The 72,089-nt window shown below is 40.1% G+C and overlaps 3 protein-coding genes across 9 annotated transcripts; 2 read left to right on the forward strand and 1 right to left on the reverse strand.

Annotated features, from left to right (window-relative positions):
* The first annotated feature begins 6,982 nt into the window (after positions 1-6,982).
* LOC124291144 (serum paraoxonase/arylesterase 2-like) lies at positions 6,983-29,052 on the forward strand. Of its 4 annotated transcripts, none has more exons than XM_046728064.1 (10): positions 6,983-7,299; positions 8,479-8,550; positions 9,626-9,696; positions 11,187-11,242; positions 18,497-18,692; positions 20,172-20,301; positions 20,918-21,118; positions 22,522-22,603; positions 24,256-24,390; positions 27,247-29,052. In XM_046728064.1, exons 2-10 carry the CDS (start codon positions 8,486-8,488, stop codon positions 27,415-27,417), a joined length of 1,107 nt encoding a protein of 368 aa, XP_046584020.1. In that variant the 5' UTR covers positions 6,983-7,299; positions 8,479-8,485; the 3' UTR covers positions 27,418-29,052. The 4 variants fall into 4 exon arrangements, with proteins under 4 accessions (XP_046584020.1, XP_046584019.1, XP_046584021.1 ...); XM_046728063.1 differs by lacking the exon at positions 6,983-7,299 and adding an exon at positions 7,531-7,668; XM_046728065.1 differs by lacking the exon at positions 6,983-7,299 and adding an exon at positions 7,534-7,639.
* A 21,207-nt stretch (positions 29,053-50,259) lies between these two features.
* On the forward strand, positions 50,260-59,447 carry LOC124291140. Its single transcript, XM_046728056.1, has 6 exons — positions 50,260-50,375; positions 53,424-53,562; positions 55,895-55,983; positions 56,390-56,443; positions 57,448-57,524; positions 58,681-59,447. The coding sequence occupies exons 1-5, from the start codon at positions 50,324-50,326 to the stop codon at positions 57,516-57,518; spliced, it is 405 nt and encodes a 134-aa protein (XP_046584012.1). The 5' UTR covers positions 50,260-50,323; the 3' UTR covers positions 57,519-57,524; positions 58,681-59,447.
* LOC124291139 (putative uncharacterized protein DDB_G0286901) lies at positions 53,569-55,888 on the reverse strand. Of its 4 annotated transcripts, none has more exons than XM_046728054.1 (2): positions 55,642-55,888; positions 53,569-54,569 (listed from the first exon to the last, which is right to left on the reverse strand). In XM_046728054.1, the coding sequence occupies exons 1-2, from the start codon at positions 55,793-55,795 to the stop codon at positions 53,626-53,628; spliced, it is 1,098 nt and encodes a 365-aa protein (XP_046584010.1). In that variant the 5' UTR covers positions 55,796-55,888; the 3' UTR covers positions 53,569-53,625. The 4 variants fall into 4 exon arrangements, with proteins under 4 accessions (XP_046584010.1, XP_046584009.1, XP_046584008.1 ...); XM_046728053.1 differs by lacking the exon at positions 55,642-55,888 and adding an exon at positions 55,105-55,217 and having other exon boundaries at positions 53,569-54,794; XM_046728052.1 differs by lacking the exon at positions 55,642-55,888 and adding an exon at positions 54,852-54,914 and having other exon boundaries at positions 53,569-54,797.
* Positions 59,448-72,089: the final 12,642 nt, after the last annotated feature.

Here is a 72,089-nt window from a genome sequence, read left to right on the forward strand (position 1 = left end):
TTTTAATGTATGCAAGTTGCAAGAATGGTTAAAAATGCTTACATGGTCCGGAGTCTTAAGTGCAGAGGATGCACTGTATCAATCTGTTTTGGGGACCCTCGTGTGACAACTTGTCTACCATGTGTGCTTATTCACTGCAAGACTTAAGGAGTTTGCATACCCTACCCCCAACCCCGATTCCCACCCATTTTCCTGGGTCCACTGCTAAGTGAGTGAGTGAGTGAGTTGGGTTTTATGCCACTTTTAGCAATATTCCAGCAATATCACGGCGGGAACGCCAGAAATGGCCTTCACGCAATGTACCCATGTGGTTAATCGAACCCAGGCCTTTGGCATGACAAGTGAACGCTTAACTACTGGGCTACCCCGTCCGCTTCTGAAGGGTTCATATAAGTCAAGCTGCTCCCAAAGTTAAATATTATTCAGGTAAGTGTAGTTAGGATCATGCCAACCTTGAAATCCTCCTATTGCACCTTCTGTTCAAATCATGAAGGGGTTGTGGAACAGCCTAGTGGTTAAACACCAGGATCTGTCCTTGCATGGGTACAATGTGTGAAGCCCATTTCTGTTATAACCCATTGTTATAGTACTGGTGTATTGTGGTGTTAAATTGACTCACGTTCTCAAATCATGTCACATCTCCTGTATATCTGCTTAATGACACTGCCGCTGAACAATTGTTTGAAGTGAATGTGATCAAGTAATAATATTTGTGCCCACTTCTATTAATAATTCTCTGTGATTTGTTTATTTACAGTTTTTTATTTCCATGAGTGAGTTGCTTTGTGCCTGCTTCAGATTACATTTTAAGACTGCTTTAGTTTACATTTTAGCTGCTATTGTAATAACCAGGTGAGTTTGAGAGCCATGGAACTAAGCTCGACTTGTACGATAATTTCTCTTAATCTTTTGTAATAAAAGGATCAAATCTTCTTTGTTATTCATGAATGCTTTTGTGGGTATAACAACCAAACCTTTCTGCTGTTCAATTCTCCCAATGGTTACCCAGGTAAATGGTTTAAACATATTTATTCATTTACTCATGATGGGATTGGCAAACAAGCATAAAAACATGCTTATATCAATGCCGCTCCCTAACAATGATACAAGAGTATTAACAATAATAATAGTGACGTACACATGAGCTGGGTGAAAAACATAATGTGAATCTACAAGGAACAATATTGATGATATAATGTGTTACAATTTGCAAACATTCGTTGAAGGCAAATAAACTAGAAGCTGTTGTGATATCAGTTTAACAGATCAAATCCTGGTAACAGGTAAATTGTAGTCTTTTTCTGATGTTGGTCAATACCTGGTACTTTTAACAGATGGGAAATCATAAATACTGAAAATACAGGTTTATCTCCATGACGCAATTAAACACAAACTCTTTAGTGTTGGCAATGGATATTAGGTGAAGCATCATGGTTGTCTTTTTCTTGTGAAACGATGTGGCTTCATTGTTTGTGTGCCATCATACCTTGAAGGCATGGGATGATGTATATAATATCAACCACTGTTTTTTTGGCTAAGGCTTGATTGTGTATTGGATGTCCTGTTGGAATGTAGCTGACTGCATTGCAAACTCCCAGTATTCATGACCACAGATACTGGAGGGTCGTTTTATTATTTTATTTATGCGTCAAAAACAGTCATACATCATAGGACATCATAGTGCCTTTTCTCTGAAAAGATCCTTTTTCTGCCTAAGACTACCAAGGATCTTGAATGGTTGTAACATACACCTAACCTTCGGTTGCAGGACACTCAAACTGTTGGAGGGTGAACTTTATTTAAAATGATTGGCAATGGACATTAGTATTGTCCTGTAACAGATTTACACTAAGTGCAACACTTTACCGTACCTATCCTGCATGGAGAATACCAGAATATCTTTGAACTAAGTACAACATTTTCCCGTACCTATCCTGCATATGGTGTACTAGAATATCTTTACCATAAGTGCAACACTTTTCCGTACCTGTAATGTATAAAGTAATATAATATCTTTACACTAATTTCAACATTTACCATACCTATCCTGCATATAGTAGCCTATAAAAGTTTTATTTCAAGTGCAACATATTACCGTAACTATCCTGCATATAGTAGCCTATAAAAGTTTTATTTCAAGTATATTAGCCTATACCCGTCACCCTATCCTGCATATAGTAGCCTATAAAAGTTTTATTTCAAGTGCAACATTTTACCGTACCTATCCTGCATATAGTAGCCTATAAAAGTTTTATTTCAAGTGCAACATATTACCGTACCTATCCTGCATATAGTAGCCTATAAAAGTTTTATTTCAAGTGCAACATATTACCGTAACTATCCTGCATATAGTAGCCTATAAAAGTTTTATTTCAAGTGCAACATTTACCGTACCTATCCTGCATATAGTAGCCTATAAAAGTTTTATTTCAAGTGTGCAACATTTACCGTACCTATAAAAATTTCTATCCTGCATATAGTAGCCTATAAAAGTTTTATTTCAAGTGCAACATATTACCGTAACTATCCTGCATATAGTAGCCTATAAAAGTTTTATTTCAAGTGCAACATATTACCGTAACTATCCTGCATATAGTAGCCTATAAAAGTTTTATTTCAAGTGCAACATATTACCGTAACTATCCTGCATATAGTAGCCTATAAAAGTTTTATTTCAAGTGCAACATTTACCGTACCTATCCTGCATATAGTAGCCTATAAAAGTTTTATTTCAAGTGCAACATTTACCGTACCTATCCTGCATATAGTAGCCTATAAAAGTTTTATTTCAAGTGCAACATATTACCGTAACTATCCTGCATATAGTAGCCTATAAAAGTTTTATTTCAAGTGCAACATATTACCGTAACTATCCTGCATATAGTAGCCTATAAAAGTTTTATTTCAAGTGCAACATTTACGTATTTACCATATAACTATGCCATATTACCGTAACTATCCTGCATATAGTAGCCTATAAAAGTTTTATTTCAAGTGCAACATATTACCGTAACTATCCTGCATATAGTAGCCTATAAAAGTTTTATTTCAAGTGCAACATATTACCGTAACTATCCTGCATATAGTAGCCTATAAAAGTTTTATTTCAAGTGCAACATTTACCGTACCTATCCTGCATATAGTAGCCTATAAAAGTTTTATTTCAAGTGCAACATATTACCGTAACTATCCTGCATATAGTAGCCTATAAAAGTTTTATTTCAAGTGCAACATTTACCGTACCTATCCTGCATACAGTAGCCTATAAAAGTTTTATTTCAAGTGCAACATATTACCGTAACTATCCTGCATACAGTATCATATAAACTCTTTACACTTAGTACAACACTTTACCGTACTTATCCTGCATTCCTATGTCTCTATCTGTCAATATATTAATATACCCATTAGAAGCTTCACATTAAGTTAAGTCTTTTCTCGCCATAACATGCATGCAGTATCCAGAAGTAACTTAACACTTGAGTATTACCAGAAAGAGTAAATCTTGTAACGTTTCTAATAGGCGACCAGTGATAGAACAAAGTCTATTTATGACAAAGTTCAGATGTGTACTCTTATGCTTTGTGTTGTGTTCTTATTTCCTTCACAGCATTCTTTGCCTGCTTGTCTTGAGGGGTTCCTGACCGGGTTACATCTTCTTATTATTGACAACACCACATCGAAGTGTAAAATAGATTTTCTGCTTCAACAAAAAAAACACACAAAAACATAAGTGGCAAAACCTGTCTGTGTTTAATTCAACAATATATGTTTCAGAACATGCTTACCCTTGTGTTATACCCAAACAGTTATAAGTAGACAATTTACCCTTCACAAGGTGTGTGCATGTGTATGCGTATGTGACCTAGACGAAACTGAGCTAGATAAAAACAACGTTGTGTTTCTCTCTTCGAACAATAGCTGATGTATATCATTGTGTGTCAACCTGCACGAGAGTATAAACTGATGCGGGTCTGGGAAAGACGTTGTTTATGCTATCATATGACAGGTTTATAATAAGTACAACTCTTTACCGTCCCTACCCTGCATGTCGTACACTAGAATATCTTTACGCTAAGTACAACACTTTACCGTCCCTATCCTGCATATCGTACACTAGAATATATTTACGCTCAAGTACAACACTTTACCGTCCCTATCCTGCATATCGTACACTACAATATCTTTACACTAAGTACAGCACTTTACCGTCCCTATCCTGCATATCGTACACTAGAATATCTTTACAATATGTACAACAAATACCGTACCTGTCTTGCATATATTATTCTATAACATCTTCAAAATAATAACAGCACTTTACCGTGCCTATCCTGCATATAGTATACTAGAATACCTTTACAATAGGAGCAGCACTTTACCGTGCCTATCCTGTTTGTAGTATACTAGAATACCTTTACAATAGGAGCAGCACTTTACCGTGCCTATCCTGTTTGTAGTATACGAGAATACCTTTACAATAGGAGCAACACTTTACCGTGCCTATCCTGTTTGTAGTATACGAGAATATCTTTACAATAGGAGCAACACTTTACCGTCCCTATCCTGTTTGTAGTATACTAGAATACCTTTACAATAGGAGCAGCACTTTACCGTCCCTATCCTGTTTGTAGTATACGAGAATACCTTTACAATAGGAGCAGCACTTTACCGTGCCTATCCTGTTTGTAGTATACGAGAATACCTTTACAAAAGGAGCAGCATTTTACCGTGCCTATCCTGTTTGTAGTATACTAGAATACCTTTACAATAGGAGTAACACTTTACCGTGCCTGTCCTGTTTGTAGTATTCGAGAATACCTTTACAATAGGAGCAGCACTTTACCGTGCCTATCCTGTTTGTAGTATACTAGAATATCTTCACAATAGGAGCAGCACTTTACCGTACCTATCCTGCATATAGTATACTAGAATACCTTTACAATAGGAGCAGCACTTTACCGTGCCTATCCTGTTTGTAGTATACTAGAATATCTTCACAATAGGAGCAGCACTTTACCGTGCCTATCCTGTTTGTAGTATACGAGAATATCTTCACAATAGGAGCAGCACTTTACCGTGCCTATCCTGTTTGTTGTATACGAGAATATCTTCACAATAGGAGCAGCACTTTACCGTGCCTATCCTGTATGTAGTATACGAGAATACCTTTACAATAGGAGCAACACTTTACCGTGCCTATCCTGTATGTAGTATACGAGAATATCTTTACAATAGGAGCAACACTTTACCGTGCCTATCCTGTATGTAGTATACGAGAATACCTTTACAATAGGAGCAACACTTTACCGTGCCTATCCTGTATGTAGTATACGAGAATATCTTTACAATAGGAGCAACACTTTACCGTGCCTATCCTGTATGTAGTATACGAGAATACCTTTACAATAGGAGCAGCACTTTACCGTACCTATCCTGTATGTAGTATACGAGAATATCTTTACAATAGGAGCAACACTTTACCGTGCCTATCCTGCATATAGTATACTAGAATACCTTTACAATAGGAGCAACACTTTACCGTGCCTATCCTGCATATAGTATACTAGAATACCTTTACAATAGGAGCAGCACTTTACCGTGCCTATCCTGTTTGTAGTATTCGAGAATACCTTTACAATAGGAGCAACACTTTACCGTACCTATCCTGCATATAGTATACGAGAATATCTTTACAATAGGAGCAACACTTTACCGTGCCTGTCCTGTTTGTAGTATACTAGAATATCTTTACAATAGGAGCAGCACTTTACCGTACCTATCCTGTTTGTAGTATACGAGAATACCTTTACAGTAGGAGCAGCACTTTACCATACCTATCCTGCATATAGTATACGAGAATATCTTTACAGTAGGAGCAACACTTTACCGTCCCTATCCTGCATATAGTATACTAGAATACCTTTACAATAGGAGCAGCACTTTACCGTACCTATCCTGTATGTAGTATACGAGAATATCTTTACAATAGGAGCAACACTTTACCGTCCCTATCCTGCATATAGTATACGAGAATATCTTTACAATAGGAGCAGCACTTTACCGTGCCTATCCTGTTTGTAGTATTCGAGAATACCTTTACAATAGGAGCAGCACTTTACCGTACCTATCCTGCATATAGTATACGAGAATATCTTTACAATAGGAGCAGCACTTTACCGTGCCTATCCTGTTTGTAGTATTCGAGAATACCTTTACAATAGGAGCAGCACTTTACCGTACCTATCCTGCATATAGTATACGAGAATATCTTTACAATAGGAGCAGCACTTTACCGTGCCTATCCTGTTTGTAGTATACTAGAATATCTTTACAATAGGAGCAGCACTTTACCGTGCCTATCCTGTTTGTAGTATTCGAGAATACCTTTACAATAGGAGCAGCACTTTACCGTACCTATCCTGTTTGTAGTATACTAGAATACCTTTACAATAGGAGCAACACTTTACCGTACCTATCCTGTTTGTAGTATATTGGAATATCTTTTCACTAAGTGCAACACTTTACCGTATCTGTCCTGCATATAGTATTCTGTGACATCTTTATACTAAAGGAAAACCAAGTTCAATGAATAGTCAATTTCTTTATTGCAATGAGTACACATTTACAACTTCTAAATGCCCCTCCAAGAAGTTATCTTTACACTAAGCACAGCACATTACATCTAGAATATCTTTACAATAAGTGTAGCCCAAGATATACATTGAGGAACCAAGTACCAAAACATGTCGAATCTGCACGGCAAATGGCAGCAGATAGTGTAGTCCATATCACACTCCCCGAACGCGTTTTCCCCCTCCTGTAGCCCTCTCTGCAATCTTAAAGCCCTAAATGATGCTTTCTCAGGTTCAAGATCTCCCTCCTCGCGGGCACTCCTTTTCAATTTTAAAGGTTTGTTTCTATCAAAATTATAATATTCAGACACTAAGCGTTAGTCAACAGGTATTGCTGAAGCCAGTTCACATATCCTGGGTCGTATGGGCCTTCCCACGGGACAAGGAATAGGCATGGTGGAGCGTAGATCCCCATAACAACAGACTGACCCCGACCCGAACCGAGCCTCATCGCCGTCGCGTCAACCCCCAGCGCACCGCGACCTGGGGCTTCGTATTGATACCTCAGCTGGGTTAGGTAACAGTTACTGTTCCTTCAACACTGCATAGCTTACAGATTTATCCGCACGAGCTATATTGCGTTCAACTCCATGACTCGTTCAATGATTCGTTGTTCAGCTTTTTAAGAGTGTTCCGGTCGACTGCGTGTAGAGGGATCCTCGAGGTATGTCATGCGTTGGAATGTGTTTTTAAGACTGAGGCGACGTCCATCTTTGATGCTTATCAATATTAACTGAGAGAGAGCTTTTTCACAAACACCCGCATTGGTATACAAGTAGACTTGTACAAGTCTATATATATCCCTGTAACAGACTGGCGTCCGTCCGCCTATCTACACTGGCCTCTCTCGACTTGCCCCTCTAAATGACAGAATTACTATGCATCCACTGGCTTAGCATTCAGTACAGCCTTAGAGCAAGGGTAGTATGCAGGTTGCCGATACATTGACACTAGGCCGGTTTGTTGACTATATGTTGTAGATAACATTCTGCGTACACGGTAAAGTGAGTCAGCTTCAAGTGTCATTTAGAAGGTTAGTGTAATGAAAAGGGGACAGATTCTTTATTACAATATATGCGACGTTTTGGTGTAGATGCTAACCCTGTTTTCAAGCAATTGATGTAGAGTACTGTGGTAAAGTTTTCGTATAAGCCCGATAGGTTGCAAAGTTTTATATCTATGTAGTATTGAGGGCTTTCCAAACCTTTTTAGAAACAATCATGTGTAAGCCGGGCTATTTTTGTAATGGTAGCTACGCCCCTGGTTAAAGCATTATATACAGGAGTAAAGTTATGTGTACAGTGTACAGGTTATAAATTATAATTAATGTGTACTGGGCCCCGTTTCACAAAGCGCTACGACTGTCGTACCTCCTATACTGTTACATAGACTGACGACAGTCGTACCTCCTATACTGTAACATAGACTGACGACAGTCGTAACGCTATGATAGCTTTGTGAAACGGGTCTCATGTTGATAATGGAATTGGTGTTTAGAAAAGATTTATGAAAGTCTACACACAGAACAAGATCCGGAAATGTGAATTGCTCGGGACAACGTCCGGAAACTACTGGAGTTGTGTCCCTTTGACACAAAACAACTATTTTTATTCCAATTCCGGTTCGTCCGATCATAGTTTTAAGTTCGTCAGCACCGTCTCCGTCTCATAGTGCAACCATCTCCAATACAAACGGGTGACTGGGAGAAAACGAAAATACATGATATTGTCCAGGGCGTGTGGGACATGCTACATTTACTTTTATGAACATGTTGGATTTGTTAGACATCTTTAGTGCATGTTCCTGACAAATTACCTGACCCATATTTCTGAATTTATTTCAGCTTCAAGATGTTTGTAAAAATCATCCTCATCAGCTTGCTCGTGTTGCTGCTGCAGCACGTGGTCAAGTTATGGTGAGTATTTGTTGCCGTGGAAACTAACGCGAGGTTTCTGTCATTACCTAAACGGGTTCGAATCCTAGATTCACTGGGTGTATTATCGTGTCACCATCAGATAACTTCATGGTTTTATAAACGTTGGAAATGACACTCTGTGTTTTTTATCCGTTTTAATGTGATAACAAGATGCCACGAATTAATTGTGGGGTGGTTAGGATGTATGATTACCCGTGAAGATCTGGGTTAGAACTGGTCTCCTACAACCCATGCTTGACGTAAGAGGCGACTAGCGGATCGGGTAGTCAGGCTCGCTGACTTGGTTGACACATGTCATCGTATTCTAACTGCGTAGACCGATGCTCATGATGTTGATCACTGGATTGTCTGTTCCAGACTCGATTATTTACAGACTGCCGCCAGATAGCTGGAATATTGCTGGGTGTGGCGTTAAACACCAAACAAACAAAAGACTATGTTGATATGGTGATGTGTTTTGACCCGAAAACGAGAGATTACAAGAGTGTTTCTGTACTTAAATTGTTTTGTAGTAATGTCTTTTATAGTTTGGTTACAAAAATAGATGTAAACAATATCGTTATTACATAAGAAACTCTAAGTCAGCTACCTCTAAGTCAGCCATCATGGCAATGCATTTACTTCAAGTACAGAATATCAAATATCCTACACGATCTACGTGGCCGCTTGGGATTATTTTACGAGGTAGCCTAGTGGTTAAAGCGTTCGCTCGTCACGCCGAAGACCCGGGTTCGTTTCCCCATATGGGTACAATGTGTGAAGCCCATTTCTTGTGTCCCCGCCGTGATATTGCTGGAATATTGTTGCGTAAAACCATACTCACTCACTCCACTGCCCACGGTAACAATTATCGTCATCTGATAAACATTATCTTTTTTCCTATTACTTACGAGGACCGCGTACATCCATTAAACGGACAGAATGAAGATACCTCTCACACTCGGGGATTGCATAGGTAATATCTGACCAAGATTCTATGTTCTTAGCAGATTCGAAATAACATGATACGTTCTTCCATCGTTACCATGGTTACAGTTGATTTAATCTGTTTCAGTTTCCATATGAACTTCGACAAGCACGTGTTCAACCATTATCCTGGCCCGTGCCATCAAGTGGAAGGAATAGGTGAGAGAATATTTGTTACGCCGTACTATAAAAGGGGGCTGGGGTGGCCATGTCGTTCGTCATGCCTAAAGGGCCTGAATTCAATTCATTACATGGTTATAATGAGTGAATACCCGTCAAGATCCGAGTTACATTTGGTCTTCAGCAACCCAGACTTGTCCTAAGAGGCGACTAACGGGATCGGGTGGTCAGGGTCGCTGACTTGGTTGACACATGTCATCGTATCCCAATTGCGTACATCGATGCTCATGCTGTTGATCACTGGTTTGTCTGGCCAAGACTCGATTATTTACAGACCGCCGCCATATATATAGTTGGAATATTGCTGAGTGTGGCGTTAAACAACCAGCCAACCAACCAGTCAACTGTGTGAAGCCCATTACTGATAACTCCCGCCATGATGTTTCTGAACTATTACTTAAACAGCGGCGTAAAACATTACTCTCTTACTCAATGTTTGCTTAATGAGCTAGTATGAGTGATCGCTATGGCCTAGGAAGCAGAATTGCTGGATTCGAACTCAATCTTTCATTGTGCAAATACATCATGCTCCTTTGCAAATCATGTCAACGTATTTTCCAGTTCAGTGCAACAAAATGTCACGAAGGGCTTTCAGGAGAAGACTGTATCTTTTGTATTTCGCATAGCCTCCATGTGTGGCTTCTGAGCGAACTCCTCAAAACTCAGCTACAACTTTAAGTAATCGCTCCTGAAGGCGTGGTTCCTACTTGCAAGTTATTAAATACAGAAATGAGTACTATACACAATCGTTTATTCCGTATGTCACAGACATATCAGATCTGACCAGTGCGTATTTCATATGATGTATTAAACGACTTATCCGCGATGAGGATACACATCAATTTGACCTGGACTACGGATAGAAAATATATCAAATCCTTTACTCTCGACTATGACGAGGATGTAGTGACTGAGATACCCATAAACATCTCTGAAGACCCTTCCTGTTCCTGCGGTTTGATACGAGAGGATACTGCTCATTATTTCTTCATGTGTCCAAATTCCATTCCTTAAGATCAAATTCATACTTCTATACCATGGGATTTAACCTCAATTTATGGAAATTCGTTAGAAACCACAAACCTTAATCAAAAGATTTTGGCATCCGTTCATTATTTTATTCAACAGACAAAACGATTTAAAACTGATTACAAAAATGTATATGGGTATTTGTAGCTCATTCTTCATATCCGACGCACTTCCAACGTATTCACAGGCATCATCTTCTATTTGTTTGTACTTTGTCTTTGCATTGTATTCGTTTGTGATTTTGTGTATTACTTGGGCGGTATTTATGTAAGTCTTAAGACCTGTTTACCAATCCAGTCCTTGTACAAGGAAAGGAATTAAATATGTTCCATCCTAAACTCAGGTATGGTTTCTAACGTGTTTTGGTACCATTTAGCTTCACGAAATGATATTGACTATGGCAAACAGATGAGAGAAAATACTGGTTTCGTGCATTTCAGGTTTTGGCTCCGAGGATATGCATATGCTGCCAGACGGAAGGACATTTATAACATCGGTATGTTTGTGACGGACATATCGCATCTGGTGTATCAAAGATGTTTACGCTCATGGTACTATACAAGCGTATTAGTGCCCTTGTCTAAAAACAAATTATCATCTAGGTAGATGATCCTTACTTCTACGTAGATGATGCTTTACTTCTACGTAGATGATGCCTTACTTCTACGTAGATGATGCTATACTTTTACGTAGATGATCCTATACTTTTACGTAGATGATGCTATACTTTTACGTGGATGATACTTTACTTTTACGTGGATGATGCTTTACTTTTACGTAGATGATGCTTTACTTTTACGTAGATGATGCTATACTTTTACGTAGATGATGCTATACTTTTACGTAGATGATGCTCTACTTCTTCGTAGATGATGCTTTACTTCTACGTAGATAATGCTTTACTTATACGTAGATGACGCTTTTCTTACACGTAGATGATACCTTACTTCTATGTAGAAGAGGAAGAAAAAGAAGAAGAATGGTTTATTTTTGTATAAAGGCCATACGACCCATCGTACAAGGTGGTACAATAGTGATTTTGGTTACCGTTTTCATACAACAACGCTAACAGGAGCAGAATAAACATAAGAACTTGACAAAATTATTTATGATGGTAATGTCTGATGATGTACATATTCTGTGGAGAGAATAGTAATATCCATGGACCGTTTTTGGAATGTAACGTCGACGCGTATCCTCATAGCATTTACAAATATAGACAATATGGATTTCATCCTCAATACTTTTACAGTGTTTACATAACACAATATCATCATTGCAGGAGGCAGTACCTCTTCTAATATATTTGATACCTAGTGCAGTTCATCCTGATCTAAATAATGTGAACAGACGCTTGCACTTATGCAATTATGTTCAATGATAAATATTTTTAACAGGTCAACAGAGATTTATGAGACTTATAGAAAGACAGCGAAGGAACATCTAGGGAAAGATGCCACTCTTGCATAGAACAGTTGTTAATTCTTTCAGTAAACATACATAGAAACATTTTTGTATCACCGACATCTTGTGAAATCCAAGCAGTACCAAAGCCAAAATAAAATAACAAATCACTGACATGCCGAGCCCATGTGGGGCGTTTCCTGAATTCACTTCTAAGTAGGTGATACTTCAACATAGATGGTGCTTTACTTCTACGTGGATGATGCTTTACATTTACGTAGATGATGCTTTACTTTTGCGTAGATGACGCTTTACTTGTACGTAGATGATAGCTTACTTCTACATTGGTGATACTTTACTTTTGCGTGGATGATGCTTTACTTCTACGTGGATGGTGCTTTAATTCTACGCGGATGATGCTTTACTTTTGCGTGGATGATGTTTTACTTGTACGTAGATGATAGCTTACTTCTACATTGGTGATACTTTACTTTTGCGTGGATGACACCTTCTACGTGGATGGTGCTTTACTTTTACGTGGATGATGCTTTTCATTTACGTAGATGATGCTTTACATTTGCGTAGATGACGCTTTACTTTTACTTAGATGATAGCTTACTTCTACGCGGATGATGCTTTACTTTTGCGTGGATGATGCTTTACTTCTAAGCGGATAATGCTTTACTTTTACATGGATGATACCTTACTTCTACGTGGATGATGCTTTACTTTTACGTAGACGATACCTTACTTCTACGTGGATGATGCCTTACTTCTACTTGGATGATACCTTACTTCTACGTGGATGACGCTTTACTTCTACGTGGATGACGCTTTTACTTTACGTGGATGATATCTTACTTCTACGTGGATGATGCTTTACTTGTACGTGGATGATATCTTACTTCTACGTGGATGATGCTTTACTTTTACGTGGATGATACCTTACTTCTACGTGGATGATGCTTTACTTCTACGTGGATGATATCTTACTTCTACGTGGATGATGCTTTACATTTACGTGGATGATATCTTACTTCTACGTGGATGATGCTTTACTTTTACGTGGATGATATCTTACTTCTACGTGGATGATGCTTTACTTGTACGTTGATGATATCTTACTTCTACGTGGATGATGCTTTACATTTACGTGGATGATATCTTACTTCTACGTGGATGATGCTTTACTTTTACGTGGATGATACCTTACTTCTACGTGGATGATACCTTACTTTTACGTGGATGATACCTTACTTCTACGTGGATGATACCTTACTTTTACGTGGATGATACCTTACTTCTACGTGGATGATGCTTTACTTTTACGTGGATGATACCTTACTTCTACGTGGATGATACCTTACTTCTACGTGGATGATACCTTACTTTTACGTGGATGATATCTTACTTCTACGTGGATGATACCTTACTTTTACGTGGATGATATCTTACTTCTACGTGGATGATGCTTTACTTTTACGTGGATGATATCTTACTTCTACGTGGATGATGCTTTACTTCTACGTGGATGATGCTTTACTTCTACGTGGATGATGCTTTACTTTTACGTGGATGATACCTTACTTCTACGTGGATGATGCTTTACTTCTACGTGGATGATGCTTTACTTTTGCGTGGATGATGTTTTACTTTTGCACGGATGATGCTTTACTTCTACGTGGATGATGCTTTACTTTTACATGGATGATACCTTACTTCTACGTGGATGATGCTTTACTTTTACGTAGACGATACCTTACTTCTACGTGGATGATGCCTTACTTCTACTTGGATGATACCTTACTTCTACGTGGATGACGCTTTACTTCTACGTGGATGATGCTTTACTTTTACGTGGATGATATCTTACTTCTACGTGGATGATGCTTTACTTTTACGTGGATGATATCTTACTTCTACGTGGATGATGCTTTACTTTTACGTGGATGATATCTTACTTCTACGTGGATGATGCTTTACTTCTACGTGGATGATATCTTACTTCTACGTGGATGATGCTTTACATTTACGTGGATGATATCTTACTTCTACGTGGATGATGGATGATATCTTACTTCTACGTGGATGATTACGTGGATGATATCTTACTTCTACGTGGATGATATTTACGTGGATTACTTTACTACGTGGATGATGCTTGATACTTCTTACGTGGATGATATCTTACTTCTACGTGGATGATGCTTTACTTTTACGTGGATGATATCTTACTTCTACGTGGATGATGCTTTACTTTTACGTGGATGATGATGCTTTACTTTTACGTGGATGATATCTTACTTCTACGTGGATGATATCTTACTTTACGTGGATGACGCTTTAAGTGGATGATACTTTTACGTGGATGATATCTTACTTCTACGTGGATGACGCTTTACTTTTACGTGGATGATATCTTACTTCTACGTGGATGATGCTTTACTTCTACGTGATGATGCTTTTTACGTGGATGACTTTTTTACGTGGATGGTGCTTTACTTCTACGTATGGTGATACTTTTTTACGTGGATGATACTTCTAAATTACCTAATGATAATAATGGATATATATAGCGCCTAATATCCATCAATAGGTGCTCACTGGCGCTTTGACAAAATCGAAAAGGTTAAAGAACAAATGTACAGACAAAATCCATAGAGTCTAGTGATAGGCAATGAGAAAGAGGTGAGATGTCATCGACGATGATAATTTGCTTCTACGTAGATGATACTTTACTTCTATACTCCTAGGCCAAATGTAGAGATAACATCATTATCAGGTAATATGATATTACTTTGCATTTTCTGCGAGAGATCCTAAAATAGGGACTTTTCTAACATTTGGCCTAGCAGTATCTACATAAATGCTAGTTATATTTACAGAAACGATATCACCTACTTAGAAGAAGGTTGTCATCAATTATCGAATGATCGACTTTGTTAGCCATAATTTCTCGAGTAATCGACAATAGTTCCAGGTCTGTTTTGTGTTACCTGTGGCTTAAATAATAATGGTCTTATATTCACTTTCAACCTCGGTATGTCTATATTTAGGTATTGTGAGAAGGTAAACCAGATCAAAACTATGCATAGGCTATATTGAACTAGTGTCGCAACGTCTCAAGACAATATCATCTACGTAGAAGATACTTACATCTATAAGAATCTTCTACGTAGATGTAAGTATTTTCTACGTAAATCTAAGTATCATCTTCATAGATGTAAATACTGTGTCTACATAGATGTAATTATCTTCTTCATAGATGTAAGTATCATCTACGTAAATGTAAGTATCGTCTTGTGAAGTTGCGACCCTAGTTCAATATAGCCTATGTTAAATATAGTCTATACGTATCTTCTACGTAGATGTAAGCATCTTCTTCGTAGATGTAAATAATGTCTACATAGATGTGGTTACCTTCTACATAAATCAATTCTGTGCAATAGGTTTGACATGGTGCTTTATACATTGGAGTAAATCTTGTACACTAGGTCCGACATGGTACTTTGTATATACGCATATAGGACCAAGTATTACACACTAGGCCGTATAAAAGCCATTGCTGTACATTAGATTCCACACGATACATCGTAGAAAGGAGCCAGTATTGTACACTAGCTATAGGTCTTACATGATACTTCGTATGTCTACCCGTGAAGGTCCGGGTTAGAATTGATCTTCAGTAACTCATGCTTGTAAGAGGCGACTAACGGGATCGGGTGGTCAGGCTCGCTGACCTGGTTGACACATGTCATCGTATCACAATTGCGTAGATCGATGTACAGATGTTGATCACTGAATTGTCTGCTCCAGTTTTGATTATTTACAGACCGCCAGCATATAGCTGGAATATTGCTGAAGTGCGGCGTAAACCTAAACTCACTCACTCACTCACTTCGTATGTAGGAGCCAACATTGAAAACATGGTCCTATAAGGTACTTCGTATATAGAGAATACTAAACAATGTCCCGTGTAATACCATATTTATGAAACTCGTGAATGGTTTAGGTATCTAACTCGCTTTCGCCAGTTAGATACCAAACCATTCACTCGTTTCATAAATATGGTATTACACGGGACATAGTTTAGTATTTTATTTATATATATATATATATATATATATATATATATATATATATATATATATGATTCGATATTGTACACTAGGTCCTACATGGTATTTGTACATATGTAACAGGAAATAAGTATAATCAGTAAATATGTATAATTACTGAAACTTTCAGTAATTATGTATAATGTCTGATTCACTCAGGAATTATGTATATTTACTGAAATTTTAAGCAATTATACATAATTCCTGAAATTTAAGAAACAAAATTATACATATTTACTGAAATCATTTGAATTACTGAATATTGATATTACTCTTAATGTCAGTCTGTACAGCAGGATCAAAGGTAAAGGATTTGAGTAAATATGTACAATTTTGTTTCTTAAATTTCAGGAATTATGTATACTTAAAGGATATAAACTTTTACGTGGATGATGTCTTACTTCTACGTTTTCGATGTTGGCTCCTAATTTCAGTAAATATACATAATTCCTGAGTGAATCAGACATTATGCATAATTACTGAAATTTTCCTGTAACATATATACTGAGTCAAAAAAGAAACTTCACATTCTTTCTTCAGGGCACTATAAAAGAACAAGAGATGGTAAGATGGTTAAATTGTTATTATTTCATTGCTGAGATCTGTGTGGTGTACTCGATACACTGACAGTGCCATAATCAGTTCCATCAGGCTACACCGCCGTTCCAAACATGGGTATACAAAATGTCAAGTCACAAGAATAAAAATGCGAAATTTCTCAGTTCAATATCGTGTATGGCCGCCCCGCGCATTCACCACTGCCAAACACCGTCTCCTCATCGACTGCCTGATGCTTGTGAACACGTGGTTGGGGATTCTGCGCCATTGCTCTTGCAAGGCAGCGCCAAGTTCCTGCAAATTCTGAGGTTGGTTCCTAAGACCACGAAGCCTTCTCCCAAGTGCATCCAAACGTGCTCTATTGGATTAAGGTCAGGGGACCTCGATGGCCAGTCCTTGACGTTGATTCCAGCGTTTTGAAGGAAATTTCGTGTCAACATCACGGTATGCGGCCGAGCATTATCATGCTGGAACTGTAGACCTGGGCCATGAGCCGCCATGAAAGGAACGAGTTCAGGGGTGAGCACCTGGTCGCGGTAAGCAGCAACTGTGAGGTTTCCACGGATGACCCGAAGTCGGAAACGGTTGTTCCCACAGAAAGCACCCCACACCATGCAACTTCCGCCCCCGAATCTGTCGACTTCCTGTACACAACATTGGGCATACCGTTCACGACGTCGTCCGCGAATCTGAGGGTAAACCTGGATTCATCGCTAAAGACGACTCGATTCCAGTCTCTCTGGGTCCATCGGAGGTGACGTTGGACCCACAGCAGACGTTGACGTTGATGAAACGGCGTCAATATTGGCCCACGATATGGACGTCGAGAATGGAGATTGGCAGCCCGCAACCCATTTCGAATGGTCTGTGAGGACAGTCGACCTCTAAACATCTCAGCCCTGGTTCGTGTAGCCGGTAGAAATCTGACACGTAGGTGACGTAGGACGATTTGACGGTCTTCTGCTCATGACGTCACACGTGGACGACCCGACCTTGGGCGATCAGAAGTGGTGCCAGTTTGTTGTAGACGACCTCGCAAGTCATACACAGTACGACGTCTGCATCCCATTGCTCTTGCGACGTCAATAACTGATCTTCCCGCTTGCAACACGCCAACGGCACGTTCACGTTGCACATTTGACAATCGTGGCATTTCAAGTACCGTTAGAACTGTGGTTTAAAAGAGTTTTTTCAATTCTTGAGGCCAATGCAAACACGTGCATATGAAGAAAACTTCGATGCGAAGATCACGTGATCGACTGCACGTGCAAAACCTGATTTGGCACTAACGTCATTTGCACGAGGAATGGATGGGTTTGAGTGGGTTTTGCTAACGTTTTTCTAGAGTCGAAAGATAGGGATCCCATTTCGGATACATAGATGTATCATCAGAGAAAAATTATTCATTATTTTTCAAATTACATTTTGTGAAGTTTCTTTTTTGACTCATTATATATATAGGATCCAATATTACACACTAGGTCGTACAAGGTACTTCGTATACAGGTATCAATATTGTACACTAGGTCTTACACCGTACTTTATACATAGTTGTAATTTCAGACTCTGGCTATTCTATCCTACTAACATGGCCTTTTGTCGAATGTGTGGCGTGTATTGTTTGCATAACATGGAGGTCATCGGTCAAGCACTTTTTACTACTGCTGCAGGGGTTCCGGATGGCAGGTAGCGGTCCATCCTTTGAAAAGTTTTATAAACAAAACAAAGTCAAGGGGAGGATCTACTTGTTCAACATGAAGAACCCGAGGAAGGTGGTGCAGGAGATGACGCTGACGTCCACGGAGAATTTTGACAAGGACAGGCTCCAGCCCCATGGCATCAGTGCTTGGGAGGACAAGGATACAGGTGAGTCTAGGGTGTTGCAAGGATACAGGTGAGTTTAGGGTGTCACAAGGATACAGGTGAGTTTAGGGTGTCACAAGGATACAGGTGAGTTTAGGGTGTCACAAGGATACAGGTGAGTCTTCGGTGTCACAAGGATACAGGTGAGTTTAGGGTGTCGCAAGGATACAGGTGAGTTTAGGGTGTCACAAAGATACAGGTGAGTTTAGGGTGTCACAAGGATACAGGTGAGTTTAGGGTGTCACAAGGATACAGGTGAGTTTAGGGTGTCACAAGGATACAGGTGAGTTTAGGGTGTCACAAGGATACAGGTGAGTTTAGGATGTCACAAGGATACAGGTGAGTTTAGGGTGTCACAAGGATACAGGTGAGTTTAGGGTGTCGCAAGGATGCAAGGAGTTTTGGATGTCGTGTTGATGTACAGGATATAAACTCCAGCTTCATGGCATCAGTGCTTGGGAGGACAAGGATACAGGTGAGTTTAGGGTGTCACAAGGATACAGGTGAGTTTAGGGTGTCGCAAGGATACAGGTGAGTTTAGGGTGTCGCAAGGATACAGGTGAGTTTAGGGTGTCACAAGGATACAGGTGAGTTTAGGGTGTCGCAAGGATACAGGTGAGTTTAGGGTGTCACAAGGATACAGGTGAGTTTAGGGTGTCGCAAGGATACAGGTGAGTTTAGGGTGTCGCAAGGATACAGGTGAGTTTAGGGTGTCACAAGGATACAGGTGAGTTTAGGGTGTCACAAGGATACAGGTGAGTTTAGGGTGTCGCAAGGATACAGGTATTTTTTAATGTGTCACAAGGATACAGGTGAGTTTAGGGTGTCACAAGGATACAGGTGAGTTTAGGGTGTCACAAGGATGCAGGTATTTTTTAATGTGTCACAAGGATACAGGTGAGTTTAGGGTGTCACAAGGATGTAGGTGAGTTTAGGGCATCGTGTTGATGTACAGGATATAAACTCCAGCCTTATGGCACCAGTGCTTGGGAGGACAAGGATGCAGGTGAGTTTAGGGCATCGAGTTGATGTACAGGATATAAACTCCAGAATCATGGCACCAGTGCTTGGGAGGACAAGGATGCAGGTGAGACTAGGATGTCGAGTTGATGTACAGGATATAAACTCCAGCTTAGTGGCATCACTGCTTGGGAGGACAAGGCTGCAGGTGAGACAAGGATGTCGAGTTGATGTACAGGATATAGACTCCAGCTTCATGGCATCATTGTTTGGGAGGACAAGGATACGGGTGAGACTAGGATGTCGAGTTGATGTACAGGATATAGACTCCAGCTTAGTGGCATCAGTGCTTGGGATGACAAGGCTGCAGGTGAGACTAGTCTAGGATGTCGAGTTGATGTACATGATATAAACTCCAGCTTCATGACATGCTTGGGAGGACAAGGATACGGGTGAGTTTAGGGTGCCCGTCCTAGGATTCCATAATATTTCTAACTACAGAATATTATTTGTTCTCTTCAGGTCGAGTGTACCTGTTTGTGGTGAATCATGAGCGGGACGGACGAGAGAAGGTCGAGAAATTCCTCGTATCTTTCGACACAGTTTCCTTACAACATATGAAGTCTTATCATGGAGACACAACCTTTAAGAAGTGAGTTAGTGAGTGAATGAGAGTATAATATTTACCCCCCGTTTAGTAATTTTGCAGCACTATTCTGGGCACAAAAATAGGCGTGTACCATTGCACAAAATTCGGAGTAGAACCCACCTCAACTTGACCAGCGAACATGTTTACCACTCGGCCATCTGACCGTCCAGAGTAGTGCAAAGAATGAAAAAAAAAGAGTTTACATTTTTGCCTTATGGTGTGGATTCCCAATGTTCGACCATACAACAATAGTGATAAATATGAGTGATCACCTTTATTGCTTTCAACACCCGGTGGCAAAAAAGAACACCGTGGTATCCCTTAAACATTATCCAACATAAGTACTGAGTGAGTGAGTATGGTTTTACGCCGCTTTTAGCAATATTCCAGCAATGTCACGGCGGGGAACACCAGAAATGGGCTTCACACATCGTACCCATGTGGGGAATCAAACCCGGGTCTTCAGCGTGACGAGCCAACGCTTTAACCATTAGACTATCCGCCGCCTCAATATAAGTGAGAACAAGTACACTGATTAAATGAGGACAATTTGTAGGACATAACTATTTTGATCATATTACCAATAACTTATGAAATGTGTATGTATGTCCTTTTTCAGCTTAAATGACCTCGTCGCCACCAGTGAAGACAGTTTCTATTACACCAACTTTTTGTATAGCGATAGCACTGTCGGTAAAATCTTAGAAAATTTGTCTATGATGCCTTGGGCCAATGTGGGCTACTTCGATGGTACAGCATATCGCATAGTGACCGACCGACTCAAGATGGCTAACGGTATACAGATGTCTGGAGATGGAAGGTAAGATGATCCTGAGACGAATATTCATAGCTGAAAATGGACAAGATTTGAAAGCAACCTATTTCGCGCACAGAGAGTGAGTGAGTGAGTATAGTTTTTCGCAGCTTTTAGCAATATTCCAGCAATATCTCGGCGGGGGACACGAGAAATGGGCTTAACACATTGTACCCATGTGGGGAATCGAACCCGGGTCTTCGGCATGACTAACGAACGCTTTAGCCACTAGGCTACCCCACCGCCCTTCCGCGCACAGGAAATGTAAAAGCAGGTGGAATCGATTTTAAGAATATTAGACTTATATATGAACGTGCCGTTTGGCTACCTGCACTAGAGTAGGGCCGGTTGGGTCGCCTAGAGGTCACAGCGTTCGCTCGTCACGCTGAAGACCGGGGTTCGATTCCCTCTCCACATGGGTACAATGTGTGAAGCCCATTTCTGGTGTCCCCCAGCCGTGATATTGCTGGAATATTGCGCAAAGCGGCGTAAAAGTAAACTCACTCACTAGTCCGGACTAATGCTAATGTTATAGTGCTTTTCAACTTAGATACCATGCTACAGTTTAACAAGGATACCCCACTCAGAGAAACATGATAACCCCGTGCTGACCACAGCTTGGTTTATCCCATCATGCCGGGTAATAAATATCAGGGTCTTTTGGTGTGAATCTTCCAGGGATCGAACTACCGACCTACCGCTCATCAAATAAACGCTCCACCCATTACACCATGGGGGCGGTTGTCAGATTTATCAGGAAAAAAAACAAGAAATGTTTGTCGAAAAAATCATCAGATATGTTGGATTACCTACAACTAGTCTTGTTCTATATGTATGCAAAACAACAAGCTACAATTGAGAATACGTATATAAATTTATGTAAATAAGAGAAAATCTAAATAATAATAATGTGACTTAACTGTTTCCTCTGGTCCAAGACTGCGCGTTGAAAACGCTTCCCGAAAATCTCTAAATTATATTAAATATACATTGCCTCGCAATAGAATGGCGAAGATATATGTTTGGCAGGGTATGCATAGATCATGACCTTACGTGTACACATCATTTATGATTATGATTTTGTACTGCAATTCTTGGATATATTCAAAGCCAACTGTATCGTTTCTGACATTATGAGTGAGTGAGTGTAGTTTTACGCCGCTTTTAGCAGTGTTCTAGCAATATCCCGGCTTCACACATTGTACCCATGTTGGTAATCGAACCCGTGTCTTCGGCATGAGGAGCAAACGCTTTAACCATTATTATATGAATTAAACTGTAATGTTGTATATGTGCTGCGTCTGCTTTATTCAGTTGTATCGTGGCCAGGTGAGCTACAATCTGCACGTATATAATATGTATTATATACTCTGAATTGTGCTGCAACCTGCGTTCTTGCATCTCTCCAGACTTATCTATGTCACTGCTTCCTTGTCCCGTGATCTGAGGATTTATGACAGAAGCAAGGACAACTCTCTACAACTAAAAGAGGTAAGTGGGAAAAAGGATGTGTCAAGTATTACGACTTTAGCTGACACCATTGAGAGCTCTCAACTTTCCCTCGGGTCATTTTACTGGAATATCTTCAAGCTATTGTCTTCACTAACTTTCCCTTGGGTCTTTTCACTAGAATATCTCCAGGCTATTGTTTCCACTAACTTTCCCTTGGGTCTTTTCACTAGAATATCCCCAAGTTATTGTTTCCACTAACTTTCCCTTGGGTCTTTTCACTAGAATATCTCCAAGCTACAGTCTCCACTAACTGTCCCTTGGGTCTTTTCACTAGAATATCCCCAAGCTATTGTTTCCACTAACTTTCCCTTGGGTCTTTTCACTAGAATATCTCCTATTGCTCCATTGTCCCTCTTTTCACTAGAATATCTCCAAGCTATTGTTTCCACCTTGGGTCTTTTCACTAGAATATCTCCAAGCTATTGTTTCCACTAACTTTCCCTTGGGTCTTTTCACTAGAATATCTCCAAGCTATTGTTTCCACTAACTTTCCCTTGGGTCTTCTCACTAGAATATCTCCAAGCTACAGTCTCCACTAACTGTCCCTTGGGTCTTTTCACTAGAATATCTCCAGGCTATTGTTTCCACTAACTTTCCCTTGGGTCTTTTCACTAGAATATCTCCAAGCTATTGTTTCCACTAACTTTCCCTTGGGTCTTTTCACTAGAATATCTCCAAGCTATTGTCTCCACTAACTGTCCCTTGGGTCTTCTCACTAGAATTCTCAGCTATTGTCTCCACTAAATAGAATATCCAGGCTATTGTTTCCACTAACTTTCCCTTGGGTCTTTTCACTAGAATATCTCCAAGCTACAGTCTCCACTAACTGTCCCTTGGGTCTTTTCACTAGAATATCTCCAGGCTATTGTTTCCACTAACTTTCCCTTGGGTCTTTTCACTAGAATATCTCCCAAGCTATTGTTTCCACTAACTTTCCCTTGGGTCTTTTCACTAGAATATCTCCAGGCTATTGTCTCCACTAACTGTCCCTTGGGTCTCACTCACTAGAATATCTCCAAGCTATTGTTTCCACTAACTAACTTTCCCTTAGGCTATTGGTCTTTTCACTAGAATATCTCCAGGCTATTGTTTCCACTAACTTTCCTTGGGTCTTCTCCTAGAATATTGCTATTGGTCTTTTCACTAGAATATCTCCAGTCCTATTGTTTCCACTAACTTTCCCTTGGGTGTCACTTGGGGCTATTGTTTCACTGTCCCTTGGGTCTCACTAGAATATCTCCAAGCTATTGTCTCCACTAACTGTCCCTTGGGTCTTTTCACTAGAATATCTCCAGGCTATTGTTTCCACTAACTTTCCCTTGGGTCTTTTCACTAGAATATCTCCAGGCTATTGTTTCCACTAACTGTCCCTTGGGTCTTCTCACTAGAATATCTCCAAGCTACAGTCTCCACTAACTGTCCCTTGGGTCTTCTCACTAGAATATCCCCAAGCTATGATCTCATCTAATTTTCCCTTGGACCATTTCACTGTAATATGTCCAAGGTTTGGTTTCTAATCTCTCTGGTTCTATGAAGTATCGTTGGACAAGTTACCTGATTTCTCATTGTTTTTCTCTTCATTTACAGAGTCGCCCTATTGTGTTCACCATTTGTGTTTCCACGTGTTCCAGGTATATCCGCTGTACTCCACTCCAGACAATGTAATGGTGGATCACGACACGGGCCACCTCTACGTCGCGCTGCATCCAATAAACTACCTGGCCTTTGCACACTTCACGGATCCTGTAAACAAATCTCCTTCCCAGGTATGTGAAATGTTGTGGCTGTGTTATCTAGTGTAAAACAGTGGGGCGGTGGGGTAGCATAGTGGTTAAAGCGTTCGCTCGTCACGCTGAAGCCCGGGTTCGATTCTCCACATGGGTACAATATGTGAAGCCCATTTCTGATGCCCCCCGCTGTGATATTGCTGGAATATTGTTAAAACGGCGTAAAACCATACTCAATCAATCAGTCAGTCAGTAAAACAGTGTTGCATTTGTATCACGTTGTTTCTCTTACGATTTCGGGGTGGGCAGTGATGTGATGGAGAGTCAAGACCAACCTGGCCCCGATTTCTCGAAACAAACTTTAGTCTGTGTTTTGACTCAGAGTTTTACTCAAATTTGAGAAAACGCAGGAAAATGCATTTCCCAGAATAAGCTGAATTAAACTCAAACATAGTAGACAGTTTGAGTTTGGTAGACAGATTACCTAAGTTGTTTTGGCCTTTTTATTTTAAAAATGCAGCTGAGCTAGATATTCAGCTGTTTCAAATTGTCAAACTCAGTTTGAAATTGAGTAAAAACTTACGTTTGTTTCGAGAAATCAGGTACTGGATGCTTCTAGAGCAGCCGGAAATATTTTGCCTATTCCAACCCAGCATATTACACAGAATATTCCAGAAGATATTTACACTGAATATTATATATAGAGGGCCTACGCGTTACATGAAGAAAAACAGTTGAGTGAAGATACCTTTTTACACTGAATTTGGCCTATCCTGAAATCCTTACCTCTGTTGCAGCTAGTGAATATTGTCATCGGTCGTTATTGCTAACATCACTGCTTGTACATGTATATTGTATTTGTATTGCCATTGAATTCGTAGTGTCACTGTATTTTGTACAGTCATAACATTTTTAAATGCCCTTGCAGAAATTCTTACTGTTTTGTAGACTTGTTGAAAATTGTTAATTATATCATATTTCCTTCTTCCTTGTTGGTTTTGCACCAAATTCTTTTACGTGCAGAATTCCTGAATTCATTGTACAACTTGGAAATTAGCACGAAATTCAAGAAAGGCTTATATCGTTTTTGTCCAGTTCATTCTCCAGAACGGATCCTACGTGTAGAGTACTCCCTCTTCTTCTTTTGTCCTCGTCACGATATGGCTGAAATATTGCCGATGTGACGTTAAATTTTAACTCACTCACTCTTCTTTTGTCATGGGGTAATTACAGTATTTATAAAGGAAAGATGGTATGGTGATAGGTTAAGACAATAATTTTAGCCTAGGGAAACAGGCTGGGTTTTCTAGAGGTTCGGGGCGTTACAGGAATCATTGTTTCCGGATTATCATCCCAGGTACAGACTGTATGTCTCGCTGTAATAGTCTCAGACCTGTAACAGCTTTGGCTACCCTCCCACATTTAATCCCGCCTCCATGGTGTAGTAGATATAGTGTCTCACGGAAAACGAAAGGTTGATTCCAGGGTCCCGATCCTCAAAGCGTTCGTAACGTTACGACCTGTCGTAACTCGATAGTTTATTATGGGCTTACGAATGTCGTAGCGCTACGAACGTTTTGTGGATTGGGACCCAGGTTGTGCCATATAGAAAGGACGAATTCTGCCGTCTGAATGATACACCCGGAAACGGGACTCGTCGCTGAACCACACCCTCCTCCAACGAAGTTGCTGCCATACCCTGTGTGCTTGACACCACTGACAGTGTTGTGCTGTTAAAACCAGCCCACGAACGGGACGGGATGTCTTGCCCGAAGTCCTGCTTGTCGTAATCGGTTCCTAACTGTTTGGGTCGATACCTTAAGCATAAGCGGTATGTTGGATGTTGTAGAGGATGTGGTTCTGTCTTGTAGAAGACGTAACCAGATGAACCGGTCCCTCGTGAGATCTCGTGGTCTTCCTGATGTGGGTCGGTCACGTGTTGGTCCTTGATATTGATACCAGTTCCACAGTCTTGCTGTGGTGCTGGGCGCCACGTTGAACTCACTGGCCACTGCAGAACATGATTCACCAGCTTCCAATCTCCCAACAGTGCTGTTCCTCTCGGCTTCGCTGAGTCGTGGCATTTTTTAGAGTTCTTGTTTGCTTCAGCAACAATTGCCAATCAATTGAAAACCCCGCACTTTTATTTCTAATGCAAGCATGTTTCAAGTGCAGTTCATGGATGTGTTGGGGTGACATGGTTAGCATGTGACTGTGTTTTGGTCAATTTTGCATGTTGTTCTCTCTGAACAACTCGGAAGGAAAATTTCATTTCATAAGAAATGGCATCTTGTACCGATAAAACTACATCTCCCCAAACTTAACAAAAAAATCGAATTACATAGACGGATCCAGGGGGAAGGGTTCGAACCCCCTGAATCCCCCCTCCCCCAATGCAAAACATTAACTTCAATGTGGTCATTAGTCATTTTAAAATGGTGTGTGTGTGTGTGTGTGTGTGTGTGTGTTTCGTTTTACCCCCCTGAACATCCCCACCCCCACACACCACCATCACCCCACCCCTTGGATCCGCCAATGGAATATCATGTAAAGTACTTTTCAGCATACGTTTTGATCCATTTTACTTTCTGTTTTGAGGCAGTATATATACTCATGCCAATAATGGTTGTCACTCCCTCCCACCCCCACCCCTTCACACCTACCCCACCCCTCTCCAATTAAACAAATTGAAGGGGGTGACAACCATTATTGGCATGAGTATATATTCATGATTGAGGAAACTGAAATAAGGTTCAAATCGGCGTAAAATCTAATTCACTTAATAAATATAACGCATACTGAATATGATGAATATAACTTCACGGTAATCCATCCACTTGATGGTTGCATCTCTGTAACTGTGATGTGTATTGCAGTATTTCCTCGTTCTTTCAGGTCCTGCAGATAAAACTGAAGGATGGATCTGTATCTTCTGTGACAGAATTGTTCATTGATGACGGAAACCTGATATCTGCGTCAACTGTTGCAACTGTTTTCAACAAGAAGATGCTTGTTGGCTCTTTCCTTGACACGCTTGTATATTGTGATGTTGATGTACCCCTTTAAGTTTGGAATTGCTTGTTTGACAATATTTCTATTTTCGAAAAAAAAGCAATCATATTTAGAAAGCTACAGGTAGGGTAGACTAACGCTTCGTCCCAGAATGCATATAATTTTGATAGTAACAAAGAAACACATTTAAATTGAAAAGGAGCCCCGGTGAGTTGGGAGATTCCTGAACCTGAGGAAAACTACACTTGCTTCATTTAGAGTTTGAGCATTGCAGGGAAGGCTAGGCAGTAGGGAAAATAATGTGGGCCAGGGACAGACTACCATTAAGACATCACATGATTTTCAGCGATTAATGAATATTTTGTCATATTCATTCCTTTTCACCATGTTTTGTCCTTTTCGACAAGGTAAACCATTTCGACAAAAAATATAACCACATACAATGTAAATGCCACTGTACGAGAAATGTTAGCCTTGCTCCAAGGCTGTACTGAAGACTAAGCCCATGGGTCTATAGTAATTCTATCCTTTAAAGAGGAAGTCTAGATAAGGGAACAGCACGTCTAAGGACGCCAGTCAGTTCGAGGTCTATATATATATTTCGAAATTATGATTTACACTATCTATACTGAGGGCAAAAATAAGGGATCACATGAAAGTACAAGTGTTCCTTTATTTCTTTCCAGGTTTCTTCACAAGCTTTGTATCGGATAGCTTGTGAAGAAACCTGGCAAAAAATAAAGGAACACTTGTGCTTTCATGTAATCCCTTATATTTTCCCCTCAGTATATTATTACCTTAGCGACGTGTGCAAGTCTAGAGACATGTAAACATAACCTTAGCTCACACACGTATGCATGTACTGTGTTGATGCTGGGAAATATAAACATATATATTCTGTATTATACTCAGTCACAGCAACATGTGCAGGACAAGAAATGTGATGCTGGCATCCGTTGATCAGTTTCAGTATGTTTACTAACCAATGGCAGTTTTTAGAGCGACGAGGAGGTCATGTTTGTTGAAGTGAGACGTGAGTGGTTTCATTGCTGTTATTAGCTAAAGCTACCCGACGACTTGCTTTCAAACAGACAATGGGCGCCAGAATAGATGCGGAGGTATGGCCTTGACTGAAGGAGCACTAAGTTCATCCATGTGGGTCTCAGGTTCCCTTAACTGTGGTTTTCTATTACTCATGCAGTTAAGTTTTCTCCTTTACTTTCCCATACATATCTAGCGCGACTGAGAGAATGTTTGGGCTATAGAATATGTGTTATACAGCTTTCAGTAGGTTCAATGACTAACATGCGCTGCACATTTCCAAATTTGATGCATCGGTAAAATTTTGAGTTGTCCTGTATGTCTCCATCTTTGTTCAGAACGTTTACTTGTCTTTGCATGTGTTTGTGTCTATGGCATCGGTAGACTCGTCTATTTCGAACCTGAAGGGTCCAATGACTGATTGTGGAAACTATGTGAACATCTCACTAATCCAGATTATTTCATGGTCTCGCTGAACACTGGTGAATACTGCTTGTTGATGGTTCGATGAACCCTGTGGCTATCTGTTGATGTTTCTTCTCAAACAAGAATGACAACACCGTTATGGAGAGTAATGACTTTACAGTCGTTTCATAAAGACTGGGGAAAGGCTGTCTGTGCGCGGCAACACCTATGATACACACCAAAGAATCTATTGTTTTTTAAATAGATTCTAGCTTATATCTTATATCATCATCATCATCATCATCATCAAAAAAATTATTACGTATGAAGGCCACAGGCCCATATACATATTAATATACATATTCTTAACAGGTATGAAACAATTCTTTAACAATATAGCATTTGCCTGTCTACCTGTGTAGATTATCTTACACCCCCTGTGAAAAATATCAGTAACATATATCTGTATAGCTGTAGAACTTTTATAATTCTAATACCTATTTCTAATTTGCTAACTTTTCTCTTATTTTGTATGCATAATAGATAAAACGAGCTAGATTGTTTGTCTTCAGTTTTGTTTTGTTTAAGGATATTGCTAAACGACATCATGTTCACTTGCAAATACTGAATGCCACATTATGTTTTTAATATCTTCGTTCTGGATATTGCTTTAAACGGAAGTATGAGAGAGAGACGGGGAAAAAAGGTTTTCCAAATATATCACGTTGTCTCGGAGTGAAGGGTTACAGGTCTAAGACATTTACAGTTCGGTGACAAACATGAGCTGTAGGTGACTTCGTAGACCAGACTGGTTCGTAGACGTGGAAATCCAGTGGATTCGTAGACGTTAGTACACTGGGGAAACAAAGCATTACAACTTCGTTGCACACAATCCAAGTGATTATCAAACTTAATATGTTTACGAAATACTATTATTCAATTATTTATACACGTCTACGAAATCACCGTCTACGAATCAGTCTGGGCTACGAATCCACCGCGTCTACGAACTGGTTCAGCCTACAAGACAAGAAAAATGATTCGAACTCGCGACCATAGGTTTCAGGCGATGAATTGTATAGACAGCTCCCAGCACCCACGCTGTGTGTGAACTCCGTCAGAATGGGTTGGACGCTGACATCAAAATCACAACAGGTCTAGCATTCGAACAGACGGTCAAGGAAACAAGGTGGAAAGAACTGAACCTAATGTGCCACCCGTCTCGATGTTCAAGAAATACCCAGTAAAACAATTTTCATTCTCCAAGGTTAAAATCTTCAAAATGATCCGTAGCAACTACGTTAGTAACAGCAAGATATATAGTTCTATTTTGTCGTACATGTATATCCATGCCCTACATTGCTGCGCTCTCAGCTCCCTTAGAAGTATCAACGCGTATATGTCGACAGGGATCTAATTCAGAATGAAGACGAAGAGTAGTTTGCCTCCACACTTCTTTAGTTAGTTATACAATCAACTATACTACCAGACTTGCAGCATGGGTGCAAATATATACTAAACCACAAAAGAGATATCGCACCGATAGCGGTTTCTTAAAGCACATTCGGGAATCATATTTACAGTTCACACAAACAAAATCACCAAAAATGGTACCACTAAGATACCCCAAAGTGTATTGTGTGTGGCCTCCATGGGCATGGATGAAAGCGGTGAATCGTCTGTACATGGAATGAATTAGCCGGTTGATGAAGGCCATAGGCACTTGGGTCCATACTCTGCGAAATGCCTGATCGAGTCCAGCAACAGTGGTCGGCCTTGGTTGGAGGTCATTCAGTCGTCTTTGAAGTTCGTCCCAAAGGTGTTCTATTGGACTCAAATCCGGACTGAGTGCAGGTTATTGTAGGGTTTGGATGCCATGTTGTCTTAGGAAGTCCAATGTTGCTCTGGCACGAGCGTTGTCTTGCTGGAAGATGTAATTTCTGTAACGTCCAAAATGTGGTACAACGTGGAGTCTTGTGATTTGGTCAATATAGCGAGCAGCTGTCACGTCATTTCCTCATCCTGGACCGAGATTCTGGAACACCACGGTGCTAACTATCTCGTTCAGACCGATTGCACCCCACTCCATGATGGTTGGACCACCCCACGAGTCTCTTTCAACAATTCACTCATTGGAAAACAGTTCCCCACGCCTTCCCCATATTCTTACTCTGCCATCGACTGTCGAAACACAGTATCGGCTTTCATGAGAAAATAGCACAGTTCTCTATTGTCGATAACGCAAATTTCGATGCTGAGTTGCCCATTGCAGTCGGTTTGGGCGGTGAGGACAGGATTACGATATGATCTGTGATAGCAGAGGTTTCATCCGCGCAAACGTCGACGCACTGTATCGGCACTGCGTGGACGGTCTTGGATGCTGTTAGTGACCTGATGCCACTCCTGCAGTCGATAGATTGCCAGGAACATTAAAATGATTGGCTACCCACCGTGCAGTCTGGACAACTTGCAATCGTCCCAATATGGTTGTCACGATATGCGCGTGCATTTTCATTTTCACAAATGCCATACGGAACGTTTTGCGTCTGCCTTTTTCGGTGTATATGGTCGATATGCTTTTTCATCAGAAAACACATTGATGTTGGTAATAACTGTCAATTTTTGATTGAAACACATGTTAACAAAAGGATACAATCATTTTAAAAACACAAAATCTTGCATTTGGTTTTGAAAGGTAACGTTTCTTTTGTGGTTCTATATATTTATAATTTTGTGAAATAGATAACCTGACATTGGACTGACAAGGCAAGGGTATAAGCCATTAAGGTTATAAATGTCATAATATAAATAACAATAATACCTGGAACTGAGAGCGTGATGCGAGCAATGTTTTTTTCAGTATACAATGAGTGTTAAGAATGGAGATTGGCATCAAATACATAATGGCAGTTCAGTTATGTATGCCTTGATTACATGGAAATTTGTCTTTTGAATTAGGGGCGGTGGGGTAGCCTAATGGTTAAAGCGTCCGCTCGTCAAACTGAAGACTCGGGTTCGACTCCCGACAAGGGTACAATGTGTGAAGCCCATTTCGCCGTGACGTTGCTGGAATATTGCTAAACGCGGCATCAAAACCATACTCACTCACTCACTTTTAATGCGTGTTTCCCAGACGGCTGCCCTGATTCAGTTTAAGCTGCCTCTTTTCGTACCGCATACTCATATCATCAAACGCCCCAGGATCTTCAGGGTAAACGTCCATTACTGTTTTTGAATGTATTAACATAAAAATGAAAGTACAGGTACACTTCAGGTACAAAGCGAGACGGTGACCTCATCGGATGGGGGTCAAATTTAGTTCAGTCAGCCTCAAGTGTTTATGGAGAGTTACATGGTTGAGTGACGTCAAGGACATGGGTTCACGGAGCCACGCAACTTGTCACACGGGACACGGGTGGCTCAGATATATATACTCTTCAAAACAAGTAGGGGAAGTTCATTTTTAATTTACAATTGAAAAGAATTTGGAGATATATCGGAGTCAATCAATGCTGATATGATAATAATGAATGTGTTGAGAGTGCATCACCACTTGCACTTCCTTATGACCATAGTTGTTTGTACAGTAATAGCTCTTGAAAGATGATTGGTGCATGACGTGAAATTTGCATGTGTACGATTTTCAGTTTCAATATAAAAAAATCCGACTAGAAACACACACTAACAACTGTGTGATTCAAGATGATTGTCAAAATTAACGGTCTACAGTGATTTATCGACATTTTTGAAAGCTGTCAAAATCAAGAATGACACCCCATGCATATGGGGGCTACTGTGTTGTACACGTGAATCTATACGTTGTGTTTAGGGGTGGTGATAAAGAGAAATGGTGGTGCGTTCATAAGATGCCTGTCTTTGAAAAGTTTGTTAAGGCTTATACTTCCTATCCAAAATGAAAGTTAAAGTTCCCCTACTTTTTAAAAGAAAATAATTAGACATGTATATAGCTTCCCCTCTGTCGTGCAGGATTCTATCTCGGGTTCGAGTTCGCACTGATCATGTCTCTTAACATGATGTCCCCGTATCACCTTGTTTTCACCTGAGACAGAAACATCTAAGGCCTTAGACTAACGCTTAGTCTCTGAATATGTATAATTGTGACGGAAACAAATAATCCTTTGAACATGAAAAGGAGCCCAAGTGAGATGGGAGCTTCCTGAACCTGAGGAAATCTAGACTTGTTTTACTTAGCATTGCAGAAAGGGCTGAGCGGAAGGGAAAATGATGCGGCTCAGAGACTGTGAGACAGTCTACTATTTTTCGGCATTGCAACTACACCAAACATCCTGCTGAAAATTTGCTCATGCAAGAGGCCTCAAACCAAACTCACCCACTCGAAACTTCAGTTTTGGCGGCCTTATGCCATTCAGCAATAAAGGAGGAAGCATATTTTTCTCCGTTTGAGCGAAAACATATTACCCTTACAAATGTAGATGATTTTCTCTAAGATCCTCTGAAATCTTACAAAATGTTGTAAATGTTTCAGCTCTTCTCGGAATATGTGTCATATATATCATAATTTCAGAAACTTTAATGTATCTCATTAAAGCCTTTTCTGAAGCATTCAATAACAATTGTTTGTTTCAACTAATGTTGACATCAAGACCAATGCATGCATAGATAAAACAAGTCTTGTGACATTTGCTGCTTTTGACATCTGCCACTTGTATATGTATCTCAAAAACATGTTACATTGTATTAATTTTCTTTAAAAATATCCACATGTGATTGATTCATTAATCGTTAGTCCCACTATACAGACAGTGAACAAAAAAAAAATCTTCATATCTTTTACGACTCACTGGCTACGTTTTAGTAAATTTATCTTCCTTTACAATTTCATTTGTCACAAGTTGCTCTACCAGTTTCATTTTTAACAAAATAACCCATCATAATTGTTGACGTAGGAGCATACAAATCAACAATTAAAGCAGTCACGATTGTTGGTGCGTTTGCAGAACTGTCGAGATGCCCTGACTTCAGGCCTGAGAGCATACATCTTGAATGCCATGTAAATACAGAACTGGATGCAGGTTTTCGCATATCAGTAAAGTATACCCATTGTACTGTTACGGCTCCAAAGTTCGTCGGATGTATTGTTATTTTTCCGCCGTTTTTTACCAAATGCAACTCTATACCCGGAGACTCTATTAAGTTGAAATGTTTGTGTGATAGCGTGCGTGTGAGAGGGTGCCGAATTTCCTCTAATAAGTGTTGTGTCTCCAATAAGCGCTGGACCTCTAATATCCGTCGGGCCTCTAATAAGCGCCGGGTGTAAAGCAGCGGTTTAAGATATGCACCGGGCCTCTAATAAGCGCTGGGTACATTTTTTTTCATAAATGTATTCTCCCTTGATCCAAAAATACATTTATTAAGGAATGGTCTCTAACTTTGACGTAACCCTCACTAACAAATATTTACATTACACGCAGTAAGCGCAATTTGAAATCACCGGGTCTCCAATAAGCGCCGGGGCGCTTATTAAAATGTGTAGGAAATGCGGTACGTGAACTACTTACTAGTTGTTGTAAAATATGCATATGATTGATGACCATAAAGATTTTCTATGAGGCAGAACTTGTAACATAACGATTTCTTCCTCGGAAGTGAGGTTGTGGTCAAAGTAACAATAATATTGTAAGTAGTATTATATTGACACCCACCTCGCTGCCACGAGAGAAATTGTTATGTTATACGCTATGTCATGCAAAATCCTATTATTTGCCATCAATAAAATACATATTTTACTACCAGTAGAAAGTAGTTTTGATTTTGTAACTCGGTGAAAACAAACCTAAATACCATTTATCTTCAGACTGGCGGATGTTCCCGACAGAAGCCGCCGCCATTTTTAAATAAAAAAATCTGTTAGAATTAATGAGATTATAGTTGGTTTTCATCAAGTTAGATAATCAAGACTACTTTCTACTCGTAGTTAAATATGTATTGAATCATAACCAAACGGATTTTGCATGACACAACTCTATAACATAACGATTTCTTCCACGGAAGCGAGGTGAGATCGAATCAATACTGCGCGACAAATTTCTTGCTACATTCCCATGGTTAATGTCCACTCACCAGTATGTAGATACTAGTCAATGTGCGTCTTTTATATTTGGTCTTATAATCCTAATTAGTTTATTATCATACTTGTATGCATTTTGAAACTAAATAAAATAATAAAAAGCAGACGATCTGCTGATACTTATAGTGAATTTATAACAGAACTGTAATATCAAGACATTTTATAGTTTGCCAATGTGAATCATAATTCGCACACACACCTAGTGCATGTTGTCTGACTCATTACACTTCACGCTTGAAAACAATGATTCTGTTGAATGCTACGACAAATGAATAAAATCAAAATGCAAAATATTAAAATTAAAACAGATTAAAGTTATAGGAACAATATCAGGCCATTACCTTGTTCGAGGAATGTATCCATCAATATCCACAAAACTGTTCCCAAATGATGTGTCTTTAACAGTTTAATATACGAAAAAGTGATAAATCTTTTCAGGTATTGGTGTATAGTCTCATTGGTCACCCAAGATAGCACACCTGGCAACTAATTGCATAATGTCCGCCTTTCTTTAAAACAGTAATTTAGTTAGCCAATAATGGGCAATCAATCAATGTATTGGCGGTTAATCCTTTGAAAGAAGGACGTTGTTTTACGCAGACACCGACACGACAGAGTGTATTCAGTATAGATTAGTAAATCTACGTACATAAACACTACCTTTTGACAATTCCGCTGTGTAAGATAAAAGTAATTAATCAATCAGCGTGTTATCAGTTAATCCTTTGATCGATGTTTATAATGTTGAATATTTACTCAGACACAAGAAATGCCAAATGGGAACCTTTGTCGGGTAATCTAAGTGTGTTACCACAAATTATACCTGTTATAAATTCATTAACTGACCATCAAGTGAATGATGACAAATAACATGTGTAGGTTTATACCACCTAACACGGGTTACAAGAAGGAGTATTAATTGCTGTATTGCATGTGAAAACTTATGGGCCGACACTGTTTTGAGAATACAAACAGATTTTTACATGACATGATTAAATATCGAGGTAAAAAACACAGAAATGGGATCGATTTGGATCAGTCATTATACAAATAGGGCCTAACGACACCATTCGATTTTGACAGAATCGTCTATGAAAACAAGTTGTAACTCGGAAACTAGGCAAAGCAGGAGACAAAATTAAATGACAGTAATTTGTGAGAACATATAGCTTTTATTTTCCACAACAATTGTCACGATTTCAGGTTTATACAAGCCTGTAAACAAGATAATTTAACCCCTAAAATGTAGATGAATTCTGCATCGGCCCTCAAAGCTATTCCTCATATGACGTCACAGACGCGCGCCGCTCTGATTGGTTGAAATTTCGTTCGCGGGTGAAATTGTGCACTGTTGTCAAAAAGGTCGATTTAAGTCAATTAAAGGTCGAAATGAGTAGTTTTAATGACGGGGTTTCATTTATAATGCCGTTGAGGACCAGATACGCCACCGGCTCAATTACCGGGCAGGTAATTCAAAACTATTTGAGTATACAAAATCGTAGAACCTGTTTCCGAGGCCGAGGAGAGGTTTTTCTTAATGTCCCAAGAAACCTATTTGCGGAAATATATACCGAAAGATTGTTAGCATGGCTCTCTACAACGCTTTTCATGATGGTAACTTAAGATAATGATTGGGGTAGGGGCTGAGGACTTACGGATGGGGTATAAGGTGACTAGTTGTGAGGCTGTGCGTTTTGACCGGAGTTGCGTCCCTTAGTCACGGCAGTAACCTGTGAACGTCGTGCTGAATCTTACTTCGGCGTGATAATACGGTCAGCTTGGTCGGGGTCATATCCGTGTACGTGACTTTCGGAATGTGGACATCGTCTGACATGAATGATGTATGCCTTTCCTCCCTTGTCTAAGGGACACGCCGACATTTGATCCTGACTAAGCCACACACTCTAGCAAAAGGTAAGCTTATGTCCTTTAAATATTTTTTTTTCTAAGTAAAAATAAGTCACTTAAATTATACATGACTGTATATCTCCCTTTAAAATACACAAATGTTAACAAAAACACAATACTTAAAGTCATCCGCCAAGTGTATATATACTCATGCCATTAATGGTTGTCACCCCTCCCCCCACCCCAAACCCCCCTCACACCCCTCTCCAATTAAAAAAATTGAAGGGGTGACAGAATAACCATTATTGGCATGAGTATATAAGATAGCTAATTCTTCTGTGCAGTACTGTGTGGTAGAATCCAAAGCGATATTGAAATAATGAGTAAGTGAGTGAATGAGTTACGTTTTAAGCCGCTTTCAGCAATATTCCAGCAATATCGCGACGGGAGACATCGGAAATGGGCTTCACACAATGTACCGATGTGGGGATTTGAACCCGGGTCTTCGGCGTGACGAGCGAACGCTTTAACCACTAGGCTACCCCACCGCCCATTTTAGGGACTGATTTGAGACTGCTTCACCGACATGCCTGCCAGTTTTATGATTTTCACTACATTCGACTCCGACATGACACACGAATGTGATAGCTGCAGTGCCCTGGACACAACTCTCGAGTCTGTTTTGCTCAATGGTCTGTGTTCGGAAATGTATTTCATCATATTTGATCAGCTGTTGTGATCATGTGCCTGTTTTATGCAGTGATTTTATCTCGTAAAGACTGAGTGAGTGAGTGAGTTGGGATTTACGCCGCTTTTAGCAATATTCCAGCAATGTCACGGATGGGGACTCCAGAAATGGGTTTCACACATTGTGCCCGTGTCGGGACTCGGATCCGGGTCTTCGACCTGACGAGCGAATGCTTTAACCACGAGGCTACCCCACCGCCCCCATCTCGTAAAGAGATGGAATAGCCTTATGGTTAAAGCGTTCAGTCAACAGATGGTTGGTTGACTTGTTGTTTAACGACGCACTAAGCAATATTCCAGCTATATGGCAGCGATCTGTAAATAATCGAGTCTGGACCAGACAATCCAGTGATCAACAGCATGAGCATCAATCTACGAAATTGGGATACGATGACATGTGGTCAACGAGTCTGACCACCCGATCCTGTAAGTCGCCTTTTACGACAAACATGGGTTTCTGAAGATCAATTCTAACCCAGATCTTCACGGATCGATGGGATCGATGGGATCGATGCCCAGCATCATAGATAATCATTCTTCCATCTCTTCATCGTGAATTTCTAAAATATCGCCAAAACTATATTGTTATATGGAAATGCACGTCGTGTCTGACTGTGGATTGGGACCTAGACCAGAATCCAAAGTTACAAAACTAAAACTTTGTAAAATAATATATGTAACTTTGCTGCTGCTGCTGATGATGATGATATGGTGATGGTGGTGATGGTGTTTGATAAACAAACTTTTTCTCTGTGCCCCATGGATTGGATGTTTGATACATGGCTTTTCAATTTAAACGATTACAAAAATAGAATTTTTAAAATGCAAAAGACGTCGTAATAGATAACAACCTTGGCCTGTCCCGACACCAGCCAATTCAGTACTGTGTGTTTTGAGAATAACTTATGTGCACACTACTTGCCCAAGAATAATTTCAAACCACGATGAATAAGATACCACTGACTGTGCCTTCTTATTTCAATCTGAAAAGGTTGCTTCAAAAGATTCTCCCAAAACATTCCCCACAGAGGCCACAATGGTGACAGTGAGCGTTGCAGGTATGTAAGGATCTCAGCAACGTAGCGCGTTGAGCAAACATCTATTGATTCAGATGCGGGGTTTCACGGCCTTCATCATCGGAACCAGCCAAGGATATCTGGTACAGCAATAACAAAATTACCCAGCATTGCTACCGTCAGCGTGGGTGACGTCTGAATAGTCGACACCTTGGCGAACCAGATGACTTTTAAATTGTTAAAGCTTTCGTTGGACCCCATCAGCACCAGGTCGTTATTCTGGATGACTGAATCTTCCCTCAAGCGAAGTTATTGTACATACATTCATCACAAAAGCGTTCTGTACCTTTAGAATTTTTCTCATATTGACAAGCTCCACCTTGAATTTCTAAACTACTGCTGACAGTGGCACAGGTGACAGGAATCCAAACAGTAAGATTTCGTTTTAAGATACAGCCACCATTACATTACCAACGCTGCAAACACCATTGCGTATGTAATATATGTATGCACTATACAGACTCCAGAAAAACTTTCTAATCAAAGTGAGTGAGTGAGTTTGTTTTTACGCCGCTTTTAGCAATATTCCAGCAATATCACGGCGGGGGGACAGCAGAAATGGGCTTCGCACATTTTACCCATGTGGGAAATCGAACCCGGGTGTTTGGTGTGACGAGCTAACGCTTTAACCACTAGGCCACCCCACCGCCCCCTCTAATCAAAGTGTTTCAACTGAAAACAACAGGGATATGCTTGTCGAAGGCGTATTGAAGACTTCATGAACGGCATGGATGTGGTGCCGACTACCGAAAGGGGGGTTACCGGGGGGTGTCTAAAACACCATATGAATGTGGGATATGAACCAAAATGACTTGACATAAATTAGTGAGAGAGTTACGTTTTACGCCGCACTCAGCAGTATCCCAGCTGTATGGTAGCGACCTGTAAATAATCGAATAAGGACCCGATAATCCAGTGATCAACAGCATGAGCATCGATCTATGCAATTGGGACACGATGATTTGAGTTAACCAAGTCAGCGAGCCTGACACCGGATCCTGTTAGTCGCCTCTTACGACAAGCATGGGTTAATGAAGATCAATTCTAACCCGGCCCTTCACGTGTCGACTTGACATAAACTTCGTTTACATGTATTTTATAGTCTGGATCCTGAGAACATTGTAGTCTTAAGAAATTATTTAGTTAAGATAGGAAAAATATTTTAGATGGGAAATTTAGATAGGATTAAGATAGGAAAAGTATTTAGTTACTTTGTTCCAAATTAAGTTTACGGGGAAACAGTTTCCGAATTTAAACATATTCATATGAATATATGTTTCACAAACTGCTTGTGGAAATTGTATCTTAAGGACCAATTTTCACATGAAATGTTTTCCTGGGATATTGGTTCCCCTCGAAAGATTCTCCAGTTGGGGGGTAGATATACTATTACACAAGACAGTTTTTGTTGTAATGTGACTAAAGAGCACTTCGGAATGACATTCGTTGGCCAAACTGAATATTATCTCAACAAGCGAATGTTATTTTACTATGAACTTGCCGATGGTGATGATGATGATGCCGATGTTATGATAAACAATCCCAGGGTACATTTCCTGAAAGAGGAGCAAAACACGAACTGGTCCAGCTAGCCGTCCACGCCCAGTGTCATTTATAAATAAACCCGTCAAACACGATCTACATGCTATAGTTATAGTTTGACGATACGATCCTTTACATCACCATGTAAGGATGGCCTTGAACAATGATCTGAAAGAAGTACACGGAATAGATACACTGGGTTGTTTTCGTCAGTTATACCGTTTACCCCAACCCCACCCCACCAACACCGCGCACACACACCTCTCTTTCTTTCTGTGTATCTGTCACACACACACACCCCTCTCTCTCTCCCTCTCTTTAGGAAAATAAACATTTTAAAATATAATTTCGACTCAAGTGCTCTTTACATCTTCACAGAAGGACTATCTGTTTTTATCGTTATAAATCTCACGATAATAAGGAAGATGAGACTAATATACTTTTGCCTAGACGATATGTCCTGTTTCCACATGTTTGCCCGTAGGATATTATTTGCTGCCCTTCTGTCTATTTTCACATTTAATATGTGTGTTTCTTCCCTTCTGCCTAAGAAGCATATTGTTTGCTGTTATACTGTCTGTATTTAACATTTAATATGTGTGTTTCTTCCCTTCTGCCTAAGAAGCATATTGTCTGCTGTTATACTGTCTGTATTTAACATTTAATATGTGTTTTTCTTCCCTTCTGCCTAAGAAGCATAGTGGTCTGCTGTTATACTGTCTGTATTTAACATTTAATATGTGTGTTTCTTCCCTTCTGCCTAAGAAGCTTTTTGTCTGCTGTCATACTGTCTGTATTTAATATTTAATATGTGCTTTTCTTCCCTTCTGCCTAAGAAGCATATTGTCTGCTGTTATACTGTCTGTATTTAACATTTAATATGTGCTTTTCTTCCCTTCTGCCTAAGAAGCATATTGTCTGCTGTTATACTGTCTGTATTTAACATTTAATATGTGTGTTTCTTCCTTCTGCCTAAGAAGGCATATTGTCTGCTGTTATACTGTCTGTATTTAACATTTAATATGTGTGTTTCTTCCCTTCTGCCTAAGAAGCATATTGTCTGCTGTTATACTGTCTGTATTTAACATTTAATATGTGTGTTTCTTCCCTTCTGCCTAAGAAGCATATTGTCTGCTGTTATACTGTCTGTATTTAACATTTAATATGTGTGTTTCTTCCCTTCTGCCTAAGAAGCATATTGTCTGCTGTTATACTGTCTGTATTTAACATTTAATATGTGTGTTTCTTCCCTTCTGCCTAAGAAGCATATTGTTTGCTGTTATACTGTCTGTATTTAACATTTAATATGTGTTTCTTCCCTTCTGCCTAAGAAGCATATTGTCTGCTGTTATACTGTCTGTATTTAACATTTAATATGTGTGTTTCTTCCCTTCTGCCTAAGAAGCATATTGTCTGCTGTTATACTGTCTGTATTTAACATTTAATATGTGTGTTTTTTCCCTTCTGCCTAAGAAGCATATTGTCTGCTGTTATACTGTCTGTATTTAACATTTAATATGTGTGTTTTTTCCCTTCTGCCTAAGAAGCATATTGTCTGCTGTTATACTGTCTGTATTTAACATTTAATATGTGTTTCTTCCCTTCTGCCTAAGTGGCATATTAGCCTGCTGGTTATAGCGTTCTGTATTTAACGGGTTTAATCCCCTCATGTGTACATTCTTGAAGCCCATTTCTGTCCCCCGCCGTGATGTTGCTGGAATATTGTTATACTGCGTAAAATTTAACTCAGTCAGTCAGTCAGTCAGTCTTCCTTCTGCCTAAGAAGCATATTGTCTGCTGTTATACTGTCTGTATTTAACATTTAATATGTGTGTTTCTTCCCTTCTGCCTAAGAAGCATATTGTCTGCTGTTATACTGTCTGTATTTAACATTTAATATGTGTGTTTCTTCCCTTCTGCCTAAGAAGCATATTGTCTGCTGTTATACTGTCTGTATTTAACATTTAATATGTGTTTCTTCCCTTCTGCCTAAGAAGCCTATTGTTTTGCTGTTATACTGTCTGAAGATTTAACATTTAATATGTGTGTTTCTTCATTTCTGGTGTCCCTAAGAAGTGATGTTGCTGTTATACTGTAAAAGCGGCGTAAAACTAAACTTAATCAGTGTGCTTTTCTTCCCTTCTGCCTAAGAAGCATATTGCCTGCTGTTATACTGTCTGTATTTAACATTTAATATGTGTGTTTCTTCCCTTCTGCCTAAGGCATATTGTCTGCTGTTATGCTGTCTGTATTTAACATTTAATATTGCTGTTATACTGTCTGTATTTACTGTTTAATATGTGTGTTTCTTTCTAACTAGTGTTAGTTATGCTCGTCTGTATTTAACATTTTAATATGTGCTTTTCTTCCCTTCTGCCTAAGAAGTATATTGTCTGCTGTTATACTGTTTGTATTTAACATTTAATATGTTTGTTTCTTCCCTTCTGCCTAAGAAGCTTATTGTTTGCTGTTATACTGTCTGTATTTAACATTTAATATGTGTGTTTCTTCCCTTCTGCCTAAGAAGCATATTGTCTGCTGTTATACTGTCTGTATTTAACATTTAATATGTTTGTTTCTTCCCTTCTGCCTAAGAGGCATATTGTCTGCTGTTATACTGTTTGTATTTAACATTTAATATGTGTGTTTCTTCCCTTCTGCCTAAGAGGCATATTGTCTGCTGTTATACTGTTTGTATTTAACATTTAATATGTGTGTTTCTTCCCTTCTGCCTAAGAGGCATATTGTCTGCTGTTATACTGTCTGTATTTAACATTTAATATGTGTGTTTCTTCCCTTCTGCCTAAGAGGCATATTGTCTGCTGTTATACTGTTTGTATTTAACATTTAATATGTGTGTTTCTTCCCTTCTGCCTAAGAAGCATATTGTTTGCTGTTATACTGTCTGTATTTAACATTTAATATGTGCTTTTCTTCCCTTCTGCCTAAGAAGTATATTGTCTGCTGTTATACTGTTTGTATTTAACATTTAATATGTGTGTGTTTCTTCCTTCTGCCTAAGAGGCATATTGTCTGCTGTTATACTGTCTGTATTTAACATTTAATATGTTTGTTTCTTCCTTCTGCCTAAGCGGCATATTGTCTGCTGTTAAACTGTTTGTATTTATCATTTAATATGTGTGTTTTCTTCCTTCTGCCTAAGAGGCATATTGTCTGCTGTTATACTGTTTGTATTTAACATTTAATATGTGTGTTTCTTCCTTCTGCCTAAGAGGCATATTGTCTGCTGTTATACTATCTGTATTGCTAACATTTAGTCATGTGTTCTTCCCTTCTGCCTAAGAGGCATATTGTCTGCTGTTATACTGTTTGTATTTAACATTTAATATGTGTGTTTCTTCCTTCTGCCTAAGAAGCATATTGTTTGCTGTTATACTGTCTGTATTTAACATTTAATATGTGTTTTTTTCCCTTCTGCCTAAGAAGTATATTGTCTGCTGTTATACTGTTTGTATTTAACATTTAATATGTGTGTTTCTTCCCTTCTGCCTAAGAGGCATATTGTCTGCTGTTATACTGTCTGTATTTAACATTTAATATGTGTGTTTCTTCCCTTCTGCCTAAGAAGCTTATTGTTTGCTGTTATACTGTCTGTATTTAACATTTAATATGTGTGTTTCTTCCCTTCTGCCTAAGAAGCATATTCTCTGCTGTTATACTGTCTGTATTTAACATTTAATATGTGCTTTTCTTCCCTTCTGCCTAAGAAGCATATTGTCTGCTGTTATACTGTCTGTATTTAACATTTAATATGTGTGTTTCTTCCCTTCTGCCTAAGAGGCATATTGTCTGCTGTTATACTGTCTGTATTTAACATTTAATATGTGTGTTTCTTCCCTTCTGCCTAAGAAGCATATTGTCTGCTGTTATACTGTTTGTATTTAACATCTAATATGTGTGTTTCTTCCCTTCTGCCTAAGAAGCATATTGTTTGCTGTTATACTGTCTGTATTTAACATTTAATATGTGCTTTTCTTCCCTTCTGCCTAAGAAGTATATTGTCTGCTGTTATACTGTTTGTATTTAACATTTAATATGTGCTTTTCTTTCCTTCTGCCTAAGAAGCTTATTGTTTGCTGTTATACTGTCTGTATTTAACATTTAATATGTGTTTCTTCCCTTCTGCCTAAGAAGCATATTATCTGCTGTTATACTGTCTGTATTTAACATTTAATATGTGTGTTTCTTCCCTTCTGCCTAAGAAGCATATTGTTTGCTGTTATACTGTTTGTATTTAACATTTAATATGTGTGTTTCTTCCCTTCTGCCTAAGAAGCATATTGTCTGCTGTTATACTGTTTGTATTTAACATTTAATATGTTTGTTTCTTCCCTTCTGCCTAAGAGGCATATTGTCTGCTGTTATACTGTTTGTATTTAACATTTAATATGTGTGTTTCTTCCCTTCTGCCTAAGAAGCATATTGTTTGCTGTTATACTGTCTGTATTTAACAGTTAATATGTGCTTTTCTTCCCTTCTGCCTAAGAAGTATATTGTCTGCTGTTATACTGTTTGTATTTATCATTTAATATGTGTGTTTCTTCCCTTCTGCCTAAGAAGCATATTGTCTGCTGTTATACTGTCTGTATTTAACATTTAATATGTGTTTCTTCCCTTCTGCCTAAGAAGCTTATTGTCTGCTGTTATACTGTCTGTATTTAATATTTAATATGTGCTTTTCTTCCCTTCTGCCTAAGAAGCATATTGTCTGCTGTTATACTGTTTGTATTTATCATGTAATATGTGTGTTTCTTCCCTTCTGCCTAAGAAGCATATTGTTTGCTGTTATACTGTCTGTATTTAACAGTTAATATGTGTGTTTCTTCCCTTCTGCCTAAGAAGCATATTGTCTGCTGTTATACTGTCTGTATTTAACATTTAATATGTGTGTTTCTTCCCTTCTGCCTAAGAAGCATATTGTCTGCTGTTATACTGTCTGTATTTAACATTTAATATGTGTGTTTTTCCCTTCTGCCTAAGAAGCATATTGTTTGCTGTTATACTGTCTGTATTTAACATTTAATATGTGTGTTTTTCCCTTCTGCCTAAAGAAGCATATTCTCTGCTGTTATACTGTCTGTATTTAACATTTAATATGTGTTTCTTCCCTTCTGCCTAAGAAGCATATTGTTTGCTGTTATACTGTTTGTATTTAACATTTAATATGTGTGTTTCTTCCCTTCTGCCTAAGAAGCATATTGTCTGCTGTTAGCGTTGTTTGTATTTAACATTTAATATGTTTGTTTCTTCCCTTCTGCCTAATGGGCATATTGTCTGCTGCTGTTATACTGTTTGTATTTAACATTTAATATGTGTGTTTCTTCCCTTCTGCCTAAGAAGCATATTGTTTGCTGTTATACTGTCTGTATTTAACAGTTAATATGTGCTTTTCTTCCCTTCTGCCTCAGAAGTATATTGTCTGCTGTTATACTGTTTGTATTTATCATTTAATATGTGTGTTTCTTCCCTTCTGCCTAAGAAGCATATTGTCTGCTGTTATACTGTCTGTATTTAACATTTAATATGTGTTTCTTCCCTTCTGCCTAAGAAGCTTATTGTCTGCTGTTATACTGTCTGTATTTAACATTTAATATGTGCTTTTCTTCCCTTCTGCCTAAGAAGCATATTGTCTGCTGTTATACTGTCTGTATTTATCATGTAATATGTGTGTTTCTTCCCTTCTGCCTAAGAAGCATATTGTCTGCTGTTATACTGTCTGTATTTAACATTTAATATGTGTTTCTTCCCTTCTGCCTAAGAAGTATATTGTCTATTTAATTGTTATACTGTCTGTATTTAACATTTAATATGTGTGTTTCTTCCCTTCTGCCTAAGAAGCATATTGTCTGCTGTTATACTGTCTGTATTTAACATTTAATATGTGTGTTTCTTCCCTTCTGCCTAAGAAGCATATTGTTTGCTGTTATACTGTCTGTATTTAACATTTAATATGTGTGTTTCTTCCCTTCTGCCTAAGAAGCATATTGTTTGCTGTTATACTGTCTGTATTTAACATTTAATATGTGTGTTTCTTCCCTTCTACCTAAAAGCATATTGTTTGCTGTTATACTGTCTGTATTTAACATTTAATATGTTTGTTTCTTCCCTTCTGCCTAAGAAGCATATTGTCTGCTGTTATACTGTCTGTATTTAACATTTAATATGTGTGTTTCTTCCCTTCTGCCTAAGAAGCATATTGTTTGCTGTTATACTGTCTGTATTTATCATTTAATATGTGTGTTTCTTCCCTTCTGCCTAATAAGCATATTGTCTGCTGTTATACTGTCTGTATACTTCCGCTTGAATAGGATTTGGTCTCTGACCTTCTGTCAGAAATAAACAATATCCTATTCAGACAATTTTATTCATGTATTCAAGGCCATTGCCCATTCCAGAAATGTGTTGTATTGATTGTGTGTGTGTTGATGCTGGTCTTACACTGAAGGAACCTTATCAGTGTTGTCACATGATAAATCTAAGAGTCTCTTGTAAAACTTACAATAGAGAAATTATGATACCAAGTTATCAAACAATATGCTGAAAATCTAACAATAATTTGAAGTATTTTTTATCTTAAGAACCTTATATAAAAACATTGCTAAACTTAACAATACATTTTTGTCACTACTCGACATGATTCTAACAAAAGTGTTCATAGAAGGGCTATTTCTTATTCTAGGATGAAAACGTTCTGTTCTTACCGCTTCATAGCTTTGACATGAAATTCATCTTCTACAAGGAATACATTTTTACTGTGACAATAAAAACAAAGCCCACCGCTAGCAACCATATTACAATGCCTTCCTGTTTCAATTGCTAACCTGAAATTGTTACACCTGAATTTACAAATAAGAGTTCTTAGATGCAAAGGAATGTCAATTGAAAGATAAGATTCAACATGTAACATAGTTTTAAATTGACAATAAGTTTGACACTTGCTCAACTGTGAGGTAATACGATGCCATTCTTGACTCAAGGAGTCAAATAATCTCTGTTTGAAAAGAGAGACACACATTTTAACATTACCAATGTCACGACTTATCCACACGACTTGAAAACCAAATTGAAACAAAATATTTCTCACATGAGAAGCCCAGTTGTTTCTACCTGCATCAACCAGATTCTTGAGCATTAAATAAGACTGATAAGGAATATCCTGTTCAGACCGAAGAGAGGGGAAAAAGCCAGACAGAAGGGTAGTAAACAATATACTACACGCACACACACGGATGCACGCACATATGCACATACACACGCGCACACACATATCCTGTATAAAATGACAGAAAGGAATAAAGGAATCGCCATGGTAAAGTGGTAGCTTTCTTCATGATTTTTATTAACGTGTGATTTTCTAAGGTTTTTTTTACACTACTCTGGTACCAAAAATTCGGGCCCTATGCCCTGTACAAAAGTGACCTTATACAGAGTGGCACAACTGTGGCCACTAACGTGATCAGCGGGACAGTCATGATGGCACAAACACATCCAAGGATACACGTCATGACCATCCAATCCACATTTAGACCGGATCTTACCACACGTATACGGGCCCTAAGCTGTTCTTCTGGAAAATTGTGATTTAGCTGCAAAAAAAATTATGAATTCGACCCTGGAACAGTGTAACCATGCCCGGGCAGGACAATACACTCCACCACTCCCCTCCCCTCCCTCCTCCATATGATTCAGGAATGTGTTTATGTAATGCATGCACTCATTTCATACCCAGAAGTGAGTGAGTGAGTGAGTATGGTTTTACGCCGCTTTTAGCAATATTCGTGCAACATCACGGCGGGGGACACCAGAAATGGGCTTCACACATTGTACCCATGTGGGCAATCGAACCAGGGTGTTTGGTGTGACGAGCGAACGCTTTTAGGCTACCCCACCGCCCCCAGAACCCCGAAGGTATTGGCACTATGAATCCTGACTCTTTGACTACTTCACGAATATCATCAAGTGTATTACAACTGTTGTATTTTCAGGAAAGTCCAAAGGTTACATTGTATGAAGCTCATTTCTGGTGTCCCAGGCCGTGATATTGCTGGAATATTGCTAAAAGCGGCGTTAAACCAAACTCACTCACTCACTCTTGGCATCCGTCTGAAAGAAACAAGTCAGGGCATATTTTGATAAGGTGCATCATTTCGGCCACTGTCGTTTTACACTTGACTACCCGTCAAGATCCGGGTTAGAACTGATCTTCTGTAACCCATGCTTGTCGTAAGAGGCGACTAACGGAATCGGGTGGTCAAACTCGCTGACTTGGTTGACACATGTCATCGTATCCCAATTGCGTAGATCGATGTTCATGCTGTTGATGACTGGATTGTCTGTTCCATACTCGATTATTTACAGACCACCGCTATATAGTTGGAATATTGTGGGCGTAAAACTAAACTCACTCACTAATTTACACTTGACACTCTGACAGGGGGTGAACAATGTTTAGGAGATCCCAAATATATGGAATCCTAGTAGAGACATCGTCTCGTTGTCGCCCACGCAAAAACAAGCAAAACGTTGCAAAATTAACCAAAGTGAGACAACGCGACAATGTCCCTTCTTGGATTCCATACCTGTACAATCACCCAGTGAACAATCTGAACGTAATTTTGCAAAACCTAAAGCAAAACGTTTTCCCAGCATTTTATGAAACAAAATCTTTGACAAAACATATTTAGGTGTATAGTCGAAGAAAGACTTATGAACCTCTACGGTATAATGCAAAGCCCCGAAGTGTTACTATTGCTATCTCGGTACATAGATTACGATAATAAAAAATACTGGAACTATGGTCTGATATTCTAGTCTTGATTCAATGGATAATCTGGATGTAACTACGTTTTAAAAAGTACCTTGTCGTAAGACAAACGCTATCTCATGTCCAGGCTCGCTGACCTGGTTGATGAATGACACTGTGCCCCAGTTGCGTAGATCGATGCTCATGATGTCAATCACTTTTTTGTCTGGTCCAGGTAATAATTACAGACAACTGGAAAAGTGCTGAGTGTGGCGTTAAAGGACAAATAAACAAATGATAACCATTTTACATGCTATCAACACCCAAGCATCAAAATATTTAAAGGTTTAAGATATAATAAAGTATAATGGCAGAGAATAATAACTACTCTCTAAATAAAAAAATGTTTAAAATCCAATTGTATAAAATCCGTCAACAACACTGATGTATGATGATGTGTTGCTTGACAACGATATTAGAATCTATGTCGAAACGTCGCCTTTCACAGAATAAACTGACGTACAAAAGAAAGTACACACCCGGTGCTTTTGAATTATTTTCCAAAGAGCGACGTAAATGTTTTGAAAATAGTTTTACAGTGATATATAAGTCACAGACTTTCCTAAGATGTTGCCAAAACACCACAGATATCGTGCCCGATTGTGAAGTGGCCAGTCAAAATCACAACACTTTTCAAATAATCCCAAAACACAAGGTGTGTACTTTCTTTTGTACGCCAGTTTAAAAGAAGTTGTATATCCATAAAATTTGTCATCATTCTTCATCACCTCAACTTCTGAAACGCCCATCAAAGAAACACTACTGATGTCTGATTTGCTTTCTGCTACCGTAAGCGACTATTAACTCGTCTCATGAATTTGGGTTGATACGCGAGAGAGTTTAGTTTTCTATATGTACAATTACTAATACACATCACACTGTCTTGCTTAGGTACTCCACATTCTGAAAACAGGTTCACACTTGAGTGAGTGCCACTGACCCGGGGCTTTATACAACGTCTTCTCTTGGGACCCTCCTCTTCAGTACAAGCTGAGAAACGCCTACCGTCTCATCTCCTTGGCCATCAGCAACCGGTGTCATGTGTAAAAGGTACACATGAGATCACATCACGTGATTGTACCCGTATTGCAAATATCTCGAAAACACAGAATAAAGCATGTTTACACAATAACCAATCTCCACCCCCAAATGGGCTGTAAGTAAACTACATGTACCAATATTGTCACAATTTCTTTTAAACCTTCATAATTTCTATTACAGTTTATAAGGTATGTATGGATGATTACATAGGCTACTTTTTTCTCCATACACCGGTAAAACGCACAGTATTTTAGACCGCCCCCACGAGCTTCTGCAACATAAGTGACTCACAGACTCAGAAGTAGGTTTAAAATCAACTTGTTCAACATGCAGCTGTTTCAGATTATTGGAGTCTCAGTGCTTGGCCTGTTTTTGTTCGGTAAGTAATGTATTAATGTTCCATCGAATAATAACATCTGATTTTGGAATTATCTAAAATTGCGAGTTATGAGTCTGTTTAGCGCCTGTACTAAGCCTTTCTTTTTGGGAAAACAAGCCGACACACTGTAATCAATTTGGGATGGAAAAAATGACTGCGAATGTTTTACTTTGACGATGTTTTTCTCAGTTTAAATGTTCTTTGGATTTTCTCATCTCAAGCTGATTTTCAATCACAAAATCAGCAGTTCTCCGTTTATAATATATCTCATCTCGCGGTATGAGCTACAATCATTCTTTTCAAACAAACGTTATCAATTCTATCTAAGAGTAGGCAGAAATGAATCTTCTCTGTCGATTGCTTGTTAATATTTCGTTCTTTTTAATACCTTTTTAATACAAAGCTCTCCAAACTATTTCAGACCTTATCGCAATTTCAAATATGGCACATTAGTTGTGAACTAATTTTCATCTTTCGTAAACAACAAACACCTACAGAATACCATATGATGTTGGCTTTTTCATTCCTTTTTTATTACTTTCCCCGGCCGTGACCGACATACATATGATGATGGATGACCTCAGTGTCAGTTGACAGTACGCTACACCCTAAGACCGGGAGCGGGTGGGTAGAGGGTGACGAATGCCCCGCATTGCCGCATCATGCACAAAGCAATGTTAGCGCTGCGATATGATTGCAAAGCCTGTGTTGCAGCATTTGCCGTCGTCCGTATTTCTTATACGTGTTTCCCGTGCCCCGCCTGAACCAGTCAAATAGTGGGCGAGCAAAAAAAATAGAATCATAACAATGATATTTAAAAAAAAGTTATTTTCACTAATTGTGTAGCAATTCTAATTGTAAAGTTAAGATTACTTGGAAATATTCTTTAACTTTAAATCATTATATATCATTGATGGTGTTCTAGTCGCTTTGATTCGGAAACATTACTTGATGATGTAGATGAAGAAAGATCAGCCTGATCTGGATTTTTCAAGGGAAAGAGTATGCATGTCAGGGCATAAATCTCCAAAAAGTATAATGGGAAAACGTTTTTCATTTCTCGTTGAAATGAACTTTAGGGACGGGTGGGAGATTAGAACTCGGAAACTATGGACTGTTTTAAAATCGCTTTATGGAACCGGCCCTGTCGTTTTGCCTGTATACCACTGTCAAGTGTTGGCTAAGATAGCATTAGATTGATTAATACAAATACACTAATAGATGTCAGAAGCCGACAAAACGTTCACCCTGCGCTGAAGCACACTTATTGAGTACAGTCTTAATGCACCCTATTCGTATATTTTAAAACCGTCTCTGATAAAGCGTAAGGTTACTCTCAATTGTGATAAAATCAGAGCGTTAACTATATTTTTAAGTATATACTTTACTTATCTGTTCAGAGCAAATCAATACATTGTAACACTGCACATAGGGGTACAGAAAAATATGGGTTTGGTGTGTAGTAACACGAAACGTTGTTCATCCCTTACAAGCGATTGGCTCTCTGCAGCTCTCCCGTTGCTCCTTGAACAAGCTTGTTTGTGTATTTGTTGTTTAACAAGATACTGAGCAATAATCCAGCTTGATGGTGATGATCTGTAAATAATCGAGTCTGGACCAGACAATCCAGTGCTCTGCATCATAAGCACCCATCTTCGCAATTTGGGTACGATGACATCTGTCAACCATTTCAGCGAGCCGGACCACCCGTTCCCGTTAGTCGCCTCTTACGACAAGCATGGCTTGTTAAAGACAAATTTTAACCCGGATCTTCACGGGTGTTTAACGCCGCATACAGCCACATTCAAGCTATATGGCGGCTGTCTATGTAAAAGACCGAATCAGCACCAAGACATTCCTTTTATTACGACAATCATGGGTTGCTGAAGACCAATTCTAACCCGGAAATTCACGGGTATATCTTGAACAAGTGTTTAACTTGGTTTACCATCCACAATTCTTTAACAGTTCTAACTAAACGTTTTGGTACAACTTATACTGAAACAATAGACAATACTACAACCCAATACTACAAAGACACCGATATTATCTGAGAAGAGTAGTGTCCCATAGCCATTTTGGATCCGCTTCGTCAAACATTAGATTCGTCATTCTTTACTTCCAGGGGTTGTCAACAACACGCCCGGATTCACATGCGTTATTTTCGAGTTCCACGGGGCTATAAATATTGTTGTCCAAACATACCCACTTAGCTACGCTCGTTGCATTCCGATAATAAAAGCATTGGGCCTACTTTTATGTGGTCGGGTATAGTTTGGTCTTGAAGTGGGGTGATTCATACATGAGTTCCATTACTCAGATCTTCTGATAACATCGGAATTTCAATTGTATTGGTAAAAGAGATGTCTGTTCTTGAAGCAGAGGGGCGGTTGGGTAGCCTAGTGGTTAAAGCGCTTCTCGTCTCGAGGAAGACCCGGGTTCGATTCCCCACTTGGGTTCAATGTGTGAAGCCCATTTCTGGTGCCCCCCACTGTGATATTGCTGGAATATTGCTAAAGGTGGCGTAAAACTAAACTCCCTCACTCTTGGAGAAGAAAGTTCTTATTGTGCATTCATGGAATCGGGAATGTGTTAACCTTCTCCAGGTATACTGCGCAAAGCTGGTGTCAGCTAAATCAAGTTCATATTATGTCTCGTCAGCAAACTCGACAGAGACTTCTATATCGTGTTTTGGGCGTGTGTCTGGAACACAGGGTTGGGTGAATTTCGGGTATTTGTATGGATGTCTGAGAGACTGGGTTGACTTGGTGCCTGGGATATTGTGTTTAATAACGGTCTGGAAGGTAATGTTGATTCTCTGGTGTGTAGAGTTCACTGACTGGCTAGTATTATGTTTAAGTGGTTAAAGCGTTCGCTCTTCACGCCGAAGACCCGGGTTTGATTACCCACATGAGTACAATGTGTGAAGCCCATTTCTAGTGTCCCCCGACGTGATATTGCTGAAATACTTCTAATGGCGGCGTAAAACTAAACTCGCTCACTGTAAGTGTAACAGATTGTTTCGAATCAAGTATGATGTACTTTCAGTTACCAGGACAGAGGCTGATAACCACTGCGAGGCCAGCGATGACAAGATAAGCGCTTGTACTAAGATTTTTGTCGGTGTCAATACTAAGGCGAAAAATGCCACAGCCTGTCTGAAGGATGAAATAAAGGGGAGCTGTATGTAAGTACTTGGCGTTTATGCTTTTCCATAGTTATACCTGAATTTAATTTTCTCAATACCAGCTTAGTTCGCATGTGTTAAATCCACCTCTACATTCAACTCTTCGATTAGCCTTAACACATTAATACATATGTAGGTATGATTAATGACGCTCCAATATTGTGAAGTGATGTATCTAACAGGTCCACTGACGAAACAGCAAGTGCGGTTACAGATCACAACTTCATAATTACCGCGTTCTTTATAAATAATGTAAATACATTTGCTAAATTCAGAATCACTGGCGGTATGCGTGTGCAGCTGCATGCATTCCCTTTTACATGATTCACCGTTGTCATTCAGATTTCTTTCATGTGTATGCAGCTGCATGCATTCCCCGTTAAATGATACACCTTTGTCAATCAGATTTCTTTCATGTGTGTGCATCTGCATGCATTCCCTTTTACATGATTCACCGTTGTCATTCAGATTTCTTTCATGTGTGTGCAGCTGCATGCGCTTGCATTCCCCGTTAAATGATTCACCATTGTCATTCAGATTTCTTTCATGTGTGTGCAGCTGCATGCGCTTGCATTCCCCGTTAAATGATTCACCGTTGTCATTCAGATTTCTTTCATGTGTGTGCAGCTGCATGCATTCCCCTTTACATGAATCACCGTTGTCATTCAGATTTCTTTCATGTGTGTGCAGCTGCATGCATTCCCCTTTACATGATTCACCGTTGTCATTCAGATTTCTTTCATGTGTGTGCAGCTGCATGCATTCCCCGTTAAATGATTCACCGTTGTCAATCAGATTTCTTTCATGTGTGTGCATCTGCATGCATTCCCTTTTACATGATTCACCGTTGTCATTCAGATTTCTTTCATGTGTGTGCAGCTGCATGCGCTTGCATTCCCCGTTAAATGATTCACCATTGTCATTCAGATTTCTTTCATGTGTGTGCAGCTGCATGCGCTTGCATTCCCCGTTAAATGATTCACCATTGTCATTCAGATTTCTTTCATATGTGTGCATCTGCATGCATTCCCCTTTACATGATTCACCATTGTCATTCAGATTTCTTTCATGTGTGTGCAGCTGCATGCATTCCCTTTTACATGATTCACCGTTGTCATTCAGATTTCTTTCATGTGTATGCAGCTGCATGGGCTTGCATTCCCCGTTAAATGATTCACCTTTGTCAATCAGATTTCTTTCATGTGTGTGCAGCTGCATGCATTCCCCTTTACATGATTCACCGTTGTCATTCAGATTTCATGTGCAGCTGCATGCAATCCCTTTACAAGATTCACCATTGTCATTCAGATTTCTTTCATGTGTGTGCAGCTGCATGTCCTTTACATGATTCACCGTTGTCATTCAGATTTCTTTCATGTGTATTGCAGCTGCATGCGCTTGCATTCCCCGTTAAATGATTCACCATTGTCATTCAGATTTCTTTCATGTGTGTTGCATGCGCTTGCATTCCCCGTTAAATGATTCACCATTGTCATTCAGATTTCTTTCATATGTGTGCAGCTTTGCATGCATTCCCTTTAAATGATTCACCATTGTCATTCAGATTTCTTTCATATGTGTGCAGCTGCATGCATTCCCTTTACATGATTCACCGTTGTCATTCAGATTTCTTTCATGTGTGTGCATCTGCATGCATTCCCGTTTTACATGATTCACCGTTGTGCAGCTTCAAATTTCGTTAAATGTCATATTCAGCTTGCATGTGTGTGCGGCTTGCATTCCCGTTAAATGATTCACCATTGTCATTCAGATTTCTTTCATGTGTGCATCTGCATGCATTCCCTTTACATGATTCACTTTTGTCATTCATGCATTCCCTTTACATGATTTCGTTGTCATTCAAATTTCTTGCAGCTGCAGCTGCATGGGGCTTGCATTCCTTTTAAATGATTCACCGTTGTCATTCAGATTTCTTTTCATGTGCAGCTGCATGCATTCCCTTTGCAATCCCTTTACATGATTCACCGTTGTCATTCAGATTTCTTTCATGTATGTGCAGCTGCATGCGCTTGCATTCCCGTTAAATGATTCACCATTGTCATTCAGATTTCGTTTCATGTGTGTGCAGCTGCATGCGCTTGCATTCCCCGTTAAATGATTCACCATTGTCATTCAGATTTCTTTCATGTGTGTGCAGCTGCATGCGCTTGCATTCCCCGTTAAATGATTCACCATTGTCATTCAGATTTCGTTCATGTGTGTGCATCTGCATGTATTCTCATTTACATGATTCCCCGTTGTCATTCAGATTTCTTTCATGTGTGTGCATCTGCATGTATACCCCGTTAAACGATTCACCATTGTCATTCAGATCTTACAAATTGTTCAAGACTTGCGTCGACATTGGAAAAGATGCATCGAAAAATGCGGAATGCAAGACAAAGATTTCCGAGAAACTGAGTAAGTGTCTTCCCTATGTTTGCTTCGATTATGTGTGTAACAATTCAGTGTATCAACAAGCAGTTTATCGCTTTCGATTTTAATTAGACTGTTGTCGGAATACTTCACCCAGCAGAAAATGGGTACCCGGCGGGATACGTCATGTCCTATTAAACTTCTAGCGTCTTACAGGCAGCTTGGGGCATCTGGGGTAATAACAATAATCAGCGCCGGTGTACAACTAGACAGAAGGATACTAGTCGCTATACAAATCCATTATTATGTTTATACTTCACTATATCTCATTGATTATTTTGTTTATATTAATGATACCGTCATTTTTGTAAAGCTCCAGTCTCGCGGGAACATTGCTTAGTAGAGTATGACTTGACCCTGAGCTGATTGACTACATCTTCATCTGTTTCAGAGGCTGAAGGGATCGGTTGCACTTTTGACGAGGTGGTTTCTGCAGTCATGTGTGGTAAGATATACCACAGTGAATGAGTTTATAAATTTAGAACTGATAATGACACGAAGTAGCTTTTATCAGCATAAATCCCCAACATGGGAAGGGCTTGTATGTTTGTTTAACCCCGTACACAGCAATATTCCAGCTATACGTCGGCGGTAAAGGCAATCCGGAGACATCGGTATCGATCATCGAGCCACAACGTTAACACAATAAACGAAAACCATTCCACGAAAAAGGACAAATTGGCTCTGTAACGGTATGTGAAAAGCGAAAACGAAAGATCCGCAATTAGGAAGCAAAGGTGTTCCCTGGGTCGCGAAAGCGACACGAAGTTTTTGCGTCACAGTCGCGACCAAGAGCGGTTTGTTTGTGTAGATACGATAATGTAAATGGTTCAATGATGACTTGATGTGTGTGGTATAGATGCAGAAGCTGTCACACCAGAGCTCTGGGCACTTTCCTTGTGACCAAAACGTCTGGGTTCGATTTCTGTCATGTGTGCCCCCGCCGTGAGATTGCTGAAATATTGCTGAAAGCGACGTAAACCCATACTCACTCACTCACTTTACTAGCAAGGCTCGTAAATCAATGTAGAAACAAGCACGGACAACTCAAACATTGTTCAAACAATCTAAACCAGTTTATCAAATGACAACAAAATATAATAAGTTTCAAATTTTCAGTACAAGTTTCAATACAGCGTCTTAGATCGTAATGAATGGTTCAGGAACGACGGTTTTGTGTTAGAATAGAAAAGATAGAATTCTGTGGAAATGATGTTAGGCAAATTGGCAATACAGCGTCTTAGATCGTAACGAATGGTTCAGGAAAGACGGTTTTGTTTTAGAATAGAAAAGATAGAATTCTGTGGAAACGATGTTAGGCAAATTGGCAATACAGCGTCTTAGATCGTAACGAATGGTTCAGGAAAGACGGCTTTGTTTTAGAATGGAAAAGATAGATTCTGTGGAAATTGATGTTTCAGTTTTTGGTCTCTTCTTTCTTTGTTCCAGGTGGATCGACTGTCACCTTCAACCTGGCTTTGTTTGTGTGCACAGCACTTCTGGCTATCATCAAGTTCTAGAGCTAGGTTTGTTCTTCTCCATTCGTATACAGATAATGAATGTTTGATGTTAGAGGAGATGAATGTATACTCTGCAAGGAGGGGTATTTTGCTGAATATAAAACAATGCCCTGCAATGAAAGTAAGAGATTCTTGTGGCAAGCACATATCCGAAGGTATCAAGCTTCCCAGCTTAACATTGAGACTGGTCACTGGTCATGGAGGTCAGCACGTGCACGGTGTGGCACGAGCGGTATGACAATTGTCACTCAGACGTGGTTGTGAGCAGAGGCATATTGTTTTCTATCAACCAAACGCTCAAAGAGACTTCTTTAAACACATTATTCATTTAAGAAGCGACAGTATTGCTCTCGCTACGTTTGAAAACCTTTCCATGCCCTAGGCAGGTTGGGGTGTGGTGGGGTAGCCTCGTGGTTAAAGCGTTCGCTCGTCACGCCGAAGACCCTGGTTCGATTCCCCACATGGGTACAATGTGTGAAGCCCATTTCTGGTGTCCCTCGTCGTGATATTGCAGGAATATTGCTAAAAGCGGCGTAAACCTAAACTTACTCATCTAGGCATGTTGCAGGTTGTCGCACGTCAGAATATTACTGCCCAAAACGCTGTAGGTTCTTCACTGTGACACCAGCAGGTTATGGTCCCGATACCAACATACACATAATCTGGATAACCAGGGGAAACAATTCCAACCCAGAACAGATTACTCTGAAGAATGACATCAAGAAATCAGTTGCAAACTGCCGCTTAGATAAGGAACAGGTTGTAACAGGCAAATCCTGTGAGAATACATGCCCCCCGTCGATGCGGCATCGTCTGCACAGATGGCGTTTGCGTGCACGACCTCCACGTGCCATCCCACGACGTACTGAACGTCATATGAATCATAGACGTCAATGTTGTTGGGGACGTCAGCACTGCACGTCATGACCCTGACAAATCGGGTTCACTCTCGAATTCCATGACGGAAGGAATCAGATTTGGAGACAAGCTAGTGAACGTTTAATGACGTTAACGTCGCTACAGCGTTTTCGTTTTGGCGCTGGATCCATAATGGTATTGGTTTTATCACATTTCTGGCTGATCTGCGAAGATTGCTAAAGGCAGAGTTTAAATAAACTCACTCACTCACTCACATTTTAAAAGAATGCCGGTCTTGTTGCAGGTCGTAATCACCCAAAGGTCAACAATGAAGAAATCTTTCGATCCGCTATCATCATCAGATTGACACCAGTGACCATTTAGATGACCATCGGACCAATGACCTCATCAGTCTGAAAACAGAAAAAACGCCACCACGCACATTCCATGTACTGATGTAAACTGTACGAAAATGAAGTGATTTGAAGATACTTCAGGCAATTTGAAACTCCCGATTATTAAACACATATTGTCCTTGGTCACTGAAACCTGTGTTCGTAATGACAAAATTTCGACCTCTTTCTGTAGCTACGTTAGTAGTATAACTGTTAGTGATGATTTATGTATTATGCGCATGCGCACATGACGTTAGTATTAGCTTACAGGAGGACTTTGTACCACAGTCTAGCACTCTTTCCCAGTCGTTTACAGAGCCTACTTCCATGAAGCGTCTCTACAATGTTTTACTGATGGACCGCCAGCACGAGTCTCGTTCCTCGTTATCAGCACGATTTGACGGAGTGTGTTTGTAGTTGCTGGGTTGTCTTTGAAGCAATTCACCACTCCTGATCTTAAATTGCTGATGACTATCAATTTCTGTTCAAATTAACCGCTTCGTGATAATCAAAACTTAGATTTAACAGATTAGGCTTACGTTATGAATAGAGTGCCATTAAGCACTCATCGTGAATTCTCTTTGTAGGACTTTTACCATTGACTGTTAACTTTTGTAATAACATTTATACATTCTATTGCTTGTTAAGAAATAAAAGAATATATTTATCTTTGAAACAGTCATGTTTGTTTTTACTCTTTCCATCCAACTGACAAAAAGGACCATTTTATGCAAATACCATGTTTATATTTTTTAATATTGTAGCACTTAACTTGTTTGAGTGACATTTAGAAGTTGGTGTGATGAACAACGAGGAGTTCTATGGATATACAACTTCTTTAATATAATATGAGCGACGTTTCGGTGTAGCTACTAACACTGTTATCAAGCAAATGATGTACAATACTAGAGGCAAGGTATATATACTCATGCCAATAATGGTTGTCACAGCATCAATGTACTCACCAGTAATCACACCCACTACAAGATCAGAAAGCTACTAGAAGTCATTCACATCAAGAGACTCCAACCGGCCATGAACAGAGACCAAGGATATTACATCTCCACTGCCTACAACCAACTCATCACCAAACAATCTTAATCCCATTATTCTCCTGTCTGTCATATCACTGGCTTCCTCCCAATAATCCCCCATAGCTTACTCTGTTTGTGTAACAATTGCCTTCTTGTGTAAACATCCTCCAACCTTGTACATCAACCTCATTAATTGTGCAAACCTCAATCGCTTACTGTTCAACTTTACTATGTATATATACCTTGCCTCTAGTTTTGTACATCATTTGCTTGATAACGGTGTAAGTAGCTACACCGACACGTCGCTCATATTATATTAAAGAAGTTGTATATCCATAGAACTCTCCTCGTTGTTCATTGTAGCACTTGCAATACGAGTGAAATACCTTGATATAAGTGAGTGAGTTTAGTTTTACGCCGCACTCAGCAATATCCCAGCTATATGGCGGCGGTCTGTAAATAATCAAGTCTGGACCAGACAATCCAGTGATCAACAGCATGAGCATCGATCTGCGCAATTGGGAACCGATGACATGTGTCAACCAAGTCAGCGAATCTGACCACCCGATCCCGTTAGTCGCCTCTTACGACAATCGTGGGTTACTGAAGATCAATATTCTAACCCGGACCTTAACGGGTCCCTTGATATAAAACAGTAACCCGGGAATTACGGCTTGATATGGGAGGAAAGAAAACCCAACGTGATGGTGGTGCTAGATGTTTAATGAGTGGGTCTACGCTGCTTTTCGCAATGTGGGGAATTGAACCCGGGCCTTCGGCGTGAGGAGCGAACACTTTAACCAATAGCCTACCCCACTGCCTAGACGTTTAATGGCCGCACAATCATGGGTAAAGTGTGGAATTAGGAAGATAATCGGAAGAATCTTTAATTTGAACCAAGGGTCGTTATTTTATAGTATTCCTAAAGACTCAACAATAAGCAGCAAGGCCTCAGTGAAGAATCGTCCAAGACCTGGAAGAAATAGGAAGACCGTGTTATCTTAGTCATGTTTTGTCCGGCAAGACGTGATGATCCATGCCCACCATGTTGGCAAACAGACACTGGCCTACATATAGACAGACAGAAACTTTTGTTGACCCAAGCCATAATAAATGGCATCTGGCCATATACATAATATTTTGGTATGCTATCAAGGTAGCGAGGATGTAACAAATATTTCGCTTTTCATGCACATTAGTAATTTCTTCGCTGCAAAGCTTCATACACATAAGCGGCTACGTTATTAGTAGAAAATAATTGTAGAAATTTGTAAACTGAAGGTGGTTTAAATAGTATTGCTTTAAATATTTAATTCTTAGATCACTGTAGATTTAACATTCTATGATGAAGTGATATTCGTCTTCTATTTCATTGCTGTTACAATTTATGCATCTTCTCTATTCAGTTACTTCTGTGTCTTCCTGTCTTGACGTGTAGAGTGCGCGATGAAAGGCTGATATTACATAGGGCTCTTCTGTGTTCACTATTTCCAACTTTGATCAGATAATCTTCAACTTTATGTATACACATGTGCACATACCTGCCAACTCGCACGTCGTTGGCTTCTATTACTCACGTCTCACGATAAAACTGATAAATCTCACGCCAGACTTTAGTATGGACATTTTGACCACTTAAAATCACAGAAATATGTCTGAATACATCTAGGCGTTGGCTTCGCGGGGTTCGGGGGTCCTTCCCCCTCAACCCCAGACCAGGTCCACCCGGTGTCTTCGCAGGAAGGCGACTTTTTAGTTTTAGCTTTTCGCACGAAGACGAAACACGGCGCTCTTTGATGTTTAGTGTTGTTACAGTATACGTAATGTTTATGTAAGGGCTTACCGGGGCATTAACAGGGGATCAGCGTAAGGGTGGCGACTACATTTGTACTAATTTCTACGTGAACACAGTTCATGGGTCGCTCAAGAAATACAAGAGTCATCATTACTTAATTTCTGAATAACTTTGAAGGTTGGCATGAGCGGTTGAAGAAGTTGGTTGGTTGGTTGAAATATTTTATAAATACATATGTATGAATAAAATGAACATGAACGTATTGTGGTTGTCGCCTTCCTCTGGGATTAAGGTTCTTGTATAACCACCCGGACCAATTGTTGCAAATGACCACCCTTTTCGCATGAAGGTGAAAACGAAAAACGGCCAATGTTTATACACGTCCAAAAAAGTCGCGTTCCTGCGAGTGAACCGTCCACCCTGGCCTGCAGCCCTTCGACCCCGGCATCTCAAGCTTTTTTATCCCCTGGCGTTGGAAGCTCGGTACACATATTTTTCAACTTTTCCTCGGAGTCATTGCCCATTATCAAGCCTATGAAATCACGTATATTTTGAGCGTGCCTGGCCTGTCATATCAAATTGTATCGGTATTATGAAAGAAAGTACAATTTTGGACATATTCGGAATAATCCAGCCGTTTCAATTCGGGTACCCTGGAAGTATTAGCCTTAGCCCGTCACGCTGAAGACCGGGTTCGATTCACACATGGTTACAATATGTGAAGCCCAAGTTTGGTGTATCCTGCCGTGATATTGCTGGGATTTTGCTGAAGGCGGCGTTAAACTAAACTCACTTACTCACTCAATTCAGAAAAACAGACACCCCATGCTGTTCTCGCCTCGCATTCAACACCACTCGCCCCTTTCCGTAACCTCCAAGAAGACTCGTCCCCCTATCGATGCTTGTTAAACGACAAACCAATCAGAACCCGCGTAATGAGTGCGGTGCTTTGATAAAAATAATCCCCAGTACTTAAATCGATAATGGCATTATGTGTTTGTTTAAAAAATCATGAAAACTATATGTCGTCATATTGAAAGTACAAAGAACATATTTTACAGAATTGTGTTGCCTCGTGTAGATTTTAGTCAGGATAATGCGGTTGACGGTGAGAGATTCAAATACACGCACGTGCGTTTGTTGACATAACGGCTCTCATCATTCGTCACCACTCGCCCCTTTCCGTAACCTGCAAGAAGACTCGTCCCCTTCTCGATGCTTGTTATGTGCGAAAATCATTCGTGATCAACTCGTGTTATTCCGGGACAAGCGGAATAGCGGGTTACGGAAAGGGGCGAGTGGGGACGAATGTTCCAGAGGGGCACGAGTCGCTATTCGGCTTGTCCCGGAATAACACGAGTTGGTCACGAATGGGCTCTCATGGGTCCAATTGAGTGTATTTTTGACGATCTTGCGGGCTTGTTTTCCAGATTGTACGTGCGCTTCCAACAATATGAGGAATAAATCGCTACGAGTTTCAAAAAATAATTATATCTGTATGTAACCTATCAACTTTAATTTCACATCTCTGGGGATGTTTTATTTTGACTTTTTTTTCCAGCGAATTCATTTAAAATTCCACCAGGGGTATGGCAGCAAGGTTACACGAATGTTCAGTTTGAGAAATATGTTAAAGTAATTTTGGAGTATCTGCTTTGGGATTGAATGTAGCTGAATCTTTTCTATTTTATTTGCATATTCAATAAAACAAATCCTATTTGTGATAATTAAACCCTATTTAGGAATATAATTGGAAATATAAGGTGAACAGCTGGAAATAATTACGTCAGAATATGTCATTAAAATATGTTTTCTCCTTCTTCTAGGAGGTTTAGTTCTTTAAAATAAATAAGCAAATACAAAAACAGCAATACAATGTACGAGGGCTTCGATGATATTCAGTACCATTGGAATCAAACAGGAATAGAGTTATCGTTCTTGTCTTAAGTCAGTCATTCAGATGTCCATGCGCCAATGTGAAATCTTTCCTTTCGGCTTGTCCCGGAATAACACGAGCTGGTCACAAATGTCTCGCCTCGGTCTATTGCCTTCATTTCTTCTCCTCATTCTGTTCCTTACGCTCACCTCATTCTTGCCTGACTTTAGCCTGTTTCCTTACGCTCACCTCATTCTGACCTGACTTTAGCCTGTTTCCTTACTCTCACCTCATTCTGGCCTGACTTTAGCCTGCTTCCTTACTCTCACCTCATTCTGGCCTGACTTTAGACTGTTTCCTTACTCTCACCTCATTCTGGCCTGACTTTAGCCTGTTTCCTTCCTCTCACTTCATTCTGGCCTGACTTTAGCCTGTTTCCTTACTCTCACCTCATTCTTGCCTGACTTTAGCCTGTTTCCTGACTCTCACCTCATTCTGGCTTGACTTTAGCCTGTTTCCTTACTCTCACCTCATTCTGGCCTGACTTTAGCCTGTTTCCTTACTCTCACCTCATTCTGGCCTGACGTTAGCCTGTTTCCAAACTCTCACCTCATTCTGGCCTGACTTTAGCCTGTTTCCTTACTCTCAGCTCATTCTGGCCTGACTTTAGCCTGTTTCCTTACTCTCACCTCATTCTGGCCTGACTTTAGACTGTTTCCAAACTCTCACCTCATTCTTGCCTGACTTTAGCCTGCTTCCTTAATCTCACCTCATTCTGGCCTGACGTTAGCCTGTTTCCAAACTCTCACCTCATTCTGGCCTGACTTTAGACTGTTCTCACTTACTCACCTCATTCTGCCCTGACTTTAGCCTGTTTCCTTACTCTCACCTCATTCTGGCCTGACTTTAGACTGTTTCCTTACTCTCACCTCATTCTGGCCTGACTTTAAACTGTTTCCTGACTCTCACCTCATTCTGGCCTGACTTTAGCCTGCTTCCTTACTCTCACCTCATTCTGGCCTGACGTTAGCCTGTTTCCAAACTCTCACCTCATTCTGGCCTGACTTTAGCCTGTTTCCTTACTCTCACCTCATTCTGGCCTGACTTTAGACTGTTTCCAAACTCTCACCTCATTCTGGCCTGACTTTAGCCTGCTTCCTTACTCTCGCCTCATTCTGGCCTGACTTTAGCCTGCTTCCAAACTCTCACCTCATTCTTGCCTGAATTTAGCCTGTTTCCTTACTCTCACCTCATTCTGGCCTGACTTTAGCCTGTTTCCTCACTTTGTTCTCAAACTCTCAGTTCATATCCCTTTCATTTCCTCACCTCATTCTGATCTCTCACTCTCACTTCACTCTATTCCTCTAGTCACATTCATCACTCTTGTTCACCCACCCTTACCTCACTCTATTACGGTAGTTTGATTCACCTCACTCTATTACCGTAGTCTTTCTCACAACATTGGTCTCTCACACTCACCTCACCCTATTACTGTAGTCTGTATATTATAATACTATCAGGGCGGGGAACACCAGTAATGGTCTTCTCGCATTGTACCCATGTGGGGAATCGAATCCGGGTCTTCGGCGTGACGAGCGAACGCTTTAACCGCTAGGCTACCCGCCAACACCAAATTCGCAAACTATCTGTTATAAAGACAGCCAATCTTAGATATGAAATCGTTTGCACATGCAACACGTCGCTAACAACAATTACTTTTAAACATAATTATTGATCGTGTTCATATAGTGACGTAAAGAATATCAATAATTGATGACTGTGATGGAGCGTGGCAACCGTTGCTAAGGTTTTCCTTTACGCAATGATATTGACAAATGCCCACTGCGAATAAAGTTTACTGTTATCGTAACCATAACAGATACGGGAAAATGAAAACGATTCTTATTTAGAATTCAAATCCGTATCTTAAAAACACTTAAAACATAGTGTTCCAGTATAACTGCATCTAGTCACCAATAGCAACTGATTGGAAATTCCAGTACACTGGGTTATGCACACACTGAATCCATATGTACCTTAGCTACGTATGATGTTGTCAATCAGATCCACAGGACATCTCTGTTGTAGACCGTCATTGGATAAACGGTGTCTTGGCAAAATCAGTCCTATATCATTTGATTGTTTTTATTTACATGCGATGTTCAAAGGCAGAAAGTTCTGTTACTGTGTGACGTAACATTACGAAATGATAAACCTGATTCAGATTCTGGAATTAAACGTCTGATTCAGCGTCTAGAATGGGATTGCCAAGTCGTCTAGGTCGCCACATATCTGAGTGCGGAGTTGCGTCTCTTAGCGGTGACGGGATTGTATGATCATGAGTTCGAATCGCAGCTTTGAAAGCCCTTGACATATTTGTAAATGCTTGATAATCCTTGAAAAACATACTGCTACAAGACCCGTGAAGGTCCGGGTTAGAATATTGATCTTCAGTAACCCATGATTGTCGTAAGAGGCGACTAACGGGATCGGGTGGTCAGGCTCGCTGACTTGGTTGACACATGTCATCGGTTCCCAAATGTGCAGATCGATGCTCATGCTGTTGATCACTGGATTGTCTGGTCCAGACTCGATTATTTACAGACCGCCACCATATAGCTGGAATATTGCTGAGTGCAGCGTAAAACTAAACTCACTCTCTCACTCACTCCTGGATGTTCGGCACATACCAACTTAAAGATAGAGCGTTCTTCTGTTAAGATGTATGAAAGAATAAGGTGTACAAGGTGTACGTGCACTACAGCTTAAGCTGCCCGTGAGGCGCTAAAATGTTAATTGTCATATGGTCCACCCCATTTCATCCCACCGGGTACCCATTCACTGCTGGGTGAACAGAGGCAATTTTAAACAAAGTCCCCTGCCTAAGGCAACACCATATGTGTTACGTGTGTTTCGTTGTGGGTCAGGATTGACGGTCTCAGGAGTCTAGATGCCAAATATCACCCATAGTATTCGCAACCAACGATCAACTGATCAGTGACCTGTGTTCTTTGCACATAACGATGCTCATGACGTCAGTCACTTGATTCTCTGGGTCCAGGCTAGCTATTCTTGAAACGTTCGTAGCCCTACGAACGTCTTAAGCCCATTCTTAACACATTGGCTACGATCAAATTTAAGAATTCTTAGGGCTACGAACGTTTCGAGAATAAAGGCTCAGATCCACAAAGCGTTCGTAACGTTACGACCGATCGTAACTGTACTTTATCGTAGGCTTATGAATGGTATAGAGCTATGAACGATTTGTGGATAGGGTCCCTTGTCTAGACGCGATAGACTCGGACATTTTCATGTTATATATATATACAACAAAGAATCATGGCCATATGTAATAGGGTTCAGTTTAATGATGACACCGGTTGGGTTACATAAGTCGAGGCTCTTGTGCCAGGTATCAGTTCAAACAGGATAAACGCCTGTACAGAAAGTACTCCTTGATAAACATGCTGTCCGCCAAAGTTTGGAGTTCGTCACTGGTCTGTATAGTACTATACGGTAAGTAATACTTATTTATCTCGCATTTTTATTTTCAGCTGTAAATCGGCGCGTTTTAGGCATGTAGCAAATTATAATAAAATTTAATTTGTTTCATGTAATTAATCGTCCGTAATTTCACACTTGTCACATAGCCGTTTCGGTTAAAATATCCAAGTATAAATACCAGTTATGTTATTTTCATCATGTATTGTAAAACAAGCACTAAAATAATTATTTCTAGCATTTTGTCGATTTGATACAAGCATTATTTAACATGAAATACTAAAACATTGTTTTAATGGTCATGCAAATCGCGTTTTACGGTATTTTGGAAGAGTAATTCTTACAACTTCTCCCAAATGAGATATAATTTAATTATGTTTCTTAGGAATTAATTTAAAATGCATAGTTTGATAACAGACCCTACCAGTTGCCACTCATAAATACGCTTTCGGTAATTTGTAAAGTTTTAGACATATCTCTCATTTGTACATTTGAAAACTGATCTATTGCCACAAAAAATGTTTTCGCATCTCAGCACAAAACACACTATATATATCAGAATATGGTTTGTTTTTTTGTTTAGAAAAGACACAAGTGTTTCGAAAAATGTCGGAGAGAGTGCGTGCGTGCGTGCGTGCGTGCGTGCGTGCGTGCGTGCGTTTGTGCCTATACTTGTTAGTAATGTGTTTTTTACAAGGTATGTTGACACGTTCAATTGATTGTGTTCCGCAGTCGTTGCTGTAAACGGAGAATGTGGCAGCGTGTCAAGCACTAAGATCACCGCATGCATTCTAACTTTTTCAACGGCCAACTCGGGCAATCTGGACACTCGCAAGGCGCGCATTGCTGAGGGCAACACAACCTGCCCCACAGACATCTTCAAGGATAGCTGCACGTGAGTCCTATAATAATCACCGCTGTGCACAGCATCCAATTTATGTCATGGAACACAGATGATAAAAAATATTTTCAAAAGTTGGAACTGCCGAAAATAAATAGTCCCTGTATCCAACGGTTTGGCTGATGCTAAGGCGTACTGACATTATCACGTACAGTTTGACGTACTGATTTTATTAACGGACTGTACTTCGCACAGTTTCACGGACAGCAGGTGAGGTGAAATTGGGTTTAACGTCGCACTTAAGAATATTTTGCGTAAGGTGGTTTTATTGTGCTAGCTCACTGAGATACCATGCCGTAGTAAAGCATGAATACCCCACTCAGACACATTATACTGACTCCGAGCCAACCAGTCCTTGTTGTACCTATTAATGCCGAGCGCCAGTCAGGGACCAACAAGCACCATATATTTTAACGTCTTTTGGTATGACGCGGCCGGGGATCGAACCCGCGACCTTTCGGTTTCCGTGCGGACGCTCTAACCACTACACGGACAGTAAGACGTACTTTCAATATGAAGGACATTGGGTCGCACTAACTTTATCATGGACAGTCAGAGGTACTGACATTATCAAGGACAATTAAACGTACTAACATGGTGAAGGACAGTTCGACATACTGACATTGCTACAGACATTGTGACGTACTCACAGTATCACTGACGATGTGTTTTCAGTTAAGTTAAACGAAGCTTGCGGGTACAATCAAATGCATACAATGAAATCAATGAATAATTTGACGTTGCATGTACAAACTGCGTGAGAAATGTGTCCCACTATTGATTGCCTGTCCACGCTCTGCAGCATGTGTTATGTCAGATTTGTATAGTCGTGTGTAGTGGATAGGAATCAATACGATTGGGGGTAATGGTTAAAATCTACAGAATGGTTCCAACTGTATAAGAAATATACACATTTTCTGCCTGTGTTTTGTCCATGATCTGACGATCTTCTACCCATGTTCAGTCTGTGTTCTATCGATGTTCTACCTACGTTGTGTCTGTTTTCTGTCGATGTTCAACCCCCCCCCACGTTATGTCTGTGTTCTGTCGATGTTCTACACCCCACGTTATGTCTGCGTTCTGTCGATGTTCTACCCCCACGTTATGTCTGTGTTCTGTCGATGTTCTACCCACCATGTTATGTCTGCGTTCCGTCAATGTTCTACCCATGTTCTGCCCGTGTTCTGTCGATGTTCTACCCATGTTCTGTATGTGTTCTGTCAATGTTCTACCCATGTTCTGCCTGTGTTATGTCGATTGTTCTACCCACCATGTTATGTCTGCGTTCTGTCAATGTTCTACACCCACGTTATGTCTGCTTTCTGTTGATGTTCTACCCCCCACGTTATGTCTGCGTTCTGTCGATGTTCTACACCCACGTTATGTCTGCTTTCTGTTGATGTTCTACCCCCCACGTTATGTCTGCGTTCTGTCGATGTTCTACCCCCACGTTATGTCTCTGTTCTGTCGATGTTCTACCCCCCAACGTTATGTCTGTGTTCTGTCGATGTTCTACCTCCCACGTTATGTCTGTGTTCTGTCGATGTTCTACCCATGTTCTGCCCGTGTTCTGTCGATGTTCTACCCATGTTCTGTATGTGTTCAGTCAATGTTCTACCCATGTTCTGCCTGTGTTCTGTCGATGTTCTACCCCCTACGTTATGTCTGCGTTCTGTCGATGTTCTACCCCCACGTTATGTCTGTGTTCTATCGACGTTCTACCCCCACGTTATGTCTGCGTTCTGTCGATGTTCCACCCCACGTTATGTCTGCGTTCTGTCAATGATCTACCCCCCACGTTATGTCTGCGTTCTGTTGATGTTCTACCCCCCACGTTATGTCTGTGTTCTGTCGATGTTCTAACCCCCCACGTTATGTCTGTGTTCTGTCGATGTTCTACCCATGTTCTGCCCGTGTTCTGTCAATGATCTACCCCCCACGTTATGTCTGTGTTCTGACGATGTTCTACCCACGTTTTGACGATGTCTACCCACGTCTGCCTGTGTTCTGTCGATGGTTCTACCACCCCCCAACCCCCCACGTTATGTCTGTGTTCTGACAACGTTCTACCCACGTTTTGAAGATGTCTACCCACGTCTGCCTGTGTTCTGTCGATTGTTCTATCCCCACGTCATGTCTGTGTTCTGTCGATGTTCTATCCAATTTATGCTTGTGTTCCTACCATGTTCTACCCACGTTATGTCTGTGTTCTGTCGATGTTCTACCCACGTTCTGCCTGTGTTCCATCGATGTTCTACCCTCGTTCTGCCTGTGTTCCATCGATGTTCTACCCATGTTCTGCCTGTATTCTGTCGTTCTTCTACCCATGTTCCGCCTGTGTTCTGTCTATGTTCTACCCACGTTTTAACGATGTCAACCTACGTTATGCCTGTGTTCTGTCGATGTTCTACCCACGTTCTGCCTGTGTCCTATGTAGATCCTACAGCGCAATGAAGAGCTGTGTCAGCATTGGCGGCTTTCCTGAAGGCTGCGATACCAAGTTTACCGATGAACTCAGTACGTACGAATCTTTTATATGGGAAACTGTAGGGGTCGTGAAATCGTTGACATTTTAGCATTTGTTTCCAAAGGTTAAGATTTCACAAGAACGAACTAATTTGAAAATGTCCGTGATGGTATTTCTCAGTCTGCCCTTTCGATACCAACGGTTTGGATTTTACTGCCATACAAATATCGCCATTTCAAGTGTTCAGCATAGCCTTATGATGTGCAACATCTGTACATATGAAAATACTTTGGACCCGTTCATAAGAAAATGGAGTGTGTTATTGTCTCCCTTAGATATACTTCCTATGCATCTCAGCATCGCATAGTGCGACCGTCTGGAGGAACACACAATTAGCTATCCGTGAAAATCCGGGTTAGAATTGGTCATCACGCTTGTCGTAAGAGGCGCCTAACGGATGGTGGAACGGATGGTCAGGCTCGCTGACCACGTTGATGCATGTCATCGTAACCCAGTTATGTTGATAGATGCTTGTGAAGTCAGTCACTGGACCGTCTGGTCCAGACTCGACTACTTACACAACGCCGTCATATAGGTGGAACAGTGGAGAGTGCGGCATTAACCAATATACATTCATACAAACTCCAGCACCTTGGACATGTATCAAAATGACGCCATAGCATATGTGGATTGTCCTATATGTTCCTGGATGTTCGGGACCCGTGAAGGTCCAGGCTAGAATATTGATCTTCAGTAACCCATGCTTGTCGTAAGAGGCGACTAACGGGATCGGGTGGTCAGGCCCTCTGGCTTGGTTGACACATGTCATCGGTTCCCAGTTGCGTAGATCGATGCTCATGCTGATGATCACCGGATTGTCCGGTCCAGACTCGATTATTTACAGACCGCCGTCATATAGCTGGAACATTTCTGAGTGCAGCGTAAAACAAAACTCACTCTCTCTCTCACTCACTCCTGGATGTTCGGCACATACCAACTTAAAGATAGAGCGTTCTTCTGTTAAGATGTATGAAAGACTCGAATCATTTATAGAGGAAAGCAAACGCCCGTAGTGGACGTGGCAGTGGGGTAGCCTAGTGGTTAAAGCGTTCGCTCGTCACGCCGAAGACCCGGGTTTGATTCCCTACATGTGTGAAAACCCATTACTTGTGTACCCCACTGGAATACAGCTAAAAGCGGCGTAAAATCATACTCACGCACACCCTCACTCACTTACCGCAGTGGACGTAAAGCGGACTTTCAATATGTAACGGTTAACTACATCCGTATAGTTAGACCATAATGCCCAAGTAAAATTTTACTGTAGAACATGTATTCTTAATGTGTGTTTTTTTACTGCAGAGGCCAAGAGCATTGAGTGTACCTACGCCGAACTTACGGCTCTCTGTGGTATGTTTGTCTTCAGATCAATACCTCTCATATCAAATATATTTTGACTTACGATAATATTCCTTCGCTCTTTTCTAAATATACAATCAAATACCGTTGTGTGGACGTTTCTTGTATCTGACGTTGCCTGTTTCTTGTGTCCATTGTCTTGTTGCTAACAACGACATAAAACCATACTCACTCATTGTAATTGTGAACAGACCGCCTCCGTGGTGTAGTGGTTAGAGCGTCCGCCCGGAGAGTGGAAGGTCGCGGGTTCGATCCCCGACCGCGTCATACCAAAAGACGTTAAAATATGGTACTTGTTGGTCCCTGCCTGGCGCTCGGCATTATT

The sequence above is a fragment of the Haliotis rubra genome, unplaced genomic scaffold, assembly GCF_003918875.1.
Source record: "Haliotis rubra isolate DU_JTF1 unplaced genomic scaffold, ASM391887v1 Scf483, whole genome shotgun sequence".
In the NCBI taxonomy this organism is placed as follows: Eukaryota; Metazoa; Mollusca; class Gastropoda; order Lepetellida; family Haliotidae; genus Haliotis; species Haliotis rubra.

Bases quoted from the DNA above. Each gene is read 5' to 3' on its own strand.
- LOC124291144 (XM_046728064.1), top strand. From the start codon at position 8,486: ATGTTTGTAAAAATCATCCTCATCAGCTTGCTCGTGTTGCTGCTGCAG. The intron at 9,697-11,186 runs GTGAGAGAATAT...CGTGCATTTCAG, and splicing joins CCATCAAGTGGAAGGAATAG to GTTTTGGCTCCGAGGATATG. The intron at 11,243-18,496 runs GTATGTTTGTGA...CTACTGCTGCAG, and splicing joins GAAGGACATTTATAACATCG to GGGTTCCGGATGGCAGGTAG.
- LOC124291140 (XM_046728056.1), top strand. From the start codon at position 50,324: ATGCAGCTGTTTCAGATTATTGGAGTCTCAGTGCTTGGCCTGTTTTTG. The intron at 50,376-53,423 runs GTAAGTAATGTA...ATGTACTTTCAG, and splicing joins GCTTGGCCTGTTTTTGTTCG to TTACCAGGACAGAGGCTGAT. The intron at 53,563-55,894 runs GTAAGTACTTGG...ATTGTCATTCAG, and splicing joins GAAATAAAGGGGAGCTGTAT to ATCTTACAAATTGTTCAAGA.
- LOC124291139 (XM_046728053.1), bottom strand. From the start codon at position 55,153: ATGCAGCTGCACACATATGAAAGAAATCTGAATGACAATGGTGAATCA. The intron at 54,795-55,104 runs TTAAAGGGAATG...ACGGTGAATCAT, and splicing joins GAATGACAATGGTGAATCAT to GTAAAGGGGAATGCATGCAG.